At 43.1% G+C, this 60,948-nt stretch overlaps 1 protein-coding gene across 6 annotated transcripts; it reads right to left on the bottom strand.

The window, feature by feature from the left end:
• Nucleotides 1–452: 452 nt before the first annotated feature.
• On the bottom strand, nt 453–48,033 carry AP1G2 (adaptor related protein complex 1 subunit gamma 2). 6 transcript variants are annotated; one of them, XM_040354413.1, is made up of 22 exons: nt 47,925–48,033; nt 47,534–47,735; nt 46,247–46,371; nt 43,042–43,183; nt 42,690–42,786; nt 42,455–42,531; nt 40,537–40,629; nt 34,305–34,385; nt 34,117–34,215; nt 30,915–30,970; nt 29,079–29,192; nt 27,850–27,990; nt 27,649–27,703; nt 23,838–23,960; nt 21,504–21,593; nt 19,814–19,941; nt 14,187–14,291; nt 9,449–9,584; nt 7,737–7,881; nt 4,616–4,779; nt 1,052–1,150; nt 453–808 (listed from the first exon to the last, which is right to left on the bottom strand). In XM_040354413.1, exons 2-22 carry the CDS (start codon nt 47,732–47,734, stop codon nt 707–709), a joined length of 2,373 nt encoding a protein of 790 aa, XP_040210347.1. In that variant the 5' UTR covers nt 47,735; nt 47,925–48,033; the 3' UTR covers nt 453–706. The 6 variants fall into 6 exon arrangements, with proteins under 6 accessions (XP_040210347.1, XP_040210353.1, XP_040210344.1 ...); XM_040354419.1 differs by having other exon boundaries at nt 47,825–47,977; XM_040354410.1 differs by having other exon boundaries at nt 47,851–47,977.
• Nucleotides 48,034–60,948: the final 12,915 nt, after the last annotated feature.

Genomic DNA, 60,948 nt, shown 5'->3' with positions numbered 1-60,948 from the left:
TGGCTCGGTGCCACTCACATGAACCCCCCATCACCGCTCTCTGCTCCCTCCTTACACACAATTTCTAGCAACCCCCTCATCATCACCACACAGCATTAATTAGCCGGAGAATTCATTATACTCACAAATCCTAATTAACACAAACAGCCTAAGGGGAATTAGGAAAACCTGTTACGGCAAAGGAAGGGTTAACCAGAGCTGCATAGTTTTCTGTGTGCAATATTAAAGCGATTTCTTCTTTTTGCATATTGCAGGTATAATACATATTTTAGGTGCCTTAGTACAGAAGATGGGCTTGAAATGAAGCAGGACTGGAGAAGGCAGGGATAAAAAAAAAAAAAAAGTCAAGGCAAAACATCGCCACCTGCAGGACATTTTGAGATTGCAATCTGTGAATAAAATCCAAGAATTACATTTTTTCAGACTGTTAAAAAAAATCCCACCTACTGGAAGCTAGGAAAACAATAACATTTTATTACAAGTACCCAAGCTTGAACACATTCCCAGATCAGGGCTGCTCAGTGTGAGATATTGAATGTGCTTCTGGCTGTGTGTCACACCCAAAATAAATATATATTTAGTTCTACCAAATCTGAAAATGCAGCACACTAATTTGTTCTTTTAGCAAAACATTCTTTGACATTGCTGTCACCTTCATCTAAGTGTCTTTTTCTTTTTAACCCAAAAAATCCCATTGTGCTTTAAGTTACTGCCACGTCCCTTCAGGAAAGTTGTTGACTTCGCATACTTCCAGCATTGGATTTCCATTGTGTGTAAATGACAAACGCAGGCGCATTCGGATAGGAACCTGAAGAGAAAAAAATAAAAAAAATGAAATGATAAAGAGAGCTGAGCGAGGCATACTAATTTTAGTGCGCAAATCATTATTCAAAATAGTTATTTTTTAATCTATAAAAATCAGGGTTTTACATGATTAAATACATATTTGAACATTTACTCAGTATTATATACTTTTAAACATACGATTCATGTTCAGTATATGTGTGGTTTTATTGGCACTCATCCCAAGTCATAGGAATGTGATATGTACCTTTTGGGGGTTCAATAAACGAATGGACTGTGTAACTGATCCTTCACCAAAAGCTGCAAGTAAATTACCACTGGGAGCTTGAAGCTGGAGCTGAACACTCTGTAACACAAAAAGAAAAAAAATTGAATACATTGTTGACAGCAATTTAGAAAATAATTAAAGATCACAAATTAGGTGCATGTTCATATAAAATCACAGGATCTTTGGTTGGTACTATAACAAAACTTCGAAGTTTCTTTTATTTTACCATAGTAGATATATTATTTTAAAGGTGAACTCCAGCCAAACAGCTAAATACACAAATGAAATGTATAGGAGCTATTTTACCTGCCAAAGAATCTGTATGTGTGTTCATCCAGTCCTGAGATTTACACAGTTTTGCACAATACAGAGCCCTTTCTGGCAGGGAAAGAAGCACTATCTTTCTGTGCTGCAGTTAACCACTTAACCCCCAGACCAGAGCACCTTTTGCGATTCGGCACTGCACCGCTTTAACTGACAATTGCGCGGACGTGCGACGTGGCTCCCAAACAAAATTGGCGCCCTTTTTTCCCCACAAATAGAGCTTTCTTTTGGTGGTATTTGATCACCTCTGCGGTTTTTAGTTTTTGCGCTATAAACAAAAATAGAGCGACGATTTTGAAAAAAATGAATATTGTTTACTTTTTGCTATAATAAATATCCCCCGAAAATCTATAAAAAAAAAACATTTTTTTTCCTCAGTTTAGGCCGATACGTATTCTTCTACATATTTTTTGTAAAAAAAAAATCGCAATAAGCGTTTATTGATTGGTTTGCGCAAAAGTTATAGTGTCTACAAAATAGGGGGTATTTTTGGAATTTTTATACATTTTTTTTTTTACTAGTAATGGCGCCGATCAGCGATTTTTTTCCGGTACTGCGACATTATGGCGGACACTTTTGACACATTTTTGGGACCATTGCCATTTTTATAGCGATCAGTGTTATAAAAAAGCATTGGATTACTATAAAAATGCCACTGACAGTGAAGGGGTTAACACTAAGGGGCGGGGAAGGGGTTAAGTATGTTCCCTGGGTGTGTTCTAACTGTAGGGGGGGGTGGCCTCACTAGGGGAAATGACTGATCTTCTGTTCATACATTGTATAAACAGAAGATCAGCATTTTTCTCCCTGACAGGACCGGGAGCTGTGTGTTTACACACACAGCTCCCGGTCCCCGCTCTGTAACGAGCGATCGCGTGTGCCCGGCGGCGATCGGGCCTGCCGGGCACGCGCACGGGAGTCGGGGGCCCCTAGTGGCCTGAGCGAGAGCCGACGTATAGCTAGCGTAAAATGACGGCGGCTGGTCGGCTAGTAGTTAAGTAACACTTACATATCTTATTCCTCCCCGGTCTGTGACAGGACAGTGAAATGAGAAGTCATGTTAGCACAGGCAGCTTAACTAACTGACTTCTTGTGCTGCTTCTCCCTCTCCCTGTCTAATCTCTACTGTGCTGAGAACTCAAAGCTGATATTTAGGGGTTCATTTACTAAAAGCAAATAGGCTGTGCACTTTGCAAAGTGTTGCTCCAGAGCTTAGTAAATGAGGTAAAGCTTCACTTTGCAAAGAATACCCAAACACGTGCAAGGGGAATTAAAAAAAACTTGCACATGATCGGATGATGGAGGAACTGCACTTTGCAAAGTGCACAGTCTATTTGCCTTTAGTTAATCAACCCTTAAGTCGATTTCAGGTGCATATTCAAAATACATTTAATGATGTACTAATGAATACAGAGCTGCATTAATTTGGGTTTTTATAGCCGTCTGTAGTTCAGCTATAATATGAAGTCCTAATAACAGAATTAAAATTGATCTTGTGTAAAGTTATCCTAATGCCCACCATTTTTTAGTATTCTTCGACAGCTATGCAATAATTCACGTAACAGTTTCAGACGTGGCAAAAGCAGTAATACTATACCCAAAATATGAGAGATGCCAATATCGCTTTCCAAATATTATTTATTATTATTTATATATCACAAATGTAAATTTCATTTCTAATCCAAACTTTTAAGAATCCATTGTATATTGTAACTTAAATTTATTGATACAGGGCCAGATTCCCAAAGAGATACGACGGTGTATCTCCTGATACACCGCCGTATCTCTGACTTACACTGGTCGTATCTATGCGTCTGATTCATAGAATCAGTTACGCATAGATATGACTAAGATCCGACAGGTGTAACTGTGTTACACCGTCGGATCTTATTTGTAATTTAAAAATGGCGCGGGGGGCGTTCCCGCTGATTTACGCTGAATAATATGTAAATCAGCGAGATACACAAATTCACAAACGTACGCGGACCCGACGCAGTGTTGTTACGACGTTTCCGTAGCGGCTTTCCCGGCGTATACTTACCCCTGCTTCTATGAGGCGCAGCCAATGTTAGGTATAGCCGTCGTTCCCGCGTCGATTTTGAATTTTTTTACGTCGTTTGCGTAAATCGTTCTGTAATACGGATGAACGTCATTAACGTAAGCGTCAAAACCACTGACGTCCTAGCGACGTCAGTGGGAGCAATGCACGCCGGGAAAATTCTCTGGCTGCGCATGCTCGTTTAAATCGGCGCGGGGACGCGCCTGATTTAAATAGTACACTCCCCCTAGCCGCGGAATTTGAATTCCGCCGGGAGATTTACGATCCGCCGCCGCAAGTTTGGAGGTAAGTGGTTTGTGAATTACCCACTTGCCTCTAAAACTTGCGGCAGCGTATCTTAAAACAGATAGAATTTGCGGATCTAAAGATCCGCTGATCTTTCTGAATCTAGCCCATAATGTGCTGATCAGGAAGGAAGGTAAGAGGAAAAATGCAAAAACACTTACTTTACAGAGATTACTGTTTCTTAATGAAGATACTGGGGAGACTTACTGAAACTGGTGCACTTAGTATCTGGTGCAGCTGTGCATGGTAGCCAATCAGCTTCTAACTTCAACTTCAATTAGGCTCTAACAATGAGCCCCCATTCACATTGACACGATTTGACAGGTCAATTTGCTAGTCAAATCAGAGCCTATTGCCGGCAATAGGATCATCCCAATCGATGCAATGCCCAATTTGCGGCACCGCACCAATTTCCAAAAGTAGTTCCTGCACTACTATTGGCGACTTCGGGGGCGATTTCAATAGATATCTGTGCAGGAACCCGCACAGATGCCTTTCAAGTCGCCCCTGAAGTCGGACTGAAATGCAGCTTTGAAAGCCATGTTCAATGTGAACGCGGGCTAAAACCCAGAAACTGATTGGTTACTATGCACAGCTGCACCACATTCTGTGTGCACCAGTTTTAGTAAATCGCCCCCCCCCCCCCCCTTGTGTCCCAATAGCTTGGTTTTTTGGAGTAGGACCTTTGAGTGAACAGATCCTTAATTATATAGATATGTTTCTATAAGGTGTATTTTTATTAAAAGTGAAGGAAAAGACACACACATAGGTTGCACTTAATCTCTATTAGGTACAAACCATTATATTCACATTGAAGTTGGGAGCTGTTCCAATATGCCCACAAAAAACATCCAGTAAAACTGATTCAAACATACCTTGGGCACTGCTGCCTGTAACAGGAAGTCAGTAATGTTGGTAGAAGAGTTGTTGATGGCACGCGAGTTGATGATTAGAAGGGAAGGACTAGCTGATGGGCGCAGGAATGAAAATTCCACTTGGAGGCTTCCATTATTATATACCTCGATTGAAGGCAGAGGTGCTGTAAAGTGCATATAATTAGAGTGACAGTGTAACTCCAAGTAAAAAGAAACACACATTTGAAACATGTGGAATTGATCTGATGTATCAAAACATTTAGAATTGAGGTCCTTTTAATAATACTGTACATCACTTTCACACATGGGCAGGTGACCCATCTATCCAGATTGAGCAATGCAAATCACTTGTTCTTCAGCCTGCTGACTGGACAATGAATTTACAACACTAGCTTTGTCCATTCAGCAGTTAGTTGACCCTGGAAATTGTAAGGCCCCATACACACGAGAGGATTTATCCGCGAATACGGTCCAGCGGACCGTTTCCGCGGATAAATCCTCTCGAGGATTTCAGCGGATTTCTCTGCGATGGAGTGTACTCACCATCGCATTGAAATCCGCGCCAAAATCCTCTGGCGATGACGTGTCGCGCCGTCGCCGCGATTATTACGCGGCGACGTGCGCGACGCTGTCATATAAGGAATTCCACGCATGCGTCGAATCATTACGACGCATGCGGGGGATCCCTTCGGACGGATGGATCCGGTGAGTCTATACAGACGAGCGGATCCATCTGTTGGGATGGATTCCAGCAGATAGATTTGTTTAGCATGTCAGCGAATATTCGATCTGCTGGAATCCATCCCAGGGGAGAAATATCCGCGGAAACAGATCCGCTGGAGTGTACACACCATAGGATCTATCCGCTGAAACCCATTCGCTGGGATTTTTCAGCGGATGGATTCTATCGTGTGTATGGGGCCTAAGGCTTAACCGGGTACACAACTGAACTTCCTGGAATCGTATTTCAGTTTTAATACTCTTTAAGACCAAATCGCAGCTAAATTATTTTTTTTTCTTATTTGGGATAGAGCTGGGGTCAGACCCTCAGTTAAATGTAATTGCTGTCTGTGTACCCGTGTCACTTGTGTATTTGATTGGTTTCAGAGACGGCAGGAGTCATACCTGTTTGAGTTTTTCAGAATAGGAAGTTGGACTCTACCTCTCTTTTGTAGCCCTTACATTCAAATTGAATGAAAAATGATCCGATTCCCCCCATCCAAACATTCGCTGTGCTATTATATGCTGAAGGCAGGGAGCCTTCCCTGTCATCAGAATAGAATGATCATTCCTGCCAGCTATAACCGCTGGCACTGATCCATTGGAAAAAAACAGACAGCTGGTAGATCAACTTACTGTACAACCAGGGTGCCCATACCTGAATCTAAATTTGGCTGGCCCCTGCTCAACTGGCCACATTTCAATCCTTGTATGGTTGGCTTTAGAGTCAAAAGTGAGCTCTACCTCTTATACCCCCATTCCTGCGGTTATTAAATGTAAGTGGGCAATAAAGGCTTTAGCATTTAACAGCTGAATAGCAAGGGGTGTTGCTTAATCTAAATTTAGAGAAAAATTGAGGCCCAATGTAGCGCTACCTCTAAATGAGCCCCTGGATGATTGGATTCCCTGGTTCCTAATGACCCTTCAAGCAATACCGTACCAACTGACACACCAAGCCTTGAGGAAAAGGTGTTTATTTGGATGGCACATCCAGCAGAGTAAATAACAGTAACGATAGCTGTAAACAATAGCAAAAATAAGTTGCAATAACAATTCACAAACAAGATATTATCAAACCTAATTTAACAGGATACCTGAAATCGGGCGCAAAGGGACTAAGGCTAGGTTTACGCATGTTTTGCATGGCCAAAGCAGCCCTTTTTGCCTCTTGAAATGCAGGTAAAAGCTCTCTGTACCATTTCTGGAATTGAAGCCCACACAGGAACTGCAAATGCAGTGTGTTTCGCAAGAGCAATTTTCAGTGTATGCGGGGTGCCATTGAGATTAATGGCACCCACACACATCTCCTGCGGTTTTCTGTACGGGTGTTTGCGGCTGCGGGAATAGGTGCGATCCAGCAGTGGGAACCACCCACATAGATGTGAACCTAGCCTAAGTCCACACCCTGTAGGCCCTGACACACAATCCGGGCAAAAAGTCACTTTCCCATCTTATTCCCTCCCACTGGCCAGTGGTACATCCCTTGTGGCACTTTTAAACAGAATTTGTATCATTATAATGAAAAGAGAAGTTATGTTCACACAGGTCCCTGAGGGTCTCCTCCCTCTCCTGGGTGTCTGAAACACTGGATGCATGATTAAGATACCGGTGGTCTAAGAGGTGGTAGCAGCTCTGATCACTGTTGCAGCAATCCTGGGTGAAGTTACAGATGTTTCAGGTGCAGAAGTCCTCTCCTGCAGATCACTGATGCCCACCATTCCAGAACACAGTCCCTCTGGCAATGGCAGCCTCTGGATAGATGCAGCAGTGCAGCCCCGTTCCTGCAGCATGGTACCACACCAGCACTCAGCAGCATCAGAAATGGGCTCCACAGAGCCCACTTCCCCTCACCTGCCACATAAAAAAACTGACCTTTGCAATCCTTTTCTTCCTATCTCTGGTATTGTTCTCCTGGGACTTGTAGTCCCACAAAGTTCTTCCTAAACACGGGCTGCCTCCAGGGGACTACAGTCCTCACAGTTCGATGTAAGTGCCAGCAGCGCACTGTCCTTGAAAAATATTTGTAATTGACAAGGTTATACAGTTTTGTGATCTAGTACGTTTTTAGAGCAGCCAGTTTCAACCAGAGGTTGCTAGCGGTTCCATGAATTGTGACTGATTGACCTTCCATCTAGAGGTGTTCTCATAGTTTTGGGTCCAACGCCACTTGGCAGAGCCAGTGGCATGACATCAATGATCTTATTAGCTGTCTGTAAGGATAGCATTCTAACCACAAGGAAGCCATTGTTCCCTGACCACCAATATAAGGGGCATTTACCCTCCGACTCCTATATTTAATGTTATCAAGCATTCCCTAAACCCTGAAAATTATTTCAAGGCTTCCTCTGAAGTAAACAGGCTGACAAAGGCTGGTCTAGTAGGTACAAACTTCTGTAAATACCTGGGGTTGGGGTTGGGGTTTCATCCAGGAGATCCAACAAGCTGCCCCCACTAGAATCATTTTGGTTTACAGTTGATGTTGCCACAATTGCAGGTGTCAGCAGATTTTCTGTGCTGTTTTCCAACAATCCTAAGAGATCAGTAACCTGTAAAATAACAATAAATCAGCATTTTATACACCTGAACTACTGGTTTTTACTCTCTATGATTAAATTGTATTTTTTTTTTTTTCAAAGATTTCCTACTTAACAGTAACAACTGTCAGGTCTTAAAGTTTTTTGTTTTTTTTTAAATAATAGGAGACCTATATTTTATTGTGCAACACAAAGTACACTCTGTGGTCTGTACCCAACTTTCCTTTGCCTTTGTCCCCCATTGTCACCTGCCCAATAGCAGAGTTTTGGATCAATGAGACCTGCATGAACTAATCTCCAACTGTCTTAATGTGTGTGGTATACTACATGACATAATTTAAATTTCCCCACTTCTACTGGTTGAATCATATCGGCATTACAGGATGCATTAGATTGACTGACACATGAGGCTCAATACACAAAGTTTTGACATAAGGATAAGGATTTTTATTGTCCATGTGACTGTAAAGCCTCGTACACACGACCGAGAAACTCGACGGGCGAAACACATAGTTTTCCTCGTCGAGTTCCTTGTCAGGCTGTCGAGGAACTCGACAAGGCAAGTTTCTCCATTCCCGTCAAGGAAATAGAGAACTTGCTCTCTTTTTGGCTCGTCGAGTTTATCTCGACAGTTTCCTCGACGAAAATGTACACATGACCGGTTTCCTCTGCAAAAAAATATCTCCCAGCAAGTTTCTTGCTGGTTTTTGCCGAGAAACTCGGTCGTGTGTACGAGGCCTCAGGCCTCGTACACATGACCAAGAAGCTTGTCGTAAAAGAAAAAATCGTTTTCCTCAACGAGTTCCTTGTTAGGCTTGTCGAGAATCTTGTCAAGCTTTCTTTGCGTAGACACTGTCAAGACAAAATCTCGTTGTTCTCAAACACGGTGACGTACAACACGTACAACGGCACTATAAAGGGGAAGTTTGATTCCACTGGCGCCACCCTTGGGGCTGCTTTTGCTAATCTCATGTTACTGCGTGTTAGTAAAAGTTTGGTAAGAGACGATTTGCGCTTCTCAGTCTGTTACAGCGCGACGAATGTGCTATCTCCATTACAAACCCTACATTTACCAAAGGCACGCTCCCATCTCATACTTTATTCTGAGCATGCGCAGGTTTCTAAGCATACACACGAACGTGTTTCTCGTCGTAAACCAGCACGACGAGGAAATTGAGACTCCCGACGATGAAAAAGAGAACTTGTTTTCTTTTTTTCTCGTCAAGTTTCACGACAGTTTTCTCGACAAAAAACATACACACAACCGTTTTCCTCGGCAAAAAAGCTCTGCCACCAAGTTTCTTGATGGATTCTGTAGAGGAAAACGGTCGTGTGTACGAGGCCTCATCTTCAAATCTCATTGGAAAGAGCTAAAATACCTGTAAAAAAAAAAAAAGATTCCTTCTTCTAGCGTTTTTATTGTCTACAATATTCTGCAAAACTGTTTGCTAAAAGCTGAGAATTGTATGCATTTAATATATGGGAAAATACAAGATGTCATTTCATACTGAAGAAAGAATTTCTTTGTAGTTGTTCAGAGCTATACTGTCCCAGTTCTTCACACACCAAATCTACTTACATGACTTGCTGGTCCGTTGGAGGATAGATTATTTTCTGGAGGATTCTCAACTATGTCTTTATTTTCAGCAATAATACTTTCACCAATCCCTGTATTAGACTTTTCTGGTAATGGCATCTTCTCCAGGATAGCACCCCTGACCAGGAAAGAATAAAAATCAGCTTTACAATGGATCAGCCCTTACATGAGTTGAAAACACTAGTAATATAACAATTATATAGCGCCAGGGCTTTTTTTCAGGGGGAACTTGGGGGAACTCGGTTCCACCACCTTTGGCTCAGACCCTTTGGTGCCTGCTCACCACAATCACTTGTAAACACAGAAGTCTGGTTTCTGTGTTTACAAGTGACAGCTCTGCACTCTGTGTGTAACCCCCTGAACTCTGCACTCTGTATGTAATGCAATCCTGGTATTTAATGCCCCTTTAAGACCCTTCTACTGTTTGTGAAATCTGAACGGGTCGTGGTTGAGTTCCTGCACCTATTTTCTGAGAAAAAAAGCTCTGTATAGCGCTGAACATGGATTTAATAAAAGGTTTCCGCTAAAATAAAAATCATTTAGCAAATGTGTTGGGGGCGGGGTTAAAAGGTTGTAAAGAACACCCCAGAGGGGCTGTCTCAGTAAAGCACTAGTGACAAACCTTAAAGACATGGTACACCTTCTGTAATAAGAGGTATCACGCAAATAGTTAGTTCACCTTTACAAAAAAACTGCCTATGCAGGTAAGGAGTGTCTATAGATGAAAACAAGCTGGGCAGCTATGTCCAAAACAAAATAATTGCTCCTTCTATGGGTGAAGGCCATCTACCTACCTCATGAAGCCTGACTGGAAAACTTCGAAAGCCCCGTACACACGATCGGAATTTCCGATGGAAAAAGTCCGACTGACTTTTTCCATCGGAAATTTTGACCGTGTGTATGCCCCATCGGAGAAATTCCGATGAATTCCATCGGAGTTTAGATAGAGATCATGTTCTATTTTACTCCGATGGAATTCCATGTGAGTTTGGCCGGGCATAAGACATTGTTAAGAGAAGCCTAGCTGTTACTGTTCACCTTCAGCATCACAAGAGGGGACTCTTTCTCTGATTCACACCCTCTTTAAAAGCGTTTTCCCTCCCCTGATACAGCACCTCTGAGCTCAGCATTTGAGAGCTCACTCCTGTGATACTAAGGGTGAACAGTAACGGTTGGGCTTCTCATAACAACCCCCTAGAAGTTTTCCAGTGAGCAAAGGCAATATTCAACCTTGATCAAAGCTGCACTTTTATATATATATATATATATATATATATATATATATATATATTTTTTATCTACAGAGGCCCTTTATCTGCATAGGCAGTTTTTTGGTAAGGGTGAAGTAACCCTTTAAATAGCTATTGGAACTTTACCAGAAAATACACATAAGCATTCACTAGTATGGCAAAAGCGTATGGGGGCATGTCTTGGGTAAGATGCACACTGATACAGTGCAAGAATGTGTGATGAGGTTGATTTACAAATGCAGTTGCCCCAGAGCTTAGAAAATGAGTTGAAGGTTCACTTTGCAAAGAATACCCAATTGCATGCAAGGAAAAGAAAAAAAAACTGCATTTTTGCTTGCACATGATTGTATGATGGAAATCAGCAGAGCTTCTCCTCGTTTACTAAGTTCTTGAGCAATTGTACTTGCAGCGTGTAACTGAACTTGCAAAGTGCACAGTCTATTTACCGTCAGTAAATCCCCAATGGCACTTTGACCCACCTTGCCAACACCACACTTGCACTGTGGTGTGCTGCATCCTGAAAAAAATGCAGCAGGGCCATTTTTCTGTGCATTGCCATTCTATTCATTTGAATAGGTTCCCTTAAATCAGAATACTAGTGTAAACAGACCTTTGATGTTTACAGACCATTTACTGCTCCCCAGAGCTAAATAAAAAGATCCCAGAAATATGCAGCGGTAGAGCACTGATTGAATGGCTGTAGTGCTAACAGGGCAGGGGGTATAGCCATATCGGTCCCTCTATACAGCTTGCTGCCTATTTATTGGCTCTTTTGGCTTCCACTGGGGAGACGTAAAACGGTCTATCAACCGTAACACTTGCCCACAGAAGCTTCACCAGTGAATGTTAATGTGTAATTTCTGGCAAAGCATCAACTGAGAAGGTTTAACCTAAAGTTGAATTCCAGGCAGCAATATACGCAAATTAAATAAATATATAGAAGCAGCTGATTTGCATTTCTGCCCATCCATTCCTGAGATTTACACTGCCATGTCAGGCAGGGTAGATTTTTCTGCAGTTGAATAACACCAACGCCATCAGGGGGTACAGGCAGTACACCTGTAAGGGGCCCGGAGGTCCCCAGGGGCCCAGATGGCAACCCCCTTTTTTTTTTTTTTTTTTAATATATATATTTTTTAATATATTTTTATTTTTTATTAAAGGGACAATTATTTTTTTTTAGAGGTCCGGAGGTCCCCAGGGGCCCGGAGGCCCCCAGGGCCCCGGATGGCAACGCCCCCTTTTATTTATTTATTTTTTATAAAAAATATATATTTTTTTAATATATTTAAATTTTTATTAAAGGGCCAATTTTTTTTTTTTTTATAAATGTTTACTTTATTATATATATATATATATATATATATATATATATATATATATATATATATATATATATATATATATATATATATATATATATATATATATATTTTTTTTTATTAAAGGACCCAGAGGTTTTTTTTATTATTAAAGGGCCCAGAGGTCCCGGATGGCAACCTCCCTTTTTTGTAATTTCTTTAAAAAAATTATTTGTATATATATATATATTATTAAAAGGCCCAGAGGTCCCCAGGGCCCCAGATGGCAACCCCCTTTTTATTATATTATATATCTATATTTTTTTATTTCTTATTTTTTTTGTAAAGGCCCCCCCCCCCCCGCTTCTCAATTTCAGGCGGCAGCACCCCCCTCCAGTTCTCTGCTCCAGGGGGCCCGTGCCTAAAGCTGTGTAATTCCTGATGGCGGCCCTGCCAACAGGTCTTGTACCCCTCTAACTTTTTGACCGGAGAGTGAAATGAGAAGCAGCCGATTGTCGAGCTGAACTCAAGGCCGGCCATAGACGGTGCAAATTTCTTTGCTACAACAACGGGTTGCAGGAAACAAATTTGATTTGAATTGAATTGATTTCCCCATCAATACAGACAGTGCTGACAGGGGAATCCCTCACACTGAGCAATTGTGTTCTCACAGCAGGGGGACAGGGGAAACCATCTCCACCATGAGAACACAGTGATTACTGCTAGCCGCTATAGCAGCCGCTAGCGCCAATCGTATGTAAAATCCAGCAACTGGTTGCACCCAAGTCGATTGATCGATTAACTTGGTACATTCAGCCTGCCCATACATGGTTCAGATCTCGGCTGGTTCCTGCAGAACTGGCTGAGATTCGAATTGTCTATGGCCGGCTTTACTCTCTCCTCCTTTCAGCTTGCTGCTTGAACTGCAGAACACTCAAAAGGCTCTTTGTGCTGCTTCCCTCAAACTCAGTCTGAGCTTTGCTATACAAAGACTGCAAGATTCTAACGCCATGTCAAAGTCAAGTTTTTACACTGCTTGCAATAAAAAAATTAAACATTTTGATGAAGTATTAATGAATGAAAAGTGTATTTATATTAAGCTAGATTCAGATAGGTTTACGCCGGCGTATCAGTAGATACGCCGTCGTAACTCTGAATCTGCGCCGTCGTAAATTGAAGCGTATTTTGGAAACCAGATACGCTTAAATTAGGCTAAGATACAATCGGCGTAAGTCTCCTACGCCGTCCTATCTTAGGGTGCATATCTACGCTGGCCGCTAGGTGGCGCTTCCGTTGAGTTCGGCGTAGAATATGCAAATGACTAGATACACCGATTCAGAAACGTACGTGCGCCCGTCACAATTAGTTACGCCATTTACGTTAGAGATACGCCGGCGTAAAGATAAAGCTGCTCCCTAGGTGGCGAAGCCCATGCAAGGTATGGATGTCGGAACAGGCCTATCTTTTTACGTCGTTTGCGTAAGTCGTACGCGAATCGGGCTGGACGTAATTTACGTTCACGTCGGAACGGCGTACTTTGGAGCAATGCACACTGGGATATGTCCACGGACGGCGCATGCGCCGTTCGTAAAAAACGTCAATCACGTTGGGTCACGAGTAATTTACATAAAACACGCCCCCCTCATCCTCATTTGAATTAGGCGCGCTTACGCCGGATCATTTACGCTACGCCGCCGTAACTTAGGAGGCAAGTGCTTTGTGAATACAGCACTTGCCTCTCTGACTTACGGCGGCGTATCGTATATGCTATACGCTACGCCGCCTCAAAAGTGAGCCGCCCTACCTGAATCCAGCTAATAGTATCTGCCTGGAGTTGAGCTTTACAGGTTGGTTGTGACTCGTGAGGATTATATCCAACACACACACAAAACTTGTATTATCTTTTACCAAAAAATCACAGGCTCTGAAAATGATACAAGCCTATCTTTTGTCATGAATTCCTGTTACAATCCATACACCATAGCTGACCTAGTGTCTGTCTAATTGTTTCTTCTTTCCTTTATATTCACAAACACAAAATCTATAAAAGTAGCAGAGGGTAGCACAATTTTAAGGATATCACCAAAAATATGTGTTTAGAGCTAGTCATTTACAGTATGTTCCAATCCAGACAGTGTCTCCCAATAACCAGTGCTCTGCTAATGGTACCTCATGTGATCATATTTCTTAAACAACGCGTTGTATTCTACAGCTCTCTGTTGTAATTCCACATCATGGCAGCAGCCATATATAGACACCACACGACGTATGCGGCTGCAGGAGAGAAGACGAGTGTGAATACAAATAGCATCTCTACATGTCTTATGTTTTATTCATACTAGACTCAACATTAAGGATATCTGCTTCTTCAATACCCTCACTTTACCTTGGAATGTGTTGTATGCTGCCTGTGTATTGAGCCCAGATCACAGGGAACAACAGCTTGTGTCTGTCCCTTGTGGGCCATTATTCTCTAGGTTCTGGAGATGCATATATAGAATTGCAGAGAGGCAGACTTCCAAAGGGCAAGTTGAAGTCTGGTATGGGGGTCTGGCTTTATTGATATCTTTTTTAAACCCGTGGTTCCATATACGTGCAGTATTTTTTTTTTTTTTAAGGACACTATCATATGAATCACGGAAGCTGCCACCACAATAGAGTATTTCCACTTTTGCAGCCAAATTGGAGCAACACCAAGTTCATATTTGTTACATGTCTTCATTCACATAGCATAACTTAAACAAAAAAATTAACAATTGCAGCTCACCTTTTAGATGCTTTATTTTGAACCCTCTAGCATGGAAAAAGCCTAAGTAGTTTTCTTTGTTTAGCTGGTGGCTAGGCAGTTGTGTTTGCCACGCATTAACCCTATGTGTACTGTGCAGGCAGATCTTCAATTGTACCTAGATGTAAACACTGTCTGTCCTAAGGCTCCATTCACACTAATTCGTTTTTTGATGCATTTTGCAGAAATGCAGGGACATTTTTTAACAAGGTTTCCTATGGAACATGTTCCCATCAATGCTTTTTTGTGCCTCTGCGTTTTTGGAAAGGGCCGGGGACTTTTCTTCCCGCAAAAAGCAGCATTTTGCATGTAATAGAATTCAATGGACCCGCATCCAAAATGCAAGTACCGCGATTTTGCTCCATGATTAAGTCACGTGATGAGTGACGTAATGCGTGGGGGAGGAGCCGAGTGACGCGATCGATGGAGACAGATCCGTATGAGGAGATCGCTACACTGAGCTGTATCAGAGGCGGCACGTTTTTTCTGTCCAGGGATTGGTGAGTGTGAATACAGTGTTGTAGTCCCTGTTCTCCCTGTTGGCTTTACATATTACACTATGAGCATTGCCTTGTGCTTGCCTTTTTTTTCCTGAGCCTTCTTTCTGGACCAGCAAGTGTCAGCAATAGACTGTGGTGGGAAGCGCTGTGAAGGAGTGACCGTACCATAGGAGATTAATATCACTGACCTAGTCTAGATGCACGGGGCCAGATTCAGAAACGAGATACGACGGCGTATCTCCTGATACGCCGTTGTATCTCTGAGTGCGGTCGGTCGTATCTATGCGCCTGATTCAGAGAATCAGTTACGCATAGATATCCCTAAGATCCGACTGGTGTAAGTGTCTTACACCGTCGTATCTTAGGCTGCATAATCCCGCTGGCCGCTAGGTGGAGCTTCCGTATAGTTACGCGAGGAATATGCAAATGAGCTAGATACGCCAATTCAGAAACGTACGTCGTTTACGTTAGGCTTTTTTCGGTGTATAGTTACCCCTGCTATATGAGGCGTAGCTAATGTTAAGTATGGCCGTTGTTCCCGCGCCGAGTTTTGACATTTTTACGTCGTTTGCGTAAGTCGTTCGCGAATACGGCTGTACGTCATTTACGTTCACGTCGAATCCAATACGTCCTTGCGGCGTAATTTGGAGCAATGCACACTGGGATATTTTACGAACGGCGCATGCAGTAGGGTCAAGTAAAATTTAAATAAAACACGCTCCCAACATCCCCATTTGAATTAGGCGGCCTTACGCCGCAACACATACGTTACGCCACCGTAACTAAGGGCGCAAGTTCTTTCTGAATACAGAACTTGCGCCCAAAGATACAGCAGCGTAACGTATCGTAGATACGTTACGCCAGAAGAAAGATGCGCTCATCTTTCTGAATCCGGCCCACGGACTGTGAATTGCCATATTGTTGCCTCTATTGTTTATTGGCACTGATTCACTTATATTACGTCATTGTTTTGGAATACATCTATTTTATTTATTGTTTGCACTTATCATATTGTAGCGCTTGCTATCTGGAGTGTTCACAGTATATGCACGCTGTGCACTGTACAGCATTAAAGGGGTTGTAAAGGTAAAAAAGGTTTTCCCTAAATAGCTTCCTTTACCTTAGTGCAGTCCTCCTTCACTTACCTCATTCTTCCATTTTGCTTTAAATGTCCTTATTTCTTCTGAGAAATCCTCACTTCCTGTTCTTCTGTCTGTAACTACACACAGTAATGTGACACTTTCTCCCTGGTGTGGAGAAAGTCTCTTGAGGGGGGAGGGGGCAAGCAGGAGAGTCAGGACGCCCACTAACACACAACTCCTTTCTCTATCTGCAAAGTAGATAGCGTCCTGACCCTCCTGCTCGCCCCCTCCCCCCTCAAGAGGCTTTCTCCACACCAGGGAGAAAGCCTTGCATTACTGTGTGTAGTTACAGACAGACGAACAGGAAGTGAGGATTCTTTTTTTTTACCTTTACAACCCCTTTAAGGGTTGATTACAGCGCATTATTACATCACATCATATTTATATTGGTTTAGTACACTACATATGTATGCAGCTAATATAATTTGGTCATCTTTGGTGTTTTTTTCTTTTTTGAATCATACCACACTAGCGCTGTAGTACTTTTTTACTGTAAAAAAGTGAAAATTGCCACAAAAAATAAAATTATAAAAAAAACAAAAAAAGCAAAACGCAAATTGCGGTAAAATCGCTGTAAAAACGTGTGTCAAAAAACGCAGCAAGCACTGCACAAAGCACTGCAAAAACGCTCAAAAGCAACATGCATAGGTGTGAATCCAGCCTTAGGCTGGATTCACACCTATGTAATTTTAGGCTCAATTCACACCTATGCATGTTTCTTTTGAACGTTTTTGCAGTGCTTTTTTGCGGTGCTTGCTGCGTTTTTCGAAAACTTGTTTTTACCGGGATTTACCGCGAGTTGTGTCTCTTTGTTTTTTTTATACATTTTTTTTTTTAGCCGGCTATTTTTATTTTTTTACATTTCCTTTAACAACCAGCTATAAACAGGTTAAAAAAACCGCAAAATGCAAATCGCGGCAAAATTGCGGTAAAAACACAGTACTTGCGTTTTGGATGCGGATCCATTGAATTCTATTACATGCAAAACTATGCTTTTTGCAAAAAAAAAATCCCCGACCCTTTCCAAAAACGCAGAGGCACAAAAAAGCATTGATGTGAACATGTTCCATAGGAAACCATGTTAAAAAATGTCCCTGCATTTCTGCAAAATGCATCAAAAAACGCATTAGTGTGAATGGAGCCTTAAAGCCCCGTACACACGACCAGTTTCCTCGGCAGAATTCAGCTTCCGACCGAGTTTCTGGCTGAATTCTGCCGAGGAAACTGGTCGTGTGTACACTTTCGGCCGAGGAAGCCGACGAGGAGCTCGGCGAGGAAATAGAGAACATGTTCTCTATTTCCTCGTTGTTCTATGGGAGCTCTCGCCCCGCCGAGCTCCTCGGCGGCTTCAGTGCTGAACTGGCCGAGGAACTCGATGTGTTTGGCACGTCGAGTTCCTCGGCCGTGTGTACGAGGCTACAGTGTTTTTTGCATATTGCAGATTTGCACTACAGAACGTGTTCCATAGGAAACCATGTTACATGGACTGTAGTGCAAATCTGCAAAATGCAAAAAGCACTAAAACTGCATAGGTGTGAAACCAGCCTAACAAAGGATTAAGACCTGGTTCACACCTATGCATTTTTTTGTGCATTTTCAGTTTTGCAGAAACACAATACAGTCCATTTAACATGGTTTCCTAAGGGTATAGTTCACATCTATGCATTTTATGTGTGCCTAAGGCTACTTTCACACGAGGCGAACTCCGGCGCTATGGGGTCCGCCAGCTCTCGCCGGCTCAGCGGGAGATCTCTCCGCTGATCTCCGCTGAGCCGGCGGATGACAAGTCCCTCTCTGCTCACTGAGCGGGGAGGGGCTTGTGTAGCGCCGCTGTCTCCTATGGAGAGATCTGATGAAAACGGACAGCATGTCTGTTTTCATCAGATCTCATCCGATCCGCCATGGACGGATGGGGATGTACTGCCATACATCTGATTTTGGTGGATCGGCAAGTCAGGAAAGGGGGGGCGCTCGCTCGTCCCCTCCCTTTCCTGCATGCTCGGACACCATTAATTTTTTTTACGTGGGGGGGGTCACCTCTGAATCCATTCTAGACCCAAGGGCCTGGTATGGACCTGGGGGGGGGGGGGCCCCACGCTGTTTTTTTTTTTCAATATATTTTTTTTACCCGGCAATTCTTTTTTTTTACATTGAGCGGGGAAGCTCGCTGACAGTCGATGACTCATCGGTTGTAAAGGATGCGTTGACAGGCTTCCCGGCTCTCCTCCTTAGCAATATACAGTGTAAAAAAAAAACACAAATCACAGTAAAAACGCGTGTCCAAAAACGCGGCAAGCACTGCTGAAACGCTCAAAAGCAACATGCATAGATGTGAATTGAGCCTAAAGGTGTAGAGGTTGGGCTTCTTTCACTGTATGTTAATGAGGGCAGGCTCACTCTAAGGATGGCCATACACAATGTAAATTTCTTTCCTGCAACAACGGGTTGCAGGAACACTTTTTGCTTGATTCCCCCATCAACACAGAGAGTATTAACAGGGGAATCCCTCCCACCGAGCCATCATGTGGGGGCAGGGTTTGGGGCAGAGGAAGCTGTCCCCGCCGGGAGAACACAGTGATTAGTGCTAGCGGCTATAACAGCCGCTTGCAATAATTGCATGTAAAATCCAGCAAGCTGGTTGTACCAAAGTTGATGAAATCGATCAACTTGGGTACATTTAACCTGTTCGAATCTCGGGCAGTTCCTGCTGAACCAGCCCAGATTCGAACCGTCTATAACTGGCTTAAGGCCAACTATAGATGGATCGAAATGTGGCCAAATTTCGATCCATCTAATGACCAGCCTCTGTTTTTTTCAGCTATAACTGCTGGCAGTGATCATTGTATTCTGAGGGCTAAGAAACCTCCCACTGTCAGAATACAATAGCCAGCAGGAGGGATTCCCCTATCAACATTGACTGTGTTGATAGCAGTGTTTTTTGGACACACGTTTTTACTGCGAGGAGGAGAGCCGGGAAGGCTGCCAACGCATCCTTTACAACTGATGAGTCATCAACTGTCAGCGAGCTTCCCCTGTAAAAAAAAAGAATTGCCGGCTAAAAAAGAACAGCGTGGCCCCCCCCCCAGGCCCTTGGGTCTAGAATGGATTCAGAGGTGACCCCCCCCCCCCCCGTCAAAAAAAAAATGGTGTCCGAGCATGCAGGAAAGGGAGGGGACGAGCGAGCGCCCCCCTTTCCTGACCTGCTGATCAACACTGACTGTGTTGATGGGGAAATTAAAGCCCCGGTCTGACCTTTGTGGTGAGGTGAGCAATGGCAGCTCCCGTATTTCCCTTGTGAAAGGTTTACTTGAAAAACATATACATGTATACTTACTTGCATGCTTGCACAAAGAAAATAGTATAACCTACTTCACACTAATTTGAAAGCGTGTGCTCAGCTTCATGATTGCAGTCAGTGTATACGCTCGCGTACTTGGTTGGGAAATGTGGGACTGTAGTACTCCTTCAAGAACATCGAGAACATCATCTTCTGTTACCTGTGCAAATGAATCTATATTCATTTCTGGGTTTGATTTCTGGACAACATCCTGAATGAATTAGGGCATGTCTTATAAATATAGAAGATAATAATAAGTTTGATTATATATGTAGATGTTTAATCATGTTATGTTGCTTGCACTTTTATGCAACTCTTTATGGCCATTAAAAGCTGACCTAGTATCAGAAATCTTTTTTTGATGGTCAGTAATATGTAACTAACAGATCTCTCGCAGAGATCACAGTACAGTACTCACCCTGACAATGCCTGTTTTTTTTTGCTTTAGTAAGAAACCATGTTTGAATAAAAATAGTCCAGACTAAGCAACTAATTGCTCGACTAACTTGCTGTTTTAGAAATGACAACTTTTTGAAAACTTGGTATCTGCGCTCTTCTTGGCTGTGTTCATAAAGGTCTGACACAGATCAGCCCCCGTTGCTGCTTCTCACCGTATGTTTTGCTACACAATTTCAGTGTTGCAGTCTAATCACAAACAGAGATCAGACTGAGCTTGGTTCACACTAGTGCATTTTCAGATGTGAATTGAGTCGCACAGAATCGCATGACAAGGGTATAAATTCACAATAATGTGACTCAGCACAGAGCGATTTTGCAAAAGGCTCCTGTACTACTTTGGAGAGATTCCAGCGTGATTTTGGCCCCATAGAATATGCATTTATTATCAAAGTTGCATCCAAGTGGCACTACATAACCACACTGTTAGTAGGATCAAAATGTTATCGCAGCAGTGTGAACCTAGCCTGAGGAAATCTTTCCCCCTGCCTGCAGCAAACTGATGCCATCATCTCAGCCTAGGCTGAGTTACTTGGCTGAGGCTCAACAACTACTCTACGAGTTGCAAGAAATAAATGTATTTGATTCCGCCATCAACACAGACTACTACAGCCTTTAGAACCACTTTAATACTGCTTCAAGTTCCCATCTGAAGCCTCGTACACACGACCGAGGAACTCGACGGGCGAAACACATCGTTTTCCTCGTCGAGTTTCTTGTTGGGCTGTCAAGGAACTCGACAAGCCAATTTTCTCCATTCCCGTCAAGGAAGAGAACTTGCTCTCTTTTTGATTGGTCGAGTTTCTCGACAGTTTCCTCAACGAAAATGTACACACGACCGGTTTCCTCGGCAAAAAAATATCTCCCAGCAAGTTTCTTGCTGTTTTTTGCCGAGAAACTCGGTCGTGTCTACGAGGCCTGAGGGTTTTCTAATGCAGTGTATTGCTGCATTCACTATATAACTGCATGAACTTCCTTAGCTTAAAGGTTGCTTAGCAATAAATAAGCCTATTCTTATGTATACATGTAACACAAGACTTTGTGGGTGTTATTCAGCAAGACAAGGGCAATTTTCAAATTACAGTAAATCAACCAATTCGAATCAATCTTCACTCTTCTAACGCTGGCAAACTGATATTTTACAGGAAGCTGCGGATTGCAGCTCCTTGTTTTTCATCACTGCTGTTTACACCGTTTTACTAAATAACCTAGCATATCATTTTGAAATAATTGCATATTATCTTCTCTTCTTATCTGATGTCTCACATGTAAAGGTTCCTCCTCGTCACAAACTCCATGCAGTAGGAGATCTCCATATTCTCCAATGCACCATGAGGCCACCTGAACTAATGGTTGCTGTAAAGAGAACAGAGCACTTTAAGAAATTATGTTTTACAAGCTCTAAAGCAGTCTAAGTAACGTAGCATTAGCAAATATGACTGTACAGAGAACAGAGGCAGATCTTTTCGATGATTTGATCAAAACATACTGATACATATTAGATGTTCATCACTAATTACATGTAGTTTTATTGTTAGGATCCTAAATTTGTAGATAGGTGAAAGACTCCATTTTCCCTTTACTTGCCTCTGCAAGGTGTTTGAACCTCTCAATAAGAGAATTCACATTTGCTAAAGGACCAGCTCAGTGATTATATGCAAGATCCCCAGCAGGGGTTCCAGCGATTAGCTGTGAGAGGCAGCTCCATTGAAAGCAATGGGAGGCTGCTAGCTCCGACTGCTAATCCCGCCCACTTGCATGTAATCGGTCATGCAGCGATTACATGCGAGTGATCGGCCCTGACTGGAAGCAGACTGCCTATGCCCAGAATTATCAATATATGGCCAGCCTAAGGCAAGCCATAGATTATGTGATATTCTTTCCTGCAACCGTGGGTTGCAGGAAAGAAAATCTCTTTATTCCCTATCTCTTGATTCCCCATCAACAGCTATAGCAGTAGGCAGTAATTGCATGCTAAAAATCCAACATGCTGGTTGTTCCCAAGTTGATCAATGGGTCAACTTGGGTACAATTAAGCCTCGTACACACGATCAGTCCATCCGATGAGAACGGTCTGATGGACCGTTGTCATAGGCCCCGTACACACGACCAGTTTCCTCGGCAGAATTCAGCTTCCGACCGAGTTTCTGGCTGAATTCTGCCAAGGAAACTGGTCGTGTGTACACTTTCGGCCAAGGAAGCCGACAAGGACCTCGGCGAGGAAATAGAGAACATGTTCTCTATTTCCTCGTTGTTCTATGGGAGCTCTCGGCCCGCCGAGGTCCTCGGCGGCTTCAGGGCTGAACTGGCCGAGGAACTCGATGTGTTTGGCACGTCGAGTTCCTCGGCCGTGTGTACGGGGCCATAGGTTAACCGATGAAGCTGACTGATGGTCCGTTGCGCCTACACACCATCGGTTAAAAAAAACAATCGTGTCAGAACACGGTGACGTAAAACACGACGTGCTGAAAAAAAATAAGTTCAATGCTTCCAAGCATGCGTCGACTTGATTCTGAGCATGCGTGGATTTTTAACCGATGGTCGTGCCTACTAACGATCGGTTAGGAATCCATAGGTTAAATTGGCTTTTTTTTAACCGATGGTTAAATAACCTATGGGGCCTACACACGATCGGTTTTGACCGATGAAAACGGTCCATCAGACCGTTGTCCTCTGGTTAACCTATCGTGTGTATGAGGCCTAAGCCTGCTCATGGATAAAATTTCAGCCAGTCCCTGCTGAACCAGCCAAGATCCATCTATGGCCAGCTTAAAGTGGAGGTTCACCCAAAAAAATCAATTTTTAACATTACATTCAGCCGAGTTGTCCTAATGACAATTGGCTGTTTTTTTGTTTTTTTTCCCGTACATACCGTATTTTCACCGCCGCTTCCGGGTATGTCTTCTGCGGGACTGGGCGTTCCTAATTGATTGACAGGCTTCCGACCGTCGCATACTGCGCGTGACGAGTTGCCGAAAGAAGCCGAACGTCGGTGTGCAGGCGCCGTATAGAGCCGCACCTACGTTCGGCTTCTTTCGGCAACTCGTGACGCGCTGTATGCGACGGTCGGAAGCCTGTCATCAATTAGGAACGCCCAGTCCCGGAGAAGACATACCCGGAAGCGGCGGTGAAAATACGGTATGTACGGGGAAAAAAACACAAAAAAAAACAACCGATTGTCATTAGGACAACTCGGCTAAATGTAATGTTAAAAAAATGTTTTTGGGTGAACCCCCGCTTTAAGGCTTAGTACACATTGGCCGAATGTTGGGTGACATCATCTGGTTAAAAAAAAAAAAAAACAGCCGACATTCGGCCAGTATGGGCTGTTGGGTTGGCTTCTGTCGGACGAGCATGTTGGAAAACCAGCAGCTGACTGACTTCCGATCAGCGCTCTCAGCTGATTGGAGTGTTCTGGCGGGAGGGCTGTCCCCCCTGTCAGAACACAACTGCTCGGCAGGAGAGATCGCTATACTAACTTTGCATAGTTAGTACAGTGGCTCAGATCAGAGATGACAGTTTGTGTATCAGGCTTTGTCTCTGGCTACCCTTCTATCTGTTCTGCTTCTATAATCTGTACTACTATCTTGTTCATGATACCTGGACAATGTCATTCCTAATTGATTTGTAAAGCCTTTGAACTATGTAGCCATGAAGCTCTGAGGATCCGATGATCAGCTGGATAAGGTGTGAGACAGCATCATCGCGAACGCTCTCGCCAGCCTGCAAAAACAGCCAATACACAATTCACTTAATATAAGTGCAGACATTTACAAACAAGTTAACTACATAAATGTTTATAGTTAAGATATTGAGTATTAATTAAGTTCTCCAGAAATAAGAAAAATGCAAGATATGAGTAGACGAAAGTCATCTTATCAGGCTGGTTTGAACAATGATCTTATGTTTTTGGATGCCTGAAAATAGGACCAACCTGACACTGTTAGGTGAATTATTGAGCAAACAAAAAGCCTGCCTGATGGCTCTTGCTTACAAGGTTCAGGCAATTCACCTTGAAGGCAGGCAGGCTGCAGCTCCACACATACAGTGTCTTTAAAAAGTATTCATACCCCGTTGAAATTTTCCACATTTTGTCATGTTACAACCAAAAACGTAAATGTATTTTATTGGGATTTTATGTGATAGACCAACACAAAGTGACACATAATTGTGAAGTGGAAGGAAAGTGATAAATGGTTTTCAACATTTTTTACAAATAAATATGTGAAAAGTGTGTCGAGCATTTGTATTCAGCCCCCCCAGGGCCAATACTTTGTAGAACTACCTTTCGCTGCAATTACACCTGCAAGTCTTTTTGGGGATGTCTCTACCAACTTTGCACATCTAGAGAGTGACATTGTTTCCCATTCTTCTTTGCAAAATATCTCAAGCTCTGATAGATTGGATGGAGAGTGTCTGTAAACAGCAATTTTCAAGTCTTGCCACATATTCTCAATTGGATTTAGGTCTGGATTTTGACTGGGCCATTCTAACACATGAATATGCTTTGATCTAAACCATTCTATTATAGCTCTGGCTGTATGTTTAGGGTCGTTGTCCTGCTAGAAAGTTACCTCTGCCCCAGTCTCAAGTCTTTTGCAGTCTCTAACAGGTTTTCTTTTAAGATTGCCCTGTTGCTGGCTTCATTCATCTTCCCATCAACTCTGACCAGCTTCCCCGTCCCTACTGAAGAAAGGCATTCCCACAACATGATGCTGCCACCACCACCATGTTTCACGGTGGTAATGGTGTGTTCAGGGTGATGTGCAGTGTTAGTTTTTGGCCACACATAGCGTTTTGCTTTTAGGCCAAAAAGTAAAATTTTGGTCTCATCTGACCAGAGCACCACTGAGGCCTCGTACATACGGCCAAGTTTCTTGGCAAAAACCAGCAAGAAGCTTGCTGGTTTTTTTTTTTGCCGAGGAAACCGGTCGTGTGTACACTTTTCGACGAGGAAACCGACGAGGATATCGTCGGGCCAAAAAGAGAACATGTTCTCTATTTCCTTGACGGCAATGGGAAAATTTGGCTCACCGAGATCCTCGGCGGCTTCGCAAGGAACTCGACGAGCAAAACGATGTGTTTTGCCCGTCGAGTTTCTTGGCCGTGTGTACGCGGCCTAATAGTTGTCCTGTGGACAGATTCTCCCACCTGAGCTGTGGATCTCTGCAGCTTCTCCAGAGTTACCATGGCTGCTTCTCTGATTAATGCTCTCCTTGCCCAGCCTGTCAGTTTAGGTGGACGGCCATGTCTTGGTAGATTTTCAGTTGTGCCATACTCGTTCAATTTTCGGATAATGGATTAAACAGTGCTCCATGAGAGTCATGGCAGTCATGGTTGCAGTACAGCCCCATTCACTTGTATTTGTTGTGTTCGTCAGCAGTATTGCATGAATGCTGCATAGTTTTGCCATGCCACAAAGCAAAGCATTACATCTGCGGCTATATGTGTTACCCCCTCTGCCCACTTTTGCATAATTTGGGTGGGCAGTAAAAAAAAATCTTTTTTTAACAAAGCCTACCTGTCCAGAAGTGGTCAAACAAAGTTAAAATAAGAGAGAAATAAACAAAAATTGTAATGAGCTGTCTTCTTTTACCCTGCTGCATTAGATACAGGCCCAGACCTGGTATACATAGAAGCAGGGGCGTACCTAGAGCATTTGGCACCCGGAGCGGATCCAATATCTGGCACCCCCCCCCCCACACGTTAAAATGTAAAAACACCCCACTGTGCCCCCTGCATACCTCTGCATCCTTCAATATCTTTTTGTTACTACTGTGTACCCCTCTCCACAACTGCACCGCTGGACCACTTTACATAGCACAGTACCCTGCACCGCTGGACCACTTTACATAGCACAGTACCCTGCACCGCTGGACCACTTTACATAGCACAGTACCCTGCACCTCTGGACCACTTTACATTGCACAGTACCCTGCACCTCTGGACCCCTTTACATTACACAGCCCCCTGCATCACTGGACCCCTTTACATTACACAGCACCCTGCATCACTGCACCCCTTTTACATTACACAGCCGCCTGCACCTCTGCACCCCTTTGCATCACATAGCCCCCTGCACCTCTGGACCCTTTTACACTACACAGCCCTCTGCACCCCTTTACATTACACAGCACCCTGCACCTCTGGACCCTTTTACATTACAAAGCCACCTGCACCTCTGGACCCCTTTACATTACACAGCACCCTGCATCACTGCACCCCTTTTACATTACACAGCACCCTGCACCTCTTTACATTACACAGCACCCTGCATCACTGGACCCCTTTACATTACACAGCACCCTGCATCACTGCACCCCTTTTACATTACACAGCCGCCTGCACCTCTGCACCCCTTTACATCACATAGCCCCCTGCACCTCTGGACCCTTTTACACTACACAGCCCTCTGCACCCCTTTACATTACACAGCACCCTGCACCTCTGGACCCTTTTACATTACAAAGCCACCTGCACCTCTGGACCCCTTTACATTACACAGCACCCTGCATCACTGCACCCCTTTTACATTACACAGCACCCTGCACCTCTTTACATTACAAAGCACCCTGCATCACTGGACCCCTTTACATTACACAGCACCCTGCACCCCTTTACATTACACAGCACCCTGCACCCCTTTACCCTGTGCCTCTGGACCCCTTTACATTACACAGAACCCTGTGCCTCTGGACCCCTTTACATTACACAGAACCCTGCACCCCTTTACATTACACAGCACCCTGCATCACTGCACCCCTTTTACATTACACAGCCGCCTGCACCTCTGCACCCCTTTGCATCACATAGCCCCCTGCACCTCTGGACCCTTTTACACTACACAGCCCTCTGCACCCCTTTACATTACACAGCACCCTGCACCTCTGGACCCTTTTACATTACACAGCCACCTGCACCTCTGGACCCCTTTACATTACACAGCACCCTGCATCACTGCACCCCTTTCACATTACACAGCACCCTGCATCACTGGCCCCCTTTACATCTCATAGCCCCCTGCACCTCTGGACCCTTTTATATTACACAGCCACCTGCACCTCTGGTCATGTCAGCTAAAAAAAAAAAAAAAAAAATGTTTTTTTTTTTTTTTTTAATCGGGATGGTGTCACCCCTCTAGTGGGTGTCACCCGGTGCGGCCCACACCCCCCGCACCCCCCTAGCAACGCCACTGCACAGAAGTACTTATGTCAAAAGCAAGGTATTAAAAAAAGCTGGATTCCTAGAAAGATTTTACCCAGAAATAAAATACAGACTCGTTTAACAGCTATACCTATGGCTTTTCCTGCATTTTTTTTAAAAGCTTTGGCTTAAATACATAACAGTAACAATCACACTGTATGGGTTGCTGTGATATAGCGTGCAATAAGTAAACAGCAATATCACTCACTGTAATTAGTGTCTCCATTATAGTATCTATGTGCCAGCGCTTCGAAGGAGAGAACCTGGGGAGGAAAAATAAGTCAGTTTTCACTCTACTTTAGAACTCCTGCAGTGAATTTGTGTGAAATTGTAATTTATTCTTTTTCTCAGTTGTTATGTTTTGTAATCTTCAAAGAATTACAAATTTGATGTTGCTGCATTATCTTACTTCTCAGCACAGAGGAAGATTCCAGATGTGCACTGTTCCTTCAGCTCTGGTGAGCAATTCCGCAGAAACTTCTGAAGCTCTTTCATCATTACTCGGATGTTTAAATCATTCACAAGTGCAAAGCTCAGCTCCAGAGCCCTCCTTAAAGAGGCAAGGATGAACAATTTTAGCATATCTTAAAACTGAACTTTGTCAAATAAGCTAAACACACAGTTAAAATATATTTATGGGAACTGATGTGCCTGCTAAAGAATATGTAATTCCTCGATGCCAGTCCTGTAATGCAGGCACCCCTGGAAGAAAGTACGGAAAGATCTTCAACCTCCACTGAAATAGCAGGACAGACTAGACAGGAACAAAAGTGTATTTTTGTGCGTGTACTCGAGAGAGGAGCCGGACTGCAGGAGTTGGGAGTAGGCAGGCCTCCCCCAGAGGCAATCGGCCACCTTTCTCCATGCCTCGGGTGGCAATGGTGGGTGTGTGAGGGGGTCCTCCCACATAGCCCGCCCTACCTGCTCCGCTTTGAAGCCCAACGGGAGGATCTAGCCCGCTCAACCAGCCCCGTTAGTCCTTCGCCTCTCTTTTTAGAGACCGCGTGGTCAAAGTGCGTGCATGTTAACCCAATTTCGGGTGCGTGTAAGTGTGGTGGTTTTTGTGGGAGGGGGGTGGGCGTGATAAGCACATGCTTACCTCGCATAGCACACCCACGGGAGCCGGGCTGAGACCACCAAACTCAATTCACATGTAGCCGAGACCGGGATCCGAACCCCTAGCTGCAGAGGTGAATGGCTTGTCAGCGCAAGGGGGGGGGGGGTACCCTGTTTTGACAGATACCCGCTCCCACTTCCGCTTCTGATTGCCTAAGGCTTCGGGAAGTTCTCCTTCCCAGAGTCTTCTGGAACACATGACAGGTGCTAGAAGACTTCAGGACCAGTCACAGCCCACTCGCGCATGCGCAGTGGGCACCCGGCTGTGAAGCCACAAGCTGCCACAGCCAGGTGCCCATAGTAAAGATGCCAGCGCAGGCCAGGGAGGATGCAGGTAGAACACGACTGGGGTGAGCACACAGCTGGATCCTGGGACAGGTAAGTGGCTGTTTATTAAAAGTCAGCAGCTACAGTTTTTGTAGCTACTGACTTTTAATTTTCACTTCAGAGACTGAAGTTAATAATTATATACTTTAATATATAGCACAGTGACACACATATTATATTCTGTGGTGTCCTTACTTGTTAACAGATGCATCCGTCTGTCTGAGGCATTCTACAATTGTACCCCGATGTCTCTGTACTGCCGCATGATCAGACTGTACTAAGCGTTGGAGGGATGTGAGGGCAACATATCTAAAAACAAAAGCAATATTAAAAGAAACATTGAAGTGGATTTACTAAAGGCAAATATTCTGTTCATTTTGCAAGGGAAGTTGTACTTTACAAATACATTTTTCTCAGAGCTTAGTGAATGTGGTAAAAATGCACTTTGCAAAGAGTATCCAAATACCATGCAAGGAAAATAAAAGAACAGCATTTTTGCTTATACATGATTGAGTGACAGAAGTCAGAAGAGCTTCACCTCAGTCACTAAGCTTTGGGACACATTTCCTTGCAAGGGTGTAGGCAGGTTGAACTGTATTTGGTTTTGGTGAGTTAGCGTCTGGCCGAGGCTAGGGAAGCGGGTTAACTTGTAGAAGTTCTGTTCCTGGGCTTTTTGGCCCTAGCTGGCCTTCCTGTGATATAAAAAGGCGCTCTCCAGTCAGCTTTCCTGGGGATTGCTCTGCTTGGTCAGATATTCGTAGCTGTCTGTGTGTGGATTCAAAACATCGGGACTTTTGGAGACAACCAAGTCATGGACAATGCCATAATGGACTCTTACCTCACAGGGATATGCCTGGGCAGTCACACTGCTATAGTCAGGGGAAAGACGTTAGTAAGAAGTAACTATGGGGTATGAAGTAACACCATTACAAAGGTATAACTCAGCAAGACAAGAAGAGGAGTGTATTTGTTAGGAGTAACCAAGTACAATTGCAAGACACCTAGAAACCAGTCGTTAGGTGTGGTACCCGGTAAGGTGACAGGTCATGTGGTAGCAAGGTGGTCGATATTCTGGCTCCCTTCCTCAAGGTTGGTATCCAATAGCGACCAGATCTGAACCCGCATTATGAAGATCTATGGCCAGGCCACAAGGCACGGAAGGTGAAAGAGGTAATAAGTACATGCACGAGGTCTGTGCTAGGTGCGCGATAGGGCTCCATTCGGTTACTTCGTGAGAGGTCTTGCCCCCCCCCCCCGTAAGATGAATAGTCTATTTGCCTTTTGTAAGTCAACCCTTTTGTGTATTATAATATACAGACAAAGCTGGATATAACAGACTTTAGGGGGGCTGGACTGTGCCCAATGGGAGAATACAATGCCCGATCTTTGGTGTTAGGGGGAGAAATAGTGTTAGTGGGAGGAATAGTGCCCCATTTTCATTGTCAATGGAAGGAATTATGCCCCATCGTTGGTGTCAGTGGAAGGAATAGTGCCCAATTGTTGATGTCAATTGAAGGAAATATGCCCCATTGTTGGTGTCAGTGGCGGGTATAATGGCTCAAGGGCCGGAAAATGCAAGCAAAGGGCCACAGTTTGGAGACCACTGGCATATAAAAACAGATGGCATTACTAAAATCATATACAACACAGAAGTAATTTTAAAGTCACAGGATTCTCATAACAATAATGATCATTTCATTTTTTATTTCATTAGCTGAGTTTGCCAGATTTTCCTTGACCTGGCCATTATTTAAGATTTAGGGGGGCATTATGGGTATTGTGATTGATTGTTCTTTCATTCTTTTTGCAACTCATAATGACAAATAATAGGGAAATAACCTGACAACTAAAAATAAGCCAGATTTATACACTTACTTTACTGCTACTTAGTACACTACTACTACTTAGTACAACGTCAGTCTGGCACACTCAAAGCTTTAAGAAGTATGCAAGCACTTACCTCTAAGCAATCTAAAAATTAGCTTTTTTAACTTTTTGGAAAATAATAACAGAGCAACAAAAAGATTATACCTAATGTTCTTATCGTTGCTTAGCAGAAAACGTCCAAGTATGTTAACAGCAAGAACCTGTGAGAAGAAAATGCAAATACTAAGAAAGGAATAGACTTATTTAATACTTCTTTTGTACAATAGCATAGGGAAAATCACCAAAGTTTAATCATATTTATCTGCAGACCATTGAAAAAGTAATACATAGCAGACATAGCAATAGTCTAAGGATATATAAAAAAGAAGGCAAGTAAAGCAATTGTTAAAAGCACAGTAACCTCACAATTATGATTTGCCTAGTTGTGTCTAGTACAGAGAATGTATGCACTGGATACATTTTTATTTTACTGTGCTGTACAATACATGCACACATTTGTGGATCCCGACTGTGTCTAAAATCCACCATATTTGTTAACTGTTTGAAATGTAGTCAATCATATCCTTGCTACATTGATGTAATAATAGACTGCGAGGTAAATGTTTTTACTAAATCACACATGCTAAGTGTTCATGTGATCTATTCTGTGTTAAGTTTATACATAACTATATGGATACAAAGACTTGTAGGTGGAGATACAGTAATGGCTCTTTTACACGTGTGGCACATATAGCTGCCCCTCAGAAAAGCAGAGGTAGGTCGCTTCTCAGAGGTGTTTAACAGGCGGTGTGGAGGCAATGTGTCACCTCCTAACTGCTTGTTTAAACCCCATAATGCCGCAGCACTCTGCCAAAGCCACAAGCACTGCCCATGGCTGCAGGGCGGTTGTGGTGTGGTGCAATTTACTTAAATGGAACACTGCATTCAGTTGCGCAGTCTGGAGGCAGTAACACCACTGCACATGTGAACGAAGCCAAAAGGTGGTCCAGGGGAACATAGAAGGGATATCTTTTCCCAGGTTTGCTGGTTCATATGAGAGTGTCTGATGTGTGTGACTGCAGGACTGCCATAGGCAGTATCCATGAGCCCAGAATCTGTGTATGATTTTTGCAATCGCAGTGCTTGTACTAGACCAGTGGTCTCCAAAATGTGGCCCGGGGGCCAGATGTGGCCCTTTGCTCGCCTTTATCTGGCCCTTTGGGTACTTTTACTCCCACTGATACAAGACACTGGGCCAAATCCTCAAAGATCCTGCCTAACTTATCTTTTCCCATTTAAGTTACACTGCCTTAAAATTTCTACCTAAGTGCCCGATCCACAAAGCACTTACCTAGAAATTTCAGGCCGTGTAACTTAAATGTCTCCGGCGCAAGGCGATCCTCTTCTGCAGGGGGCGATGACAATTTAAATGAGGCGCGCTCCCGCGCCGGCCGTACTGCGCATGCTCGTGACGTCATTTTCCCGACGGGCAGCGCGCGAAAGTACGTTACGCTGGGCTTTGTGGATTGCGACGGGACAATAAAGTTGCGTCGGGAAAAAAAAAAGTTACGCGCCAAAAAAAAAAATTCAAAATTTAAAAAAAATCGCGGCGATCGAAGAAAAGGTCTGTTTTTACAAGGTGTAACTAGTTTACACTTTGTAAAAGCAGAACTAATTTTGCGTATGCAAACGTAAACTTACGCAGAAAACACAAAGCTGAAAAGCTTTGTGGATCTCCGTAAGTCCTCATTTGCATACGCAAAGCGGCATTTCGACTCTAAATGCCCCCAGCGGCGGATGCGGTACTGCATCCTAAGATCCGACAGTGTAAGTCTCTTACAGATGTCGGATCTTCTGCCTATCTTTGGAAAACTGCTTCTGAGGATCAGTTCCAAAGATAGGCACAGGGATACGCAGGCGGAACAGCAGATCGTATCCCTTTTGAGGATTTGGCCCACTATTCCTTCCACTGATGGTGACATCAGCAATGAGACAATATTTCACCTATTGACACCAACAACGGGGCAATATTCCTCAAACTGATACCAATGTTAGGACACTTTTCCTCCAACTGACACCAATAATGGCACACTATTCCTCCCACTGGCACCAATGATAGGGCACTATATCCCCCCACTGATAACAATTATGGGGCACTATTACACCCAATGATGGAGCACTATTCCCCCCACTGACACCAATGATGGGGCACTATTCCCCCTACTGACATCAATGATGGGGCACTATTCCTACAACTAACACCAATGATGGGAAACTATTCCTCCCACTAATACCAATGATGGGGCACTATTCCTCTCACTGATACCAAAGATGCATTGTTTACTCCCAGTGGCCAGTCTGGCCCCCCTAAAGCCTGAAGGACAGTAAACTGTCCCTTTGCTTAGAAAGTTTGGAGACACCTGTGCTAGACCATTGCAGTTTCCGTGTCTGCTTAAAGTATATCTAAAGGCAAAACTTTTTTTGGCTAGAGTCTAGAGGGTTTAGAAAACCCCAGGTTTGTATAGCTGCCTGTGCTCTGTTAGTGAGATTCACCCTCTCTATTTGTCCTGTTTACCGTTATCACTGAGAGTGAAAGTAAAATAAAATTTCAAACACTTGGTAGTCACCAGAACAATAATATAAGGAACATTTTCTAATGGAGACACAAGCTGGTGACAGCCAGGGAGTACTTCACATGGAAGGGTTTTCCTCTTGCTTCTTGTTTTGGCTACATAACAAGAAGTGAAGGGAAATCTGCCCAGTAGGACGCAGACTGCAGAAAAACCTGTCAGGGATTATAACCCTCCCTTAAACCCTGTACACACGATCAGAAAATCGTCCGAAAAATGCAGCACTCAAATCGATCGTACAATAATCGGATCGTTAGTACAGAGCTTTTGAGAGCCGATCAGGACAGTTCATCCGATATTATTCTATCGGACATGCATGGAAATCTTTTTCGTACGATGCCAGATTGTACAATTTTCATTTAATCAGTACAGCTGTCATTCAAAAATGCAATACAAATGCGTTACAACACATGACATTACTTCCGAATTTTTATTCTGTCGTACGAGAATTTTCGTGACTTTAGTAAACTCATCAGATTCGACATGAGATTAGCATGCAAAAAAATTAAAAAACGGATGATCATTCGTCCGATAATCGGATTGTGTGTACGGGGCATTACTCTCTCTAAAATGAAAAAGAAAAGTCTTGCCTTTACTTCAATTTTAAAATTAACTTTATGTCTTTTGGACGATTTTTGGCTCAGCTGCATAGAACTACTGTAATTGTTTCAGTACTGGTTGCTATAAATGCATTCACAAGCTCTGGAAACTTGATTTATCTGTTTCTGAGAACTTACCCTTAGACCACTTGCAGATTTGGTTTCTACTATAGTAAGGACAGTTTCATACAGAACAGCGTTGCCTGCGTTAGACTGGGTTTCTGTGCATGTGGACACCTGAAAGAAAAAAATAAGTGAAGTCATGCCAGCGGTACAAGACTTGTGCATTCTTGAGAATACCATTATTGTGCTGCCCACTTACTAACCTGAGCAAGCAGATCACTCATTGCATCACAGACACTCTCATTATTCTGTCCTAACACTCGAAATAGTCGCAGGAGTCTCACCTAAAAGAGAAAAAATTGGTCAAGCTAATAGTTGTCAACATACAGTCACAAGCACTGAGGCAAAGATGCCTAGGGCCAGATTCTCAGTGGAGATACGATGGCGTATCTCCAGATACGCCGTCGTATCTCTGCGTTGCGCCGTCGTATCTATGCGCCTGATTCTTAGAATCAGTTACGCATAGATATCTGTTAGATCCGACAGGCGTAAGTCTCTTACGCTGTCGGATCGTAACTGCATTATTACGCTGGCCGCTAGGTGGCGCTTCCGTTGAATTCCGCGTCGAGTATGCAAATTAGCTAGATACGCAAATTCCCGAACGTACGCCCGGCCGACGCAGTAAAGTTACGCCGTTTACGTTAGGCTTTTCCCGGCGTATAGTTACCCCTGCTATATGGTGGCATAAGTGCGGCGTACCAATGTTAAGTACGGCCGTCGTTCCCGCGTCGAAATTTGAAAAAGTTACGTCGTTTGCGTAAGTCGTCCGTGAATGGGGCTGGACGTCATTTACGTTCACGTCGAAACCAATGACGTCCTTGCGGCGTACTTTGGAGCAATGCACGCTGGGAAATTCGGGAAAAACGTCAATCACGTCGGGTCACAGTACATTTACATAAAACACGCCCCCCTGATCCAAATTTGAATTAGGCGGGCTTACGCCGGCCAATTTACGCTACGCCGCCGCAACTTACGGAGCAAGTGCTTTGAGAATACAGCACTTCCCCGTCTAAGTTGCGGAGGCGTAACGTAAATCGGATACGTTACGCCGCCGCAAAGATAGGCGGTTCTATGTGAATCTAGCCCTTAGTAAGCAAGAATGTATACGCTTTACTCCAAATAAGCATGGTGATTTATGGTGTGGAGAAGTCAGGCCTCGTACACACGATCGAGTTTCTCGGCAAAAACCAGCAAGAAACTTGCTGTTTGTTTTTGTTTTTTGCAGAGGAAAGCGGCTGTGTGTACATTTTTAGACGAGGAAACTGTCGAGGAACTCGTCGAGCCAAAAAGAGAGCATGTTCTCTTTTTCCTCGACGGGAATGGAGAAAATTGTCACGTTGAGTTCCTCGACAGCCTAACAAGGAACTCGACAAGCAAAACGATGTGTTTCGCCCGTCGAGTTCCTCGGTCGTGTGTACGAGGCTTCAGACAACCAGTGCAGTGCATTCATTTAGCCTGACCTGATCAAAAGGGCATAACAAAAAGGAAAAATCAAATGTGTGAAGAGAGCTTTAATTAGATTAAATTATTAGATGGCTATGAATAAATTAGCAGTACTGTTGCTGCCGCCCAGTTTTCACTTGGATCAGGTCTGGTTTAATATAACACACTCTTGGCTTTAAACAGACTGCATCTTCCCTGGTGTTGGAGTGTTGTGGCTGGCCATGCTCTTGGATGGACCCATTTTGGGCTGTGGTTACAATCTCCTAGCTGCCCTCTGGATCTCTGCATTTACAGTTGACCCCTATTTCTCTTTTTGGATGCATTACCACAATACTAGGATTATTTTTTTGAACCTTCACCTGTAGGCTTGCAACCGCTGACCTTTCTATGAGTTTCCAGGTGTATTTATGCCCCTGATTAATGATACTGGAAACACGTCGGGGGCTTTAAATATGCTCTATCATAGATACCCACCAAGTACGGATAACAAGTTGAGTGACCCATTGAAACTGGCTTGAATTAAAAACCGTGGATAATACTCCCTGCTCTTTTTTTCCCTGTGGATTATCTTTTTTACAAGGAGAACTTTTCAATGTGATGTTCTCTTCTCTTTTACTCCTATGTATTATTATTTTACCTATTTCTCAATTTTTTTAACTACTTCACAGCAGACTTTAATACTGGTGAGAATCATAGCACCTTGTTACTCTATTAAAGGACAGTACTGTTCAAAAGTTTTCACCAATTTCACTTGCAGGCCCCATTAACCTCCCTGGCGGTATGATTCTTTCAGAAAAAACATGCTGAAAGCGGTACCATTATTTGCAAGGAAATTTGGCGTTTTATACTGTAGGCCTGTAATTCTTAGGAATAACTCACTTAAATCTGACCAAACAAGATTCTAATAGGCATCCCGGGTATGACATTTTAAAAAAAATAAAATTATAAATTATAATATAATAAATAATTATAAATAATTATAACAAATAATAATATAATTATAATACAAATTATTCAATAATGTAATCAAATCAAAATCACTGAAATTTGCTCAGTTGCAGAATTGTCGCTGTCATTATTTTTTTTTTTATGACGAATTTCCCCACAAATCGCTATTGCACAATTCTGCAAGTGATTATAATTTATTATCGCTGTTTTTTAGCTGATCTAAAACTATTTTTGACATAAAGGGACACTTTTGGTTGCTATGGACAATCTACAGTTTGCAGGGAGAAAGAAACATTTTTAATATATAAAATAACATGCAGGACACTGGGCAGACCACTAGGGACAAGGGGTGTGTGTTTTTTTTACATACAGTACTGTAATCTATAAGATTACAGTATACTGTATATAATGTGTTTGTTTACTTTTTTGAATTTGGCGCCGTTCTCCGTCCCCGTGCGTCGTAACGTCGCAGGGATAGGAGATCGGCGGCACATAGAGGCACTGTGTGAATCGAGCGAGGTCCCGCTCGCTCACACAGCGCGGTGGCATCGCTGGATCCAGGGACAAGGTAAGTAAACAGTGCCTGTGGATCTAGCAAGGCAAGCCCGAGTCTGACTCAGGGTTACCGCTCGCAGCAGGAAAATCTAACCCCGAGTCAGACTCGGGAATACCGCCAGGCAGGTTAATACTGGTGAGAATCATAGCACCTTGTTACTCTATTAAAGGACAGTACTGTTCAAAAGTTTTCACCAATTTCACTTGCAGGCCCCATTAAAAGGGTTGTAAAGGTTTGTTTTTTGTTTTCTAAATGGGTTCCTTTAAGCGAGTGCATTGTTGGTTTACTTACCTTTTCCTTCGATTTCCCTTCTAAATGTTTTTTTTCTTTGTCTGAATTTCTCACTTCCTGTTTCTCCTCAGTAAGTTTGCCCCCATCATCCATGGGGGTTAATCAGCCAGAACAGCTTACTGAGGAGGAACAGGAAGTGAGAAATTCAGACAAAGAAAACAATGAAAAAAAACATTTCAAAGGGAAATCGAAGGAAAAGGTAAGTGAACCAACAATGCACTAGCTTAAAGGAACCTATTTAGAAAATAAAAAATGAACCTTTACAACTTCTTTAATGTCTAGCATAGTGGGAGCGCATGCAGTGGTCGAGCCTGGCGCACTTTATAAGAGGCCAGCTGCCAGATCCATTTAGAAGCAACTAGGTACCCAACATCAGAGGGAATATCAGAGGGAAACAGGCCATAGCACCTGAGTAGCAATTGGCAACAGGACAACACTGAATCCACTGGGCAGCTCAGTATTTGAATTCGGAAGAATGCAGCATAACAGGTAAGAGGTGAGAAAATAAAAAGCTACTGGCTGTTTGACAGAGACTGAAGTTTCTCTTTAAGACCTCATTCACAATTGCAATCTGCATTTGGATTGGTCTTCAGAGAGCATTTTACAGGCGGTGATGAGGCTTGTATCACTTCTCATTTAAAGTGGAGTTCCACCCATAAATATAACATTACATCAGTAGTTTTAAAAAAATGTCATTAGTCCTTTACGAATTTTTTTTTTTAGATGCCTTCAAAGTGTTGTTGCTAGGCAGAATAGTTAATCTTCCCACTTCCTGCACCTAGGTGCTTAATGCTTCCTAAACTACACCGCACAGACTCCTGGGAATGTAGTGGGTGTAACTTTCCAGGAGTCTGTGCACTCCCTAGTCTCAAAGAATCATGTGACTTGGACAGCACAGGTGCTGAAACCTGATCTGACACTGCTTGTGCAGCACTGAGCATGTGCGAAATTTGCAAGGCTGAAATCCAGGAAGTTATACAGTCTGGCTTCATGATGCACACACTTAAGACGGCCCCAGTCAATTTCTATTTTATAAAGTGTCTAAATGCTTTAACAACCTAACAAAACAGACCTTAGTTTACAGACTAACTTTACTAGAATACATTAAGCTTGTGTATTACAGGGGTATTTATATTTAAAAAGTGAAATTGTGGCCGGAACTCCGCTTTAAATACCCTAAATGCCAGGTTACTGCACCGCAACTGCATGCATTGAATGGGTCACATACAGCGGGTAGAATATGATGGGGTATAACTCCTGCTGCAGATGCGAGGCAAATCATCCCACCCACATCATGTGTACACCACCGACCACTGCCTTTACCGCTAAAGGGGGAGCAGTTGAGGGGTCATAAAAATGTGGCTCAAACACAGGGTTTAACTGCTAGTGTAAACGGGCCCTCACTGAGTGCAAGTGTAACTGGGAAAATTGATGCTATTTTATGTTGAATCTGTTTTATTGAGTTACAAGCATTTGTCAAACATTTCGACAAAGCATAGGTCAGGAATAATATCTGTCTATTGAGTGTACAAGTCCACATTAGGATCGGAAGGACACCAAAAGAACATGTATCACATATGCATAGTCAGGTAAATAACCTTAATGAACCCAGAAATAAGTGAAATAAGCTAAGTAATGATAAATCAGGTAACCAGTAGACCACTGTAAACAGTGGCATAGACAACGATCAAAAAACAAAAACAAAGGCTCAACACATATGGCCTGAACGTATTGGTAAATCTACTGGTAAAATTATCAGACTGATAAAAGTACAGGAGGAGGAGAAGTAAGGAGAGCGAAAAAGTAGAGAGAGGGACATCACGCTACTCATGAGAGGGCACCTGGGAGCTGTATCCGCTATAAAAGAATCAAAATCAGCAGAGAACCGGAAGTGTAACCAAACGGTCCACGTAATAGTGTGGTCTTCACTCTTATCGGTATCCCACGCTAGCATCCTTTCAATATGTTCGATCCTGTCCATTTCACATGCCCAATCAGCCAGAGAGGGGATCACAGGTTGACGCCACGCTCTGGCAATAACTGAACGTGCAGCAGTCAGCACATGACGGATTAAGCTCTTCTTGATTTGCTTGTATGACCCCGGAATCATAGATAGGACTGTTAAGCAGAGTTCATTGGGGTATTTGTCACCTACAAGTTTGTCATATAGTTTGAGAACTTTGTCCCAAAAGGGGGTGACACGTGGGCACGTACCCCAAATACTGATACTTGACAGATTGTTGCTGCCATTTAAATTCAAATGAGGATTGAACCTGGGTTACTGTAGGTTTGGGTAGGGAGATGTTAAGGGCCTCAGTTTTGTCGTAATTTACTTTGAAGTTACTAGCCAGTCCAAACTCTGTAAATGCCTCGATAATGGCTGGTATAGACGTGTGGGGCTTAGTAACATATAATAAGAGGTCGTCCGCATATAGGGACAGTTTATATTGACGATGGCCAATAGATATACCCTGAAAATTGGGGTCGTGATTGATGCTATTTTAAAGGCAAAGAGTGGACATACCAAATACTGTTTTGATTACATGTTTTTTTTCCCTGTGTATGCATTTAGATTGGTAATAAATAAATAATAAACTATGAATTTAATTATTTTACAAAGCAACTTCACTTTTACAACATTTTTCACAAATATCTAAAACATTTGCATAGTACTGTGTATGTGTAACCAAACATTATTTTTTATTTTGAAGAGAGCAGGGGCTGTCCTTTTTTGTTTGTACTTATCTGTGTCCCATTGGGGAGATTTCTTTCTACATCTTGTCCAGAAAACACAACAGGAAGTGAGAGGAAATCTCCATCTTAGATAGACACCAGATTAAATGTCTCCATTGGAAGATCTGCTCTCTATTAATGTTACAGTGACAATTGTAAAAGCTTTGATTTCCCATTACTTTCTGTCATAGTGACATCAGGACAGACATGGTGAATCTCCCCATGGGGAACACACACAGACTGCTATATCTAAAAAACTGACAAGCTACAATATAATAAAAAAAATGAATTTGTTGGAGCATAAAGTAAATTACAGTAGCCAGAAGCACAGTAATATAAATAAATTGTACATATAAATAAACATAAAGAAATTAATACATATTAATAAATATAAAGAAATGAATACATATTAATGTGGTTGTATGACACAAATAGTACTGCACTGTAGTTGGCACCTACATTACCTGTAAAAAAGGGTCAGTGATGCCTGCCACAGCATGCTCTGGAGAATAACCGGACATGACCTGCCTTAATTTTTGTAGGAGTAGTGGGAGAATCTAGATGACATAAAAAAAATATTTGCCATAAAAAAAAATATATTGACGATACTGAAAATAAGGACTGTCTTTTGCTTAATACGTAATAGTTCTGGTAGTACTTTTTGTTATCATCTGTTCTAGTATTTCTTGCTACACATCACTCTAGTGTTTTAGGTAACTATAGGCAAAGCATTCTCCTCATTTAGAGACAATCCAATCCCTTTACCTTTTATGCACATAGATTATTAGAAGTATGCTGCATCATCTACTAATAACTGCATGACTGGGGTATTGCCCAAGTATCGACTGCCATGCCACTTATTAATCTCCCCCCCCCCCCCCCCTTTTCTTTTTTTTCCACCTTATACATATTTAAATAATTCAGAACAGACCTCCTTTTTTGGGTTTAAATGGCCATAGAAGCTAATAAAGGCATCCTGCTGGCCCCTCTCACAGCTATGATTTGTGTTCCATCAGATTAGGCGACCTGTCAAATTTTGTAACGGAAGTAACTTTCCGTCATGGTCATCTTGGTACACCCTGCAATCGGCCACTGTAAGAATACAGTGAAAAGGCGGCAAGCGGACATCTTTTTACACCCAACAGAGTCTTGCATTTCACAGTTAATTGAGCTTATATAGTGAAATACAGGATTTTGAATTCCATCTCACTGTTTTGATGTTGAATTTTAAAGACAGCAGTGTTCTGTCAGATTAGCAAACCTGTGAGATGAGTAGGCTTGCCACTGCTTTTAAAAGTTAATATCAAAACAGTCAAGATGGCCGTGACGGAACGTCACTTACGTTACAAAATTTGATGGAACACCTGCATTGCATAGAGCGGCAAAGTGACTATATGGGCCATATTCTCAAAGAATCTCCGCCTGCTTCGCTTAGGGCACTTACACTCCGCTGTCCCAACTTACTGGAGCAGGTGTTGTATTCCCCAACCACTTTCTCCATAAGTTGGGACAGCGGAGTGTAAGTGTCCCGGCGTAGCCTGGCGGATCTCCAAGGGGGCGTCTTCTATTCAAATGAAGCGCGCCCCCGATGCAAAAGAACTGGGCATGCGCCGGGCTGCAAAAAGCCCAGTGCGCATGCTCCAGTTCTCGGCGGAAAACGTCAATGACGCCGACGTGTGCGTCATTGACGTAAAGTCGTATTCAAGAACGACTTACGTAAACGACGTATCCGACGAAAAAACACGACGGGGACCCGACGCCATCCGTAACATGGCCTACGCGAGACTTGCGGAATCTTACCCCTCATATAGCAGGGGTAAGTTTCCGCTTACGCAAACGACGTTAGCGACGGTTACGCGACGCGAACTCGTTCGGGAATCGGCGTAGAAGGATCATTTGCATATGCCTCCTTCACGTAAATGCCATCTAGCGGCGGCCGGCGTCATTGCATTTAAGATCCGCCAGTGTAAGTGACTTACAGATGGCGGATCTTAAGTGTATCTATGCAAAAATGATTCTGAGAATCAGGAGCATAGATACACTGGCCAAAAAAGGGAGTTACGATGGAGTATCCTGAGATACTCCATCGTAACTTCTCTGAGAATATGGCCCTCAGTAATTATTTCACTGGGTCTGACATTAGCTATGTAATTAAAACAGAAAGGTTTAATATATTTATTTAGCATATTAATTAGGGGGCAAATGAGGAACCAGGGAAGGCAAAATATTAACAGATTAAACTTTAGCATTTTTTTTTTTTACTTATTTCACAAACTGACACATCACAAAATGTACATCCAATTTATTTACTTTATGCATTTTCCTTAATGAAAACCTCTAGTAATTATATGGTGTCACATTCGCATTATAGTCTGAAGTTACCTTGCGAAAGCGTTTACAGCCTTCAGGATTCCTTTGGCAGATCTCTGTAACCAGAAGTACAGCTCCGTACAATACACCTGCAATACACCCACACCAATTGGTCAATGTCCTGGCTCATATTAATTGTATATATGCATACTTACAACTAAACCAAGTTCATACAATTTATCTACTTTCTGATTGCATACACTGTCATGATATTATCAGCAGCATCCATAGGTTTGACCAGACTCACCATGCCTCTTTTCTGCCAGCAGTTCCTCAGCGGCTGGGATAAACATTTCCACCAACTCAGGGACCTTCCGGATAATGTGCACAGCACAGAGGACAGCCTGTGGATGTGAAGTGGTGGTGAGCGAAGGTGCGATAGAAGTAAAAGGTGAGCATGAGCAAAGAAAGAATTGGTTAGAGAAGGAAAGTTTCAAAGTATATTGATCTTTTTGCAAAATGGAGTGGAAATGGAAACCGGATCATAACTTTTTAAGATTCTCTTCTTTGCCCACCCTCCCTGATCTTTCATTTGTTCAGGCACATATGTTTGATGTATTACTTTCCCCTTCATAATACACCAAATTTTATTGCAGCACCTTTTTCTTGACATGGGAATTTGATGTTTTTAAAAGATGCTCCACTTCTCCAGCTAGATCCCGACACATCTCAGTTGATCCCATGCAGGCCAATGTGCACAGTGCCAAGCCTTGCACTACAGAGGAGCTATGTTCTAGGTCCCTGGAGTGGAAAACACAATAAACAAAATGAGTACAAAATTCCTCCGGCGCCTGAGGGTTTACAGACCAGAAGTGATGTCATACCAGGAAGAGTTTTACTCCACTGAATGCTAAGAGCTGTGTTTTATATGCAAGCATAATTTTAATTACAAATAAAGTGTCATTATACGATTTTACACTGTTGGGGCATCCTCTTTATTTCAACAACAGCACGTGAGTAACATACATCAAGTGGGTAGGGCGCTCTTAAAGTGACCAGCATGGTCAAGATACGAGTACCCTAGTGAGTGGGATGCTGCACTACAAGACCCTTTTTCTGGACATCAACTGGAAACAATAAGTTGGATATGATTACATGTGCGCTGTATCATATCACTAAGATAAGACCACTGAAAGCACAGTGGTGCATGGGAAGTGGTCATAGAAGCACTGAAATAAATTCTCCAATAAGGATTTCACATCACTTTTTTGATGAACTGTCACATAATGTTTAATTATATGAACTGACACGATTGACTATGCAGTGAATATTTTGAATATTAGTTCATATTCTATTTTTTCATTTTGGTTGCTGGAATATTCACTTTCTTAACCTCCCTAGCGGTATGATTATTTCAGATTTTAGGTGCTGAAAGCGGTACCATTATTTGCAAGGAAATTTGGCATTTTATACTGTAGGCCTGTAATTTTTAGGAATAACTCACCCTAAATCTGAACAAACAAGAGGTAGTAGGCATCCCGGGTATGATTTTTTTTTTAAAAACAAAATTATAATATAATAAATAATTATAAATAATTATAACAAATAATAATATAATTATAATAAAAATTATTCAATAATGTAATCAACTCAAAATCACTGAAATGTGCTCAGTTGCAGAATTGTCGCTGTCATTACTTTTATTTTTTTATGACGAATTTCCCCACAAATCGCTATCGCTCAATTCTGCAAGTGATTATAATTTATTATCGCTGTTTTCTAGCTGCTCTAAAACCATTTTTGACATAAAGGGACACTTTTGGTTGCTATGGACAATCTACAGTTTGCAGGCAGAAAGAACAGTTATTATTATATAAAAGAACATGTAGGACACTGGGCAGACCACTAGGGACAAGGGGGGGTGTGTATTTTTTACATACAGTACTGTAATCTATAAGATTACAGTATACTGTATGTAATGTGTTTGTTTACCTTTTTGAATTTGGCGCCGTTCTCCGTCCCCGTGCGTCGTAACGTCGCAGGGAACTGAGATCGGCGGCACACAGAGGCTCGCTCACGCAGCGCGGCGGCATCGCTGGATCCAGGGACAAGGTAAGTAAACACTGCCTGTGGATTCAACGAGGCGAGCCCGAGTCTGACTCGGGGTTACCGATCGCAGCACAAAAATGTGACCCCAAGTCAGACTCTGGAATACCGCCAGGGGGGTTAAAGTGGAGGTTCACCCGATTTAGTAACTTTGTCTTAAATAATAGTCCCCCCCGATGTACATGACGAGTTGGCTGTTTAAATTTTTTTTAAAAATCTCCATACCTTATTTATGCCTGCTCGACCAGGCACTTCTGGGTTCTAGCGTTGCGGGACTGGGCATGTCGCTTTCACCGCAATGGATTAGGGGATTGGTCACGTGTGTCTCTTCATGATGACGAGACAAGAACTTGTCTGCTAGTCACAGCGGGGAGTGTCCTTTTCAGGACGCTGCCGGCCGTTGTCCTAGCAACTATGCAGTGTTGACGGCGTGGCTCGCCGTCACACTGCGCATGCGCAGGATGGAGCGGTGAATGCTGGGACAGCATTCACCGCATCCCGGAAGATTAGACAGGAGGGCTTCAGAGTGGCCGCAGTTAAGATGGCAATGTCCATCATAAATTTTTATAAAATATAGTTTTGGGGGAAATCGTCCTGCTAGCGGCTGCGACAATGAGACTGGTGAGTACAATTTTCTTTGTACCATCAGCGTTACAAAAAAGTATTTAAAAAAAAAATGTTTTCCCGCGGAACTCCCGCTTTAAGGCTTATAATATTAACACGTATCTTATATAGAGACGGGAACCGGAGCGCTGATTCCATTTATAATGTATATGAATTGTGTGAATACAACCCAAACACATTTTTTATTTTCCATTTCCCAAATTTTTGGGGCAGTATTTGTTATGTGTGTAAGGCACTAGATTTGAACTGGTAGTGCATTAGTTAATCACCAACAGTCACAGGATTATAACCCCTGCCAGTTTTTTTTGCCATCTGTCCCATTGGGTAGATTTCTCTTCACCAAAACAGGAAGTGAGAGATAATTCCTCCAAAGTGAGGGAATCTCGGGTGTCACCAGAGGTGTCACCAGAGTCACCAGAAGATGGAAGATTGGAAGATTTTACCTCTATTACTGTTCCAGTGTGAACTCAAAATTTGTGTTTTTCTTTCACTTTCAATTATAATACTAAACAGGACAAATAGAGGGGGGGGGATCCCTAACAGGGTCACAGACCGCAGTAAAGACTGATAGAGGTTCTAATTCCTCTCCACTCTATCCAAAACAAAAAAAAAATCTTTATTTACAGTTTAAAAGAATGGACCAGAATAAAATAGCTGTTAGTGGTGGAGTTAGCGTGTTAGTAGTGGAGTTTTTATCAATGTATATTATTTGGTATACAAATACAAATGATTATTGCAGATATCCCCAAGATGGTAAAATCACAAAAGCCAATTACTTGAGTTGACAATTTTGTATAGTCAGCTCTTCCTTGCCATGGACTATTGTATGAAATTGTCAATACCAGAAAGAATCTTTGGTTATAACTTTAGGGGGCAGGTTTAGAGTCGTGAATTGGTGGTTGTGAGGTAATGGAGACACTTCATAGTAATGAAGATTTGGTATATGATTCCTGAAGAATGCTGACCCATCATACTGAAGACACTTAGGGACCCAGGGTTTGCCATGTCTAAAATGTGTATGTGTGCTTCATGTTTACAAAGCATCATTTATTGTCAGATCTTTTGCAAATTTATGACTATAATTTGATAGGCCAGCATAATGATCACGGAGGGTGCTAAGGTGCAGTATCTTACCTCTTCATGCTATTGGTTATCAGTAGATGAGCATCTTGCCTTTCATCAAGCAACATCATTGCACCAAGGTATCCAATTCGTTTGTCAGTAAATTTGGGGGAGGCGATCAGTTTCAAACACTCCATCTGAAATCAGGGATAGAATAAACATAGAAAGTTAGATTTTTGCAGGTTAACCTGCTACAATTAGGTTCCAAACTCCTCCACACAGTACATTTTTTATTGTACAAGCAAAAAATAATAATGTACAGTAAGCTCTCTATGCTAAATGATCAGATGATAGTAATAATTTCTATAAATAAAATATCAATGGTAATAAAACCTTAGAAATAATACTAAAAGCAGTAATAATACCTAGCTATGAAATGGTAGCTATATCTAGCTAAAGATATTCCCAAAGTTGAGCAATGTGTCACTCCATTATCCTCACGACCCTGGCAAACTTAGTTAGCTAATTGTGTGAAATGTGTCCCTCTCATGAATTGGACACTTTGGGCCGGATTCACGTAGCACTTACGCCGACGTATCTACAGATACGCCGTGTAAGTGTAAATGTGCGCCGTCGTATCCATGCGCTGTGCCCATAGAACTAGATACGCCTGAAAATAGGCTTCCTCCGACCGACGTAACTTTCCTACGCCGGCGTATCTTGGGCGCATATTTACGCTGGCCGCCTCATTGCAAATATGCAAATGAGTGAGATACGCCGATTCACGAACGTACTTGCGCCAGGCGCATTCATATACGCGGTTTGCGTAAGGCTTACTTATAGTTAAGCCTCATAAAGCAGGTGTAAGTCATGGTAAGGTATGGACCGTCGTATTTTACGTTGTTTACGTAGTAGTACGTGAATAGGGCTGGGCGTAGGTTACGTTCACGTCGTAGGCATTGAGCCGTCGTATCTTAGGGAGTATATTCGACGTGATTCTGAGCATGCGCACTGGGATACGTCCACGGGACGGCGCATGCGCCGTTCGTTCGGCCCCTTATTTGCATGGGGTCACGCTTCATTTAAATGGATCACGCCCACTTCCACCTACTTTGAATTGGGCCGGCTTACGCCGAAGAATTTAAGTTACGCTGGCGCAACGTTGGGAGCAAGTGCTTTGTGAATACTGTGCTTGCCTCTCTGTGTTATCTCATATGCGCTACGCCGGCAGAAATATGCGCCAATGTATCTGAATCCGGCCCAATATGTGTATACTCTGGCCCTGAATACGGAATGGGTTTACATTGGTTTTTGAGACCAATGTACAGATTATACAGATTGTCCGTCCTTTAAATGTACCTGTCCAAAGTGTGCTGGATACCCCAGCATGTGCATGTACAGCAGTTTAGCCACGCTTCGTCCACGATACATGGAGTCCTCATCTCGAAAAGAAGAGCGGATCTCTGCACACTCTCTCTGGATCACTTCTCTCTCTTCGTTTTGTGTCTTAACACTACGGATGGCTCGAATCAGTTCATGCAGCCTCAAAGGAGGTCCCATTCTGTGGAGGAAAGCACAAAATATGAGCACATTTTGAATTCCTAGCACACAAGAACAAATACAAATAGCAAAACAGGGATATAATCATACTTTTGTAAAAAGTTTTTATCTCTTACATTCTGTTCTGCCAATTCTGAATACTTTCTCTGTAGCTGAGTATGATTATTGTCTGTGAGTCGGTGCTTCTTACCTTCCTGCTTCTCACCTGGTTCACTTTCTGCCCAGGCTCTTACTTCCTGAAAAATAGTGTGACACCTGAGCCTACAGCTCAGCGCTTACACTACCCTCCAATGCGAGACCTGTAGAGCTGGATTTCCTGCTTCTCCGTCAGGACCTGCCGATTGTAATCTTCCCTGCCACAAACCTCTAAATTCATTCACCTTTATTATGGCCTACGCACATGATCCTTTTATGTTTGTTGTTTCCGCCTTCTGATTCAAGACTGTTGTTCTCAATGCTGTTGTGAAGGCCCACAATATACAATTATGACATCTACAATTACTTAAAAAAATTGTCATTTAAAAAAAAGGTATTTAGTTTATTCAAAGTGAACAGTGATAATGCAATATAATAGCTCTGCTCCCTAATGTATAATTTTTCACATAAATGACATCTTACTTTTACAAATGCGGTTTTATTTTTATTTTTCTTATTTCGATTTCCAAGCAAAAATATAAATACACAGATGAAATATACAAAAGGGAGCTGTTTACATTGCCAGAGTTTTTTTTTTTTTTTTTTTCAATCAGACCTGAGATTTTTACAGCTCTTCGACAAAGCACAGCCAGGAGAATAACTGCATGTTCTCTTGCAGGCCTCATTCAGACAGGTGCTGGCACCTTTACTGCATGTGTTTGTTATGGCACCTGCATCCGACCCAAGCTGCATGCAGGCAGTCTGTAGAGGTGAATGCTTAAAGCAGAGTTCCACCCAAAAATGGAACTTCCGCTTTTCGGAATCCACCCCCCCCTCGGGTGTCACATTTGGCACCTCTTAGGGGGGAGGAGGGAGCAAAAACCTGTGTAATCCAGGTATTTGCTCCCACTTCCAAGCATAGGTCGCTGTGGCGTCCTATGCCACGTCTGGCACCTATTTCATCCGCCATTGTCTTCTGGGAGACACCCAGGTCCCAGAAGACAGCAGGGACCAGTGGGATCGCGCAGAGTGACACGTGCATGCACAGTAGGGAACCAGGAAGTGAAGCCGCAAGGCTTCACTTCCTGATTCCCTTACCGAAGATGGCGGCGTCTCCACCCAAATGCCGAGGGACAGATCGGCTTCGGGTGCCGACATCGCAGGTGAACAGGACAGGTAAGTGTCCTAATATTAAAAGTCAGCAGCTTGCAGTATTTGTAGCTGCTGACTTACCCTTTATTGGCCGCTAGCGGGGGTTAATACCGAATCCCGCGGCAAATCCGACGGTATTGCGCCGCTATTTTTAGCGGCGCTAAACCGCCACCGCAGCTCCTGCCTCAGTGTGAAAGGGGCCTAAATGAGGCCCTAGACTAGAAGGGATACAGTGCTGTCATCTTTCCATCCCCAGACTACGACTGGACAGTGCAGCTCTCTCTTCCTGTCAGCTTGTTAGCATATCTGCATGCAGCAAACCTGACTCCTATTCCTACCTTCAGCATGCTGGTGTATAGAGTATTAAAAAAGGCTGATAGCAAGCCATGTTTAGTTGCTTACATCATGCTCCGGCAGGTACCCACGTGGTGGGTGCACGTGGGTAGGCACCCACCACGTGGGTACCTACCGGAGCATGATGGGACGGTGATGCCTATATAAATGGGATGCAAGGCGCGCTTCCATCATTACAGCGACAAGATGCGACGAGTCAACATCGGAAGAGGGGAGAAGAACAGAAGACCCTGACGTCACAGAAGACCGCGCCGGCTGCCTGTTACTAATTGAGCTAACACACAAACATAGCAGGCAGCCAGCGCTGAAGAAGAAGGCACCGGACAGCTGGAGAAGAACCGGGGTTCGCCGAGTCAACAGCGGAAGAGGGGAGAAGATGAAAGAAGCAACCCGGAGAGCGGAGAAGCCCCCCCCGGAGAGCGGAAGAAGAAGCCCCCCCCGGAGAGTGGAAGAAGACCCCCGGAGAGTGGAAGACCCCCGGAGAGCGGAAGAAGAAGCCCCCCCTGGAAATAGAGCTAATAAAGAAGACAGGGGGGGCATCCGGAGCAGAATAATAAATTATTTAAAAACCCTTGTGTTGTGTGTTTACTAACTTTTACTTTTTGCCTCCAGGTGAATGGATAGGGGTACGATGTACCCCATATCCATTCACTTAGGGTGGGGGCCGGTATCTGGGGGCCCCCTTATTAAAGGGGACTCCCAGATTCCGATAAGCCCCCGCCCGCAGACCCCGACAACCAACGGCAAGGGTTGTCGGGAAGAGGTCCTGTCCTCATCAACATGGGGACAGGGTGCTCTGGGGTGGGGGGGCCCCCCTGCCCCAGAGCACCCAACCCCCCTGCCCCAGAGCACCCAACCCCCCCATGTTGAGGGCATGCGGCCTGGCACGGCTCAGGAGGGGGGGGGGTGCTCGCTCGTCCCCACTCCCTTCCTGACCGGCCGGGTAGCGTGCTTTGGATATGGGTCTGGTATGGATTGTAGGGGGACCCCCTACGTCGATTTTTCGGCGTGGGGGGGTCTCCTTACAACCCATACCAGACCTAAGGGCCTGGTATGCTCCTGGGGGGGGAACCCATGCCAGTTTTTTCTTTGAAAATTGGCATGGAGTTCTCCCTCTCAGGAATGCATGCTGAGCGACGCTGTCATTTTTTTTATAATTATTTGTTTTCCCGGCGCGTCTTTTTTTTTTCACCCGTCGCAACTTTAGTGTCCCGTCGAAATTCTCAAAGCCGCCCGGCGTTAATTACGTTCGCGCGCTGCACGTCGGGGAAATGACGTCACACGCATGCGCAGTACGGCCGGCGCGGGAGCGCGCTTCATTTAAATTTTAAACGCCCCCAGGAGAGGAGGACCGCCTTACGACGGCGGCACTTAAGTTACACGGCTTGAAATTTCTAGGTAAGTGCTTTGACGATCGGGCACTTAGGTAGAAATTTTAAGTCAGTGTAACTTAACTGCTGAAATTTAAGTTAGGCAGGGTTTTTGAGAATTTGGCCCCCACCAACTGCTATCAAACAGCCCATGATAGAAAAGGCTTGTAGAGTTGGTTGGCTGGTTGGTCATCATGCCCTTCATGTTTCCATCCTTGTTGGGTGCCAAGCAAGGATCATATGATCAGGCCTACCCTGAGGTGGGTTGTTCTGGGCTACGCTAGGCACTTTGTACAGGGTCCCTTGACCTTCTTGGAACAGCTGACTGATGTCTAATAAAAGTTTTTAATGTTACTGTAAATTACCATAGTCACTTGTGCATTTTGGAGGGGCACACAGAGCCAATGCCCTGTCTACCTGTACAGCCTATCACCACTACCTCACTCCCAATAATGGTATGGGGTCCCGCCGTGCACCTAGCGTGGGCTCCGTGCATGCACTTCACTTAAAGCATTTGGTAATCTCCCCCACCAAAAAAATATCCTGTTCCTTTAAAGCATGTTACACAGCACAGAACACATAGCCCCCTGTATCACCTTAAAAATCTGGTTGATCCTGCCTGGCTATGCCCTCCTCTCTTTAAAATTACCACTGTATATTATGGCTACTGAGTCTTGACACTGTGGTCAGTTTACGTGCCTCCATCATCCGCAGCTCTCCTGTCCTCCTCTGTCCTCTTCCTCCCTGCCTGTCTACTACTGTGTCAGTGCCCCCCCCCGCCCATCTATTTTTTCTAAAATAACTGTTCTAGTCCTATATAATCATCTCTGTCCCCTGATGACAGGTGCTTCTGTCTCTACGTTTAATAAAAAAAAATTCTTCTTTACCGTATTTCAGATCAGCTCCCATTGATCACGCAACCAGCCGCCCCTCGCTCTGACAAACATCAGCGGGCAAATCTCGGCCCCACCCACTGCAGCTGTCAGACGGGGAGAAGAGAGAAACAGCCGGTCACGTGATCGCCAGGAGCCACTCTGAAATATGGTAAAGAAGGCATTTTTTTTTATATAAAACAAAAGAGCACCTATCATCAGGGAACAGAAAGGATTATGTGAAGTTGTCACAGTGGGTTAACAACCACTTTAACTTTTTCTCCTCCCTACCTGTACACAGGATGAGGACCCCGCCGATACAGGCCCCCTTAGTAAGCCAGAACTGGCCAGACCAGAACTGAGCCAGGCTGAACCCAAGGGTCTGGGGCCTCTGTCCTTTTTATAGCGTACAGGACCGGGAGGGTCGGACCCAAAGGGAACCCACCAGGAAAAACACAGAAAACAATTATCTGCCACCTTCCCAGTTGGGGTAGCATTAACCAGTACATTGTTCCAGGCTGATAGAGAGTTCCAAAATATGTTCAGATATTTATGGGTATATTTTAGCCTACCTAGCATTTGTTCTTTTGGCATAATAAACATGACTTCATCTTTAACCCCAGAAATTGGGAAAGATGGTATTTTCAACATTACTGCCAAGCTGAGACTCGTTACAATGCAGTCATATCGAGTCAACCCATAATATTTACAGCTTTTGCTATGCAACGCAAATACTGCAAGCATCTTGCAATCCAAGAACTGTAATAAAAGATGGAAATTCACTTGGTGCCTTTTTCTTTTCAATTAGTTTTTATTGGTTCATAAAAAAGAGTGACATTAGAATATTGCATAAATCAATACAAGTGCATACAATTTTCAATATTTGTCAATGCGGAACCAACGAATTTTAGCGAACACTAGTAGTGGGTATAATAAGAACATTTAAGGTATTGACCATAGAGTCACGGAAACTCCCACCGTAGATTATCAGGTAGACGGGGCAGCACGTCCTACTGCTAAATGTGGACGTCACCTCCCCACTGTAAGCCTCCTTGATGGGAATCAGCATGAACCATAGAATAGCTGTGTAACTTGCCACTACCACACTCACCAAACAAACTCAATTATAATACAAGTGGCGTAGCAAAGTGTTTCAACCCAGTATTCTGGTTGCAAAGTTACATAGCACCCAAGAAATGAACCAGGGTTATAACATCAAATTAAAGGACAATAGAGACGAAATGTAAAAACAACAAAACGAAAAAGAAAGAAGAAGGAAGGAGGGGAAAGTAGAGGAAAGGGAAGAGAGGTCAGGGGAAGAGAAGGAGAGAGTGGAAGAGAACACCTGAGGATTGACACTAGATTGGATAGCTTTTTATAGTTTTTTGCCTAACTGCTGATTTATTTATTTCAGTAAATAGAATACAGGGCCAAGGTTCAGCTCAAAGATCTAAGATTAAGATTTAGTCCTGGAATCTAGACGTCCAAGGTTCCCATTGGTTGCACTTGGTGCCTTTTTCATTTGGCACTAGTCATATCTTTATCTTAGTCTTCTTGGGGGAGGGAACAGTGTTTAATACGGCTATGTCTTAATTTCCTTTGCTACCAGCTCGGCCGCTGTTTGGTTTGGTAGATTTAAAAGTAAATGCATAGCTGTTCTTTGCATGAGTACATACAGACCTTATCCCTTTTAAAATACTCCTATACACAGAAACATAGAAAAAAAAAGAAATTTTCTTGTAACATTTGGAAAGGTTGGTCTTCTTGGCCCAAAAAAGTCCAAAATGAGCTTCTTCATTTATCTGTTACTTTCTCGCTGTTTTACCTCACTCCAATGTAGCTCCACTTCTAAGGTATCATTTATTTTACTGAATTTCTGGTTCCTGCAAAATTATTATCAAGCTTTTAAATCAATTTCATACATTTTCCTTTTGTATTTTTTCTTTTAACCCTTTTTATGTCTTTTTTCTTTAACTACTTTCCCTTTATAAATCAGTGATATAATGTTATGTGTAATAATCATGATTCTGATTCTGTAAAGTAATATACAATAGAACTAATAAAAAGTAAATCCCCATCACCAGCTCGCTGTAAGGTATAGAATCCGAATTCCAAAAGACTTTGTTTCATTGGATAGGGTACCCTTTCACAGAAGAATTTAGGCAACTCCTCTTGGGCTGAATTTGGTCTCTTCTAGATGCACCTGTATGCCCACACCTCTTATCATGACGAAATTTCCCTGTCTTCCACCCTATTCAACTTCAATTCTATTATCTGCATTTCTCCCCTACTATTTTGTGGCGCTTGATGGTGGCCATCCTCCTGTCTGGCGTGCACTCCTCTCCCTCCTGATACCCTCTCTTCACCTCTTCTCCTCATTTAGTATAACCTTGTACTAAATTTATCAGCGTTAGGTCAATCGAACCTAATTTTGAGTTTCCGATGTCAGCGACCTATCTCACCTTTATTTATGGAAAGGCACCTTTGGGCTCCAGACATTGTCCACGGGATAATAATTTTTGACTCATTTGGAAAAGTCAGTTGATTAAAAATGATCAACTATATATGAAAAACAGTACACCCCCCTCAAAACCAGACTATCATTTTACAGAGAAAGTACTATAGGAGATATGATAAAAATGGGGGATGAGGTGGCGCTTGCAACAAACAATCACTAAAATAGTATTGTAATAAACTCTGCCTCCTGGTATTAATTAGCAGTGTATCACTCTTAGACCAAAATACCATCCAACAAAAATAACCATAAAGTGGAGGATATTGAGAGTGAAAAATTATAATGCAAAATATATGTGACCAATGTGCTAATGACAGCACAGTAGTCTAAGGAAAGTAACAAGCTTCAAACTGTGCATATAACATATCCTTCAAGTAATAATAATCCAAACAGTGCTTCATCCATAAATAGTGCAATGTGCAACTAAGCAAATAAATAAATAAATATATATCCAATCTATAGCTGTCCACAAAAATGATGCAAATATTGCAAATAAATAGGGTGAGTGAATCCGTGAATAAAAAACAAGCCAAAAAATGCAAAAAGTGAAAAAATATTATATATATATACAAATATAAAAATATAAAATCCACACGAAAATCCCTGTCTAAAAAAGTTCCAATAAGACTATAGGATAAAGATCAATATCCAGTGCACAAATCGTGCAAAAGTGAAAAAATCCAGTGGCTAATAAATAAAGTTCATAAAGTGCATCTGTGCTCTGGTTTACTGTGACATGCAGAGTAGTTGTGTTTGCAGTCAGCCAGATCCTCCACGGTGACCAGAAAATAAACGTGCTAGCCCCTTACCTCAAGAAGGCTAATAAATAGCCTATAGAAGTGGTTTCCCAATAGTATCTCCCACCATCAACAGATCGATCCACTCCAGTATAATTACAGGCTCAGCGCGATGACTCTCAAAATAAAGCAAAGGAATGCCTCCATAGTGTACGATTACAAACAGTATTTATTGAAAAAAAGTATTCACTTACAAACAGTGCTGTAAGATCAGCATATACAGCGGCGTGTGTGTAGTCCTGTGTCTCCCGCTCTGCGGCCGCAAGCGGGTGACGTCACCAACAGCCCTCCAACGTCCTCACGCGTATCGCAACTGTCAACGTTGCTTAATCATCCTATGATTAAGATCCTATGATTAAGCAACGTTGACAGTTGCGATACGCGTGAGGACGTTGGAGGGCTGTTGGTGACGTCACCCGCTTGCGGCCGCAGAGCGGGAGACACAGGACTACACACACGCCGCTGTATATGCTGATCTTACAGCACTGTTTGTAAGTGAATACTTTTTTTCAATAAATACTGTTTGTAATCGTACACTATGGAGGCATTCCTTTGCTTTATTTTGAGAGTCATCGCGCTGAGCCTGTAATTATACTGGAGTGGATCGATCTGTTGATGGTGGGAGATACTATTGGGAAACCACTTCTATAGGCTATTTATTAGCCTTCTTGAGGTAAGGGGCTAGCACGTTTATTTTCTGGTCACCGTGGAGGATCTGGCTGACTGCAAACACAACTACTCTGCATGTCACAGTAAACCAGAGCACAGATGCACTTTATGAACTTTATTTATTAGCCACTGGATTTTTTCACTTTTGCACGATTTGTGCACTGGATATTGATCTTTATCCTATAGTCTTATTGGAACTTTTTTACACAGGGATTTTCGTGTGGATTTTATATTTTTATATTTGTATATATATATAATATTTTTTCACTTTTTGCATTTTTTGGCTTGTTTTTTATTCACGGATTCACTCACCCTATTTATTTGCAATATTTGCATCATTTTTGTGGACAGCTATAGATTGGATATATATTTATTTATTTATTTGCTTAGTTGCACATTGCACTATTTATGGATGAAGCACTGTTTGGATTATTATTACTTGAAGGATATGTTATATGCACAGTTTGAAGCTTGTTACTTTCCTTAGACTACTGTGCTATCATTAGCACATTGGTCACATATATTTTGCATTATAATTTTTCACTCTCAATATCCTCCACTTTATGGTTATTTTTGTTGGATGGTATTTTGGTCTAAGAGTGATACACTGCTAATTAATACCAGGAGGCAGAGTTTATTACAATACTATTTTAGTGATTGTTTGTTGCAAGCGCCACCTCATCCCCCATTTTTATCATTTACTGTCAGTGTGTGAGCACTATTGGTGGTGGCTGCTGCATTTTAATATATATTTTATTTATGTAGTTTATCTTGGCTAGGTTGGTTTGCGCATTAGTTCCCCCCTTATTTCATACTATAGGAGATATAGAGCAGGGACCTTCAGCGGACTTCATGAACGATGTGAGCCGCTGTAAGCAGGTAGGTGGTGGTAAGCAGGAGTTGGGCACAGTGTAATACCTGTCTGTCTCCAGTGTTGCACCCAACCACTACCTATCACTAGCCAGTGGGACAGGTTACAGGCAGTACCTGAGAGGTGGTGGACAAGTAGGATCATAACAGCGGGCCTGGCATGTACAGCGAAGCTATTTACAGTTGACACCACATGATTGTGCATACAAGAGCTGCCGTGGCTGTAAAGCTTGTAAATAATAATCCTCTCTTTGAACTGTAAAAGATACTAATCCTCTCTATTACTTGTGCAGAACAGGTGGTTGGGTGGGCTGGAAAAATTATAATAGTAGGCACAGTCAGTGAATTTAAGCTAAAGAAGGTGCTGTGACATCCATTTCAGCTAAAGAAGGTGCAGTACATTTGACGTAATGAATGTGCTGCACAGTGAATTTGATTCAAAGAGGATGCTGAGCAGTGAAATTGATCTGAAGAGTGTGTTGTGTAGTGAAATTGATCCGAAGAGTGTGTTGTGTAGTGAAATTGATCTGAAGAGTGGGTTGTGCAGTGGAATTGAGCTGAAGAGGGTTCTGCACAAGAGCTAAGAATAATGCCACGTACACATGATCATTTTTCGGCATTAAAAAAAACGCCCACACACCATTGTTTTAAAAAAATGCTCTAGCAAAGCGCGGTGACATACAACGCGTACGACGGCACTATAAAGGGGAAGTTCCATGCGGATGACGCCACCCTTGGGGCTGCTTTAGCTGATTCCGTGTTAGTAAAAGACGATTCACGATTTTCTGTCTGTTACAGCGTGATGAATGTGCTTACTCCATTTTGAACAGTAGCTTTACCAGAACGAGCGCTCCCATCTCATAACTTGCTTCTGAGCATACGTGGGTTTTTAACGTCGTTTTAGCCCACACACGATCATTTATTACAAGCCGAAAAACAACATTGTTTAAAACGTCGTTAAAAAATGCAGCATGTTCGGAAAAAAAAATTGTTGTTTTTCAGAACCCGAAAAATTATGTGAAGCCCACACACGATCGTTTCAAATGACATTTTTTTAAAAACAACGTTTTTTTCATGCCGAAAAATGATCGTGTGTACACGGCATAAATGCTGGACACTGAATTTGACCTATAGAAGGTGCTGCTGGGTAACAAATTTAAAAAAAGTGCTGTGTAGTCAATTTGAGAAAATGTGCGTGCAGCAAGGCAGTGAATTTGATTTACTGAGCAGGGAATCTGATCTCAATGAGTGTTTCCAGGTGGTTGCTGCACCTGCCCAATGAATTTGTGCTAAATAAAAAAAAGGTGTTCCTCTGTGCATTTGAGCCAAAGAAGGTACAGTTGACCAGTAAATTTGAGTGTAGCGACCCTGTCCTAAATAGGGGCTACCAGTAAAATTTTGCTTTGCTGGGTTGTAGTTAACCTGGTTGATTTGTAGTCTTTGTGATCATTTGGATTTTCTCCTAAGCCTGGTGTAGCTGTAGTTCCTCCCTTTTGCCAGAAGGTGGCACTGTTACCTTTGGCGTTAATATAATGAGCTGCAGTAAAGCTAGGTTATGAATATACATACTTCCCTCAGCCAAATAGTAGGAGTGTCATGGCCACTGGTGCATGCTGGAGAGTTTATAAATATTCGGGGAGGTCAAGTGATCAGGGTCATCCTATTGAGACCTTGGTCTGGTGTGGGTGTGTGAGGAACCTTTGTTCTGGGTAAGCCTGAAGCCTAAGGCCTAGCCATGTGTAGCCAGGGTTGGCTATTATGCCTACAATCTAGAGCAGTGGTTCTTAACCTTGTTGGAGGTACTGAACCCCACCAGTTTCATATGCGCATTCACCGAACCCTTCTTAATTGGAAAAAAAATATGATTTTTTTAAATTCAAAACATAGGTATATATTTAGGTATACATTTATCTAAATCTATGCACTGTGCAACAGCTGGGATCCTATCAATGCAACTATTCTGCAACTTCTACCAAAGGCTTGCATTAAAATTAGCAGCAAACATTAGCACAAGAAAGGCATGAGCCTCATAGCACTGTACTCAATATCTTTTTTTTATTATTATTTTTTTGTATGTGGTCCACCTTTAAAATCCTTTCTAGATTTCTAGGTTTGGTATATAAGTTATATATCATATATATCAAGTTATATATAATTTACTTACTTAATAAGCCACTACCGTTCAGAATCAGGCAGAATGTTTATCCGTCTCCAGTCCACATGCCCTACTAGTCGTCCTGGACCTCCGGCGCTCAGGCCGCTCTCCCCCAGTCCCAGACACACTGCCAGTGGCCGGGCAAGCAACATGACTCGTCTGAGTCTCTCAGTCTTACCTGCTCTTCCGAATCCTGTCTGTCCACGATATGCGCCGCGGCACCGCCGCTGACTGCAGTGCCACTGCCACGGTCGGTGAAGTGATCCGGACCGTGGAGGAGATGACGGCGGCATCGGAGTGACAGAGAGGCAGAGGTGGGAGACTCCAAGTGCATGCGCCACCTGCCGTGATCACAGACAGGCCAGCTCAGGCCAGGCCACATGACTTATTCACCCAATCACAGTACGCCGGCTCGCCATTGTCGAGACTGAACATGTCGGCCGGTCCGGTGCACAGACACAGTGACACGGTGAATACAAATTAATAGAGTGACACAGTCCACACTGGCACCCCCCTAAATGTTGCGCCCGGTGCACCAGTACCCCCTGCCCCCCACACACTACACCAGTGTGTATAGGTGTGTGTCTTGACCGCCGCCGAACCCGCGAGACTGACTCACCGAACCCCTGGGGTTTGATCGAACCCAGGTTAAGAACCACTGATCTAGAGACATTTTATGTGTTATTAATGTGGGGTTGGATCCCTATAGTGTTTGCTGGAGTCTATGTGTCAATTTCCTTTTTCCTGTGTGAGGATTTAGAGAAAAGCATCACGGGATGTGTGGTTCAGAATGCTGAGGTGACTATGCCAGCAGGACTGATCTGAACTACAATTAACAGAATGCTGAGTGGACAGAACAGATTGCTGGGAAAGGATATAAAAGAGGCTGGTGCGGCCTATGACTTTTTTTTTTTAAATCCATACCAGATCCAAAGCGCTGTTTTTTTTTCTATTGCTGGCAATGTATTTTTGTCTTTTTCATTCAGCTGTCAGCTGGAAAGCTATTCATTGTGATTCAGGGCTTACATCCTACCGAGTGTCCCACAAATTCGGGTGTTTGCCAAATGAGTGAAAAGGCGATGTTCAGGCTGAACTTTTGCTCGGCCCAAACTGTTCACCCAGCTTTAATAATAAGAACCACAAAATAACAGTTCAACATATAGCACAGTCTTTTTCTAACATCCCTAAGGCCCCTTTCAGACTGGGGCGGGAATCAGCCGTTAGCGGGCGATAAAGGGTTAATACCGCCCGCCTCTATAGAGGCGCATTGCGGGCGGTATTGCCGCGGTTTCCCATTGTTTTTAATGGGAAGGAGCGGTATACATGCCGCTCCTCTCACCGCTCCAAAGATGCTGCTGACAGGAGATTTTTTTGTCTCCCACCAGCGCATCGCCTCAGTGTAAAAGCCCTCGGGCTTTCACATTGAGTCTGCAGTGAAGGAGTTTTTCAGGCGGGATAGCAGCGCTATTTTTAGCGCTGTACCGCCTGAAAAACTCCTCAATGTGAAAGGGGCCTAATCCTTAACTACAGGCTTGTGACTGCCCCAGCATACCTGCACAGGAAATACTCTATTCTTGGCAGTCCATGGTTGGTATCGTCACGGAGGATTGCAAGTCCCAGCAATCCCCCTACTTGTGGAAGGCTCTAGGGCACAGGTGTCTGGCATAAACAGAGACTTCCAGAGAGGCAGAGAGCCCTGGCAGAAGCAGCGGATGGAGGTCACATCTTGATGGCTGTCTGTGTCTTTAGGGAGGACTGAAGGTCCCAGCAATCTCTCTTTTTTTTTAAGCAGATGGAGGTTACACGCTGTGGCCTGTCTGGACTTGTTTCCAATGCAGTCTGACAGAGGGCAGAGCCCTCCCCCCTTTAATTTACAGCATTGGGTGAGATAGGCAGAGCTCAGAGAAAGTCCGGGAACTGGGTTAACTCTTGCCCCTCCCTGCTGGGAGGCAGCTAACTAGAACATTTTCCAATCTGCTTATACAGAGGACAAAAAAGAAGCCTGAAAACAATGGTAAGTGACCTTTTAAACAAACAAAAAAAAGAGCAATGGTATACTTGATATTTTAGAATAATTGATGTAAAAAAAAAAATTGTTTTACTTTAGGGGGAAATAAAACAACATCTCAACAGCCTATTTTTACAGCCGTCTGTGTGAATTAGGCTGCATTCACACCTGACCGTAGGTCGTTCGGTCGTTTTTTCCTGTGTTTTTTTACGGCGTTTTATCGCGCGTATTCATGCTTATTTGCGCTATTGCATACAGCGTCGTCCGACGTTTTTGTACTTCGACGTTTTTTATTTTAGCCAATAGGAAAATGCTAT

The sequence above is a fragment of the Rana temporaria genome, chromosome 1 (genome assembly GCF_905171775.1).
Source record: "Rana temporaria chromosome 1, aRanTem1.1, whole genome shotgun sequence".
Classification (NCBI taxonomy): Eukaryota; Metazoa; Chordata; class Amphibia; order Anura; family Ranidae; genus Rana; species Rana temporaria.
The sequence above is the reverse complement of the archived record's forward strand: the minus strand, read 5'-3'. Positions and strand labels throughout refer to the sequence as shown.

Bases quoted from the DNA above. Each gene is read 5' to 3' on its own strand.
- AP1G2 (XM_040354413.1), bottom strand. From the start codon at position 47,734: ATGGGACCTCCTTTGAGGCTGCATGAACTGATTCGAGCCATCCGTAGT. The intron at 14,292-19,813 runs GTAGGTTATACT...TCTCTCCTGCAG, and splicing joins CGCTTTCAAATTAGTGTGAA to CCGCATACGTCGTGTGGTGT. The intron at 7,882-9,448 runs GTAAGTAGATTT...GTTATTTTACAG, and splicing joins CCAACGGACCAGCAAGTCAT to GTTACTGATCTCTTAGGATT.